The sequence below is a fragment of the Ostrea edulis genome, chromosome 5 (assembly GCF_947568905.1).
Source record: "Ostrea edulis chromosome 5, xbOstEdul1.1, whole genome shotgun sequence".
Taxonomy (NCBI): domain Eukaryota; kingdom Metazoa; phylum Mollusca; class Bivalvia; order Ostreida; family Ostreidae; genus Ostrea; species Ostrea edulis.
The window spans coordinates 86,421,149-86,493,237 of record NC_079168.1 but is presented as its reverse complement, the minus strand read 5'-3'; the positions used below and the strand labels follow the sequence as shown (position 1 = coordinate 86,493,237).

Sequence of the window (72,089 nt, the reverse complement as noted above, 5' to 3'; positions counted from 1 at the left end):
TGTGTTTTCTCATTGTAATATCACGTTTGAATCCATTTGTATATTTTAGTTTTGTCTACAATCTGTACTTAAATTGTATCATTGAAGTCGGTAACTTTTACTGTACACGCGCACATGCAGACATTTGTTTCTTTATGTTAAGAGATATTCTTATATATAAGTTCTATATTTCCTATGGTATATTTTTCAATCATATAAGGTCATATAAATCATCTTTATATCATACGAATGTACTTGTTAAGGTTTTATTCATTATAGTCAGTCATAATTGATAATATGCTGTCTTTTCAATTAGTTACGTCTCGTTGGAACCTAATAGAAATAAACCTTATCCAAGTTAAAGAGCAATATCTATCAGGTCACATCATGATTGTGTACTTTTGTTACTGTGACAGTCGCTTAAATAATCTTATATTTACTATCAAATATTGCATAGCAGGTTCTCCAGAATAAATATCAGTAACGTATTATGTACTTAGGCATTGAACTGCGGTGAAAATGTAAGGCCGTGGTCACATACATGTCCAAGATCTAATCCGATTTGGATATCGACAATATCAAATCGATATCGTCGTGTCTGATTACGATGTCAATATCGTCGATATCAAGGTTAACACAACGTTTATGATGTTGATATCGTCGATATTGACATTCTTATAACGATACCGTATCGATATCGACAATTTATATTCTATACATGTTTGAATTGATAGTCTTAGTATACACAGCATAATGTCTGCCTTCGATGTCGATGATATCGTGTTTATATCGAATCATGATCATTTTTGTAATGGTCGTGTACGACATTCTCATAACCATATCGTATCGATATCGACAATTTCTATTTTAAACGTTCTTGAATTAATAGCCTCAATATACACAGCGTAATGTCTGCCTACGATGTCGATATCACTGCTTCACAAACAATACTGCGTACACAAAATATGATTTCACTGTATGTCTGTGTTTTTGGTAATTTGGATTACATTTTGCAGCTTACGATCGAGATTTGATATCGACAGGAAGATAATTTAATTCCATTTCAGTTCTTACAATACGTTAGGCAAAACGATAGGGATACGATATCGACAGGAAAAGAATTCAATCCTATTTCACTTCAAACACTGAGGTTAAACATAACAATCGTGATTCGATATCGACAGGAAGAGAATTCAATCCTATTTCACTTCAAACACTGAGGTTAAACATAACAATCGTGATTCGATATCGACAGGAAGAGAAATCAATCCTAATAAGTCCTCATGCAACCATTACAAAAACTATCTTGATTCGATATCGACACGATATCGACATGAAGAGAATTCAATTATTTACAGTTCTAACACTCCGTTAAGTAAAACGATCGTGATTCGATATCGACAGGATACCGTCGATATCGACAGGAAGATGATTCAATTCCATGTCAATTCTAAAACTACGTTAGGCAAAACGATAGTGATTCGATATCGTCAATATTGATGATATCGACACGAAGAGAATTCAATTCTATTTCAGTCCTCATGCAACCATTACAAAAACTATCATGATTCGATATTGACAGAAATAGAAATGATTTCTACTTCAGTTGTACCACTACATTAAGCAAAACGATCGTGACTCGATATCGACAGGAGAAATTAAACCTATTTTAGCCCTCATACAACCATTAGAAAAACGATCATGATTCGATATCGACACGATATCGACGAAAAGAGAATCATTCTATTTCAGTTTTAACACAACGTTTGAAACGATCGTGATTTGATATCGACACGATATCGTTGATATCGACAGGAGGAGAAATCAATCCTAGTTTAGTCTTCATACAACCATTACAAAACCGATCTTGATTCGATATCGACACGATATCAACAGGAAGAAAAATTAATCTTATATTAGTCCTCATACAGTTATTACAAAACTGATCATGATTCGATATCGACACGATATCGTCAGTAAAGGTATGTGATTATTAGTGGTGCATATCGATATCGGTACGATATCATGTTTGATTTGTCGATATTGTCGATATCGTATCTTCATCGTGTCTTGGTCATAACTCGAGTTAAAGGTCAAGCGTTCAAGGGCACCCTGTGTATCTACTTCAAATAAAACACACTATTACGCAATGAGTTAGAAAAACTAAACAGACCAGATAACATTCTACATGATTAATGAATGGCTTTTAATTACCATTATCTTCCTCAAATAAGCATGGAGATAGAACCCGTGTTAATATATAACTTAGAGCTGATTTGTCTTTCAAGGCATCAATTTTTAAATTTCTTCACTTACAATGAGTTATGAACAACAGGTCTTAGTGTTCACTAAAGTCAAGATTGATAGGCACTTGGAAAATTATTGATTAACAAGTCACTAGATAAAAAAGTTTCGCGTCTTATTAAACGCGTCTCTTTATCTTCAAAAAGCTATCAAAGTGATTTACACCCCCTCCCCCAAAAATGAATTATTTAATTTGGTAAATGCAATGAAAATATCATTCACCGTCGATGAAGAAATACACGAAACACAAGTGACTTAAAAATGCGGAACTTCTAATTATGTTCTTATTGATAACCCATGCTGGCAAAATTTGGTTTTCATATATACAGAAAAAGTAAATCATTATTAGGCTGCACATCGTGATATCATATACTTCTTATCCTGTTTTTCTTAACGGAAACGGCTTACCGAAGAGTGTTTTTACTTTAAATGATTTATAACAAGACAATCTGAATGAGAATGAAAACGCCATCTATTAAATATAAGAAATGACAAAAAAATAAGAGTTCACAACCTGTTAAGGAGAAAACAGCATTAAGTACACACTGGCACATGGATTCCTCTACCTTAGTGTTGCATAATACTGATCAATGATGCATAATTAATACAATCGTTTTGATAGGACGAAAATAAAGCAAAAGGAGAATTTACATATCAATAAATCCAAAAACGCTATGTATGCATGTATATACGCGCCTGAAAAAAAAAAATAACATAGTGAGGGGAAACTATTCAATGTTTTGAAATTGATAATACAGGGAACGAATTGGAATTATAAGAATCAAACATTCTTTTTTGAAGAATATATCGATGTATAAACTCCAGAAATTTTACCCTCAAACTTAACTTGAAAGTGCTTCGCACTTTTATTCAGTTTGTGAGTAAAATATCCAGTGAATCTCCCACGGTTTGTGACTTCATTTGATTTATATTCAACTCATTGTGTGGTTTCTATCCCGAGCCTTACAGAAAACTCATTGAATATGAATAATATCAAACCACAAACCATGGAAGATCTTATATGTAATGTCCATACATGTACTTTCATGCAAAGATAAAGAAATCAATTAACTTCAGTATGAATGTGCAATATATAGCGGTACCATCTTTTTTCAAAATCATGACCACCCCCCCCCCCCCCTTTAAGCGAGCTTTCTTATCACCCATAGTACGTGTGTCTGTCTGTCCCTCTGTAAACTTTTCACATTTTCATCTTCTATAGAACCACTGGGGCAATTTCTATCAAACTTGATACACATCATCCATCAGTAAAAGGGATTTAAGTTTGTACAAATGAAGGACAGGTCCCCTTCAAAGGGGAAATAATCACGAAAATGGAAAAAATAGGGTAGGGTCATGAAAATATTTTGTTCTCAAGAACTACTGGGCCAGAAAAGTTCAAATTTACAAGAAAGCTTCCTGCCATAATGCAGATTGAAGTTTGTTTAAATCATGGCTCCTGGGGATAGGGTGGGGCCACAATAGGGGATGAATGTTTTACATTCCACTATATAGGGAAAATCTTTAAAAATCTCAAAATTCACTGGGCCAGAAAGTTCAAAGAAAGCTTCCTGACATAAAGTAGATCTAAGCTTGTTCAGTTCGTGACCCCTGGGGATAGGATGTGGACACAATACAGGGGATCAAAGTTAAACATGTTAGGAAAAATCTTATCAAAAACCACTGAGCCATAAGAGCTGAATTTGCATGAAAGCTTCCTGACATAGAGACTGATTTAATGTTTAGCAAAGAAAAATTCTCTATTGAAAAATATTGTATATAACGTTTTTATGTTCCACCAAGTGCATAGGAAATTATAAACTTACTTTTGCACTCAAAAGGATAACAAGTTGTATAGTCTGGGTAGGATTTTTTTGAAAGACAAAGTCCCGGTTTATTTAGAACCAACCCGTGATTAGCGTGTATATCCTTGACCTTTAATGTGATATATTATAGTCTATATATCTGTATATTGAATGAAAAACCCATTACTTCTGTATCAGATATTCTTTATTCTGTAATCTGATAAGCCATTGGGCTTAGATATATAAACAAACAAACAATATGTTGATAATTACAACTAAGTGTATTCATTATATGTACATGTAGTGATCTTGTACTTTAGGAGAAAGCTAATATAGACAATGCTCTCTCTCTCTCTCTCTCTCTCTCTCTCTCTCTCTCTCCATTTTCAATGTTTTTACTGTCGATATCTATTTACGAATTGAAATAAGAGTTATTTCCTTATGAATATGAGCAATGTGCGTATGAACCTGGATAAATATAGCACGTCTATTTTCACGGCTGTGAATATTCCGACAGAAATGAAAGTAAAATGTGAATGTAAAAATCAAATTTCATTTTTAAAATACACGAGGTTATGTACAGCAACGCTTCATGCCAGCATACTTTTCCGCACGTGTTGATTTACGCGTTTCAGGAAGTAAGTTGGTGTACAGATTCGTGGTTCATGCCCTCCTGTATTTTCAACAATGAAATTTATTTCCCAAAGAGGTCCGTTTCTGAGTTTTGTAGTATATGTTTAAATATAATTTGCTATTATTCTGAAGGAAGTTAGATTGTTAGCGGTTTTTTATATCTCGAGGCTCATTAATTATTTAATTAATGAATTAAGTAAATCATTGACTGTTATGCTTATTGCATGTCAGCACAAGGGTCAGAGCTAATGCGAAAGGAATACTATGAATTACACGATACAGAAGCACAACATGTGGTTTTATACTTGTCGCCGGTAATTTATCTCATTGCAGTCAATATCATTAATTCTTTGACCCCAAAACAGGATAGTAATTACTTTTTTCATATTCAATGTCCCTAGAAACATGATATCATTTCCAATTACGAAAATATTTATCAGTTGAAAATTGTAAACTGACGGTGACATTTACAACGAGAGAGAGAGAGAGAGAGAGAGAGAGAGAGAGAGAGAGAGAGAGAGAGCATGCTATTTGTCCAATGTATTTCTTTTTATGTAAATAACGACTTTTTAGGCATACATTGAGGAAATGTCAAAAAACATTTTACATATGTACGCTGATGCAGTTAATTTAGACCATACTTTTTTGTAGTTCGTCAATATCAGAATTTTTTGTCTTTGATGCCTAAATGCTGGAGCTAGCATACCCAACGGCATCTCTAAGCGGGCAACGTTCGACATTCTCTCCATACAGGTATGCTCGAGTCTATAGTCATCCAATGTCTGCACTGGATGGCTTCAATTGGTAATTATATAATTTTTATACAGACTAACTTTTTGTCATACATGCATGAATTTCAGAGAGAATCTCCATTTCTTGTTCTTTGATAACAACGCCACTGTAATTTCCTTGTGAGACAGCCCTGGACAACAAATGATCAAGGTTACAAAGAAAAAAATAGTCTATTTATTGAGTGATGTAGGACTGGATAATAAATCAAGGTTACAAACAAAGAAGAAAGTAATCGATTCATTGAAATGAATCTGGACTAACTATTGGTCAAGAAGAAATCAGTCGATTCATTGAAGTGAATAGGGACTGGACAATTGGTTAAGACTACAAACAAGGAAAAAATGACATGTAGTTGATTTATTGAAGTGTGTCCAGTTATCGCATGTTCGTGTTAAATTTACGGTACTTTATATTCGAGATTCTGTCTGACCTCAGCTAAGCTTGTAAAATTAACTGATCGTCGATCTGACCGAAGAACACATTAACATCAATTATGATTTTATTAGTCCGTTAAAACTATTTAATTCACCTTTCATTAAGATTTCATTCAGCATAGATATTAAATATATATATATATATATATATACTTTTCTAAAAACAGGCCTATATGAAAAAGTTTTATAAAATCCGATGACCATCTTTTTCTCATCGTTGATTTTTTTTTATGACTATCTGAAATGATATCGTTGAAAATCACAATTCTTATGGCAGATTTCAACATTCAAAATAATATTTCAAGCAATTGCACTTTTAGGTAACAGTACGCACTAAAAAATATTCTTTAATTGTTTATACCTTGCAGGACTGGGTGATATTAAAATTCATTTTAAATGTCAAACTTTCCTATATGCAGTATAATCAGCATATTTTTTTTTTTTTGGCTATTTGTTTTTAATAATTTTGACGATCATTTGGCATTGAAATCTGCACATGCCACTAATGAGATAAGAAGTTAATTAAAAATTATAATTTCATCTATCTAAAGATGAATTCGTAGAATTTAATGATTATTTTGCAAGGAAATCAGCACTTGCCTCCAATTTAATTGAATAAAAAATTATGTTAATTAAAAATCGTGATTATTCCTCTTTTTATTTAGAAAAGAATTCGTTTAAAAATACATAATGCTTGAAAAAAAAGAAGCTTTTAGGGGAACCAGGTGTTCAACTGTACATTCGTGTGATAAAGTGTCTGCTAGTTTTGTGTTCAAACGCTTAAGCTTAAATATAGACCAGAGACTTCTGTAAGAGAATCTGTAAAACCTTTCATTAAAAAAGTTCGTTTATAGAATAATAGGGCATGTGGATTTTCTTTATTTTCATATAAAAATGCCATTAAAATGTACATACTCAGAATTGTTGATTAACATTGATAGCTGATATTTTGGTAGGATGATCAATTTTTCTGTATATGGAATTTCGTCGTGAATAGTCTTCTTTCATCGATCTAATCTTTTTTAAGTTTTACATGGTGTAAACTATGAAAGGCTTATAGTATCATAAAAAAAAAAATCACATTCCACTATCTCGTTATTACGAGATAATTATCTCGTAATCACGAAATTCATACAAAAATGTGTCTATAGATATTGCCAGATCTCGTAATTTCTGGAGAAGACTACCTATGTTTACGTCTTAGGTTTGACATGGCACGAACGGGGCTCGAAGGCACGGCCTCCCAGTTACATGTACGAAGCGAACGTTCCATCATTGAACTACTTTAACTGGTGTTGAGTGCACACTAAGATCACTTCAATTTGTTGATAAAACAACATAGAAGGAAATTTCATAGCAACTTGTCGAATATCATTTTATCTTAAACAACTGAGCATTATAACTGTAACGGTCGGTATAGAGGGATGCTAGTGAGCTAGCTTTGCTAATAATGTTAATTACGCAAGTTAATTAAACAACAGCGAGCGTGATCAGTACTTGAATTGGTAACCACTGTACGTTTCAAAATGTTCGAAATAACGTTTTCGATAAGATCATTCAAATCGCACATTATCATTCTCCCGTTTAATTAATTGAAAAATATTTTTCTCATAAGTTCGAGATAATTATCTCGTAATTACGAGTTTGGAGTGTGATTTTATCATGTTTTACATGATACTAATAGGTTTTCTTAGTCTATAGATCAGTGGTAGAGCCGTATCTGAGAGGTCATGACTTCGATCCCCGCTCGTAATCACAGGCACCTGAAGCGTGGGTAGCTTACACTTGTACGTACATCCTACCCCCTTCTATCCACCGGTCACCCCCATAAGTCAGAATTCTGAATAGCTAGTTACTACTTTTCTGTAAGCTTTTGAGATGACCACTTGTGAGATACTAATATATGTCGCGGCAGGCTTTGGCACGTTAAAGAACCCTTAATGCTACGACCCTAAGCGCTAAGCATACAGGCACAGTCCCTGAAACGTTCTACTTTACCATTTTCCCGTTCGCTCTCCGTGCGTTCTGCGCTCTCCGTGCGTTCACCGTGCGCTCTCCGTTTACAGTTTTGCGCTCACCGTCCGTTCACCTTTCACTGTCATTTGGAACACCAAAGTCAAAGGATCGATTTCCATAGCAAGGCATAAATGAAAAAGGAACGTGTGCATAAGAGTAATAGTAAACTTTCTTATTATATCAGAAATTTAATTCATAAAGTACAAATATTAGGATTATCAATTGCAAAAAGTCAAGGAAAACTGAAGATCACTCATCAATATCAAAGAATAGAATAAATCATTGTTATTATCATTACAAAATACAAGAATTGTTTGGTTAAAAAGTGGGAGAAGTTCTGAATGAGACAAAAATGCAAGAGCCTTCAGTTATGAATTTAACCCTTATACATGTACATCATACATGCCAACTTTTAAAAATCTCCGTAGGGGATTTTGCGCGTGACGAACTTTTTTCTAAACTCTAAATTCGCGACATTTTGCCATGAAAATAAATATTTGTCTTTTCAAATGAAATATTAATCTAATCATTGTACATATATCATATATTAAACCAATATCAAGTGTGTTTGACCATTAACTTTAGCAAAACTAAAGAAAGAAAAAAAAAACACTTTGAAAGATATACATGATTATTTTATTAACTATTCAACAAAAAGTTAAAAATAAACTAACATATCCTCTCCAACAACAAGTTACATACATATTATCAAATGTTTTAGTGTTGCATCCTTTCACACCATAGCATGGCTGGACATATCAAAATTTAACTTAAAGCACATGCATTTAGGTACGACTACAAAGGCATCTCGCTGTCTGTAAACATGGGCTTGCAAAGTCTGGTGGAACAATCTGCATTGCAACCAAAAACGGAGTGTTCTGCCCTGCCACGAAGTTTGCGAACAAAACCTTTGCACCCATGACATCTGAAATAATTACCAGAAGAAAAAAAGTCATCAAAATATATATTTTTACTTAAATTAAGGTAGTAGACTTGTACGAATTACGCATCACAAAGTCTTTTGTATACTACACCCCCTATAATTTTATAATACATCGCTATAGATTCGGATAGCCTACATGTATATTATTATAATTGAAAATATATATACTTGACTATACTATTGCATAATTTGGATGCTGTCAGCGAAAGGCGAAAATTGGGAATGTCCGATTGTTTGGTGGTGACACTATCATCGTTGTGATTCACGTTCGTGTAAAGAATATGTCAATTTGAAATCCGTTTTCCTGATTGATAATTACTATCAAAACATGCTCCTCACTGTCCAATAAACACCCCGACACAGGTAGACCAGGTAAATTACACCACCCCGATACCACGGTACACGCGACACAGGTAAACAGCAATGGCCGACTATTGTCCCGATTTCTGATTGGCCAGACACAAAGAAATGACGCGGGATTTCAAATTCCGGTTGGAAATCGGGGTTTGTTGTCGTAAAATTGGAGATATGTTTTAGAAAATCGGGATTTCGGGGTATTTTTGCAATCGGGATATCGGGATTTACTTTTTCAACTGCTTCAAATCGGGAGAATCCCGCACAAATCGGGAAAGTTGGCATGTATGGTACATGTAGCGAAGAACGAACAACGAGCGCTGGGACATACATGTACGAAAATGAGGCAGTTTCCGTAAATGAATACCTCGCCCCCACCCGAATTATAATTTTAACATTTTAAATTTTGGCAAAAGCACAATTCATTATATCTTATTTTGTCTCACTTGACAAGAATTCTGTATAAGTTTATTGTTTTTCTTAAGCCGCCACCCTCTCTCTTACCTTAAAAAAAAAATTATCTTGACTCCTTTCGGGAATGTTTTTTGATTGCGTGTAATCCAAACGACCGCAGTCGTAAATTTTGAAATCATGCATGTACACCTGTAAATTCTTGGCGCTGATTACTAGACTATCTTTATTTCACATGCATCGTTTATACTCTTGTATTAAGAAATTAAATACTATGAAATATATATATATATATAATTACACGTAGTACACCGAGATGACGCACCAGTATTCATGATTTATGAAAACGCCAAGAATTCTAAATATTATAAAATTTGTTTCTATTTTTCATGTATACATGTATCTGTACATGTAATACCGTAAACAATGTACATATGGAATTTTCTTTTGATTGCTACGTGCATTGATGTAAAATTTTCGATCATTTTCATGAGAAATATACATCCAGTACTTGCACAAAATGAACAAACAGATGTATTCATATATATATTCTCTACCTGATTATAAAGTAAGTACAATCCAAGGGAAAAATCCGAAATATACCGAATGAATAGACCATTTTGCGTTCACCGTGCACTCACCGTTCACTTTGCGTTCACCGTGCGCTCACCGCCCACCAAATTGCGTTCACCGTTCGCTCACCGTGCGTTCACCGTTCGCTCAACGTTCACCAAATTTTGTTCACCATTTGCTCTGCATGCGCTCACCGTGCGCTCACCGTTCGCTCTGCGTGCGTTCACCATCCAGTCTGCGTGCGTTCACCGTTCGTTCACCGTTCAAGTGGGAAAGTAGAACGTTTCAGGGACTGTAATTCTCATAGTGGTACTTCATCTACAGCTGGTGACGTTTCAATATGAGTGAACAATTCTCGACGGGACGTAAAACAAACAACCAACCTCATCTGTATTTGAATAAATTCTGAGATTGTTTAAAACCCTCACTAACTTAAGCCCTTGTCACACTATAGCGCTTTGTTCGACGTTTGGTTGCGTTTTGAAATATTGGAGAAACGTCGACATTCTTTAAATTGAGTTTCTAGGTCAACGTTGTTATAACGTTCTTGTAACGCTTGGGTAACACTCAGCCAACGTTCGCGCAATGTCAGGCGACGTTTGTGATCGAATATAGCAGCAAAACCTAGTGTTCTCAGCATTTTGATAGCGTTCTCATAGCGTTTGGGTAGCGTCTGTCTAGCGTCCAGGTAGCATTTCATTGTTTATTCAAGCGTCTAGCCAACGTTCTCGACGTTTGACCAGCGTCTAGCCGACGTTCTCGACGTTTCCACAGCGTCTGCCTAGCGTTCCTGTAACGTTCCAGTAACGCGTGGAGCGTGTGTGTAACGTTCCTCTAACGTTTCGCCAACCTCCGGCTGGACAAGCAGTATAAAAGGGGGCTTTTGACAAGAGTGCATAACTTCCATTTCAACCACCGCGCAGTCAACATCGCAGAAATATACCTCCCAAGAGCAAGAGGGCCAGCAAAAGAGGTCGGGACAGCAGCAGGGACCAACGAGCAGCATCCTCTCCCAGCCAGGAGGTTATTACCATCACCGCAGAGGTCCACCCCCTCGTGTCGAAAGCGAGATCGACAGCCAGCCAGCAACAGAAGCAACTGAAGAAGAAGAGGGCAACATTAACCCCCTCCAGGTCGCAGTCGCCATCTCCAGCCTTCCCAGGGTCGAGCTCCTTCTCCTCACAGGAGAGAGGCAAGAGGAAGAAGAGCGACAGGATAAACTGCAGCCTCTCTGAATCTGATGAGACCATCATAGTCGAGTGGTTACAAGGGAATAGGATATTGTGGGACTCTAAGCTCCAGGATTACCACAAGATTACCAACAAGGAGAAGTTGTGGGAGGCCCAGGCAGAGAAGATGCACAAGACAGTGAAGCACTTGAAGGGCTGGTTCTGGTCACTGAGGCACAAGAGCGGTGACGGTGCCCCAAGAAGAACAGGGAGGGACGAATGGGTGCTCAGCAACTTCAGATTCCTGCAGGAGGTAGTGCGACACAGACCGGAGCCAGCCAAGCCCATCCTACCCAGCAGAGCCTCAGCTGCAACAGGAACTTGTAGTAAGCATCTACAAGGGCCAGCAACACGATGACATAGAACCCCTTGTAGTTGTAGTACAAGGGGCCACCGTCTACAGGACACCTAATGGCCACATGCTTGTCATCTAGTGCTCCCAGGACATGGGGGAAGTTCCACCTCAGATAGAATCTGCAACCAACTTCCTTCCACTCTTCTGGCCCACCGGGGCAGGTCAGCATCTCACCCAGGTACTCGTCCAGTATGACATGGCAAACCTCTCTGACCACCAGTGACTGTGATGCATAGCTGTCACCAGAGGCAAGGTGTCGCAAAATATCGGGGCCAGCTTCATACCAGGGTCAAGGGTCGGTCTACAGCGAGTGTCCTTCTTGGTGATCCTGGGTCCAACTCTCTGTCTCAGCTCATCAAACATCTCTAGTGGCATGCGGAGGAAGTTGTGGAAGGAGGCTTGGTCTTCAGCTCTGAGTTCAGCCATCAGCTTGTCATAAACACCAAACTGGGGTCGCATTCCTATCCAGAGTCTCACCCAGCTCTTTCTCCCTCTCCTCTTCTTTTTCTTCTTGGACTCTGCTTTGGACATCTTGACCTGGTACAATGCCAACTGCAGGATGTTGTTGTGATGCATGAGAGCATAACAGCATACTGGTGTTTATCTTGGTCTGTCATTCTTCTGAGGTCTTCACTCTGTGAAAGTTCCAACAGGGCGGTGGCCTCTGCAAGCCCCTTTATATATGGCAAGTGGCTGCCCAACCCTTCTGAACGTTACCAGTAGGTTACAGTCGCGTTACAAGGACGTTACATGGACGTTACACAGACGCTGCAAAAATTCAGAACGCTGACAGACGTTAGGAAGACGTTGAAAGAGCGTTACATGAGCGTTAAGAACGCTCGGTGAATGCTGCGAAACGTTGGCGACACGCTGGACAGACGTTACGCAAGAGTTACCCAAGCGCTTGCCACGCGCCGGACACTCAACACTAAAGGTCGGCGTCCGCCTAGCGTCCGGGGAACGTCCTGACTTTCGAGTAACGTTCGAGTAATGCCCGCCAACTTTCGTGTAATGTTCCTCTAACGTATAAGTAGCGTTTTGATAGAACGTCGTTAATTTTTGTGCACACCCAAGAATATTTTCACCCTCAGCGTTTGCTGACGTCCCTCGACGTTCCCCAACGTTTGCTGACGCTCGTCTAACTTTCTTGTAACTTGTTTCTAACGTTCTCGACGTTCCTCTGCGTTTCGCAACACGTTACACGAACGCTGGTGAGAACGTCACAGTGTGAAAGGGCCTTTAATGATATAGTCACAGCCTATAAGGTCGGAAATCTGATATTTGTTTCATCTAGAAAATTGATATCGTAACCTAGAAGTCTTCGACAAACTCCATCTGTAAAAAGCTCCCCTACCAAACTCTTTAACTTTAATATCTTTGAGTAAAACATGCTCAACTAACATTTGGAAACTAGCAAATATCAATACTGATTTTCAAGGTAAGGGTGATAGACAGGGGCACATTTTACTAAAGAACTTACATCGTACGACTTACGACCAACTTTACATATTGGAATTTTCCAATACTTGTAGAAAATTAAGTCTCAGAACAGTTTTAATTCATTAAACCAATAAATGTGTAATTTAAGACGTGTGAGGTTCTTTTGTACTACCGGCTCCAGGATCCTAGTACTGAAAACGCACGTCACCAAAATAAAGGACTTGGTTTTTACTTATACGTGTATATTAACAACATCACCTATGAAATAGTCAATTATAACATTTAATTACTTACTGAGGAGTGGTTATAAATCATTATTTGTAATAGTTGATAAAAATAATAATTATTTGTAAAAGTTGATAAACAATAATTATTTGTAATAGTTGGTGAAGATAATGATTATTTGTCATAGTTGATAAAAATAATAGTTATTTGTAGTAGTTGATAAACATAATAATTATTTGTAATAGTTGATGAAGATGATAATGAAGTAACAGAGTCGATTACATATGTACTCCTGTACTCGGTATTTAGAAAAAATAAGACAATGGTATCAGAAATGGGCTTTAGCTTTTAACCAAAGTAAAACAATTGATGTAGATTTTGCTAGATTTTTATAGTATTATCAGATTTGGACTGCATGTAGCTTGTGCATGACTCCACATACTTCTCACACGTACATGTAAGTATGAAATTGATAGGGCATCTGCGATTAAACGTGTAGTCGATCGGTAAAGTTAGCTACTAGTAACTAGCTCCTAATAACTAGCTACTTAAAAAGAGAAAAGTTGCCTACTGGTAGCCAGCTACTTAAACTAATGATGTGAACCTTAAAGTGAGAAAAAATAGCTTATAGCAACTAAGCAACGTGCAGCGGTCCGAAACTGCTGACCGTTGGTTAACTTGCGTGATCAAGAGAAAGACTCTACCACATTACTAGAAAAGCTAGCTGATTAGGGAGGCAGTATAAGTTTCCTGTATACTATCCGCTACACATCCCCCCGCTCAGGAAAGCTTCGTCCCGAGGCTTAGCATGGATTCTCTCTGATTGTTTATCTCTTCAGCAAAGGCACCCGCCATTCACGACGACAACACCGTTGTCTCCGGACAAATCCTCTTCCGTACATGGAGTCCCTGAGCCCTGAAGGCACTCCACATCAAGCAGGCATCTCACCAAACACCAGAGTCACTACGCTGCCATCAGTCTGTTATGTGCAGCGGTCTGAACACGGTCGCCATTGTCTAATTTGCGTGATCAAAAGAGAGACTCTACCACATCAGTAGAAAATCTAGCTCACGAGCGAGACAGTAGAAGTTCCTTATATCTAGTTATTTACAATCAATAAAAGCTATAACTACTGACCGCCAGTTATGAGACAAGGGTTATTGGGTTTGAACATATACATGTAATTATTTATCATGTTTATTTAGATGGCGATGAGTCATTTTCAAATATGCTGGGAAATTCCAAACATCATGCTTGATTTTGCCAGCCACTTCACCTTTACAGTGCAAAATACGAATATGATTTCCAGTTGGGTGTAAAACTAAATACTAGTCGCTAACTTTACCGATCTATACATCTACAAGAAATTTATGGAAAAACTTGCATGTGCATGTCTCAACTTTTTAAAATATATTTTGCACGTGTAATTTGAAAATTGACAAGGTTTCTGTGACTGAACTTTCCTCTTCATTTATAAGACCTATCTCAAAGTGCCCAGATATAGTTTGGGATAATTGTTCAGAACAAAGTAGTAAATTATTTGAAAATATCCAGGTTGAATATGGAAGAATCATTACGGGCATTGGAATCAACTCTTCTAGAACGAAATTGCATGAACGAAGGACAAAACATGAATTACTTTTATTCTACAAATTTGTCTTTTTATAGGCACCTGTGTATTGAACTTTTACATAGCAGAGTAAATAGCGCATTTCCTGTAAATTAGCCACATATAATATTACATTTTGTATGTAGTTTTTGGTGTTATTTACCTATAATAAAGTAACATATTTTCTGAAAGGTTAGATTATGAACTTTTTGAAAAGGACATCCAAAAAGTTATTTCTATTACCATGGCAACAAAAACTGAGTAATACTGTGGAAATTCATGTTGAAAGCTATATTTTAAGTTTTTTCTACTATAGCTATGAAATAAATGTTGATAATAAAATCAGAACAATGTTATGGAATATGGAAAATGTTGTGGTTCTAACACTTATTATGGTACAGGATAGTCCAGTGATACCACGGGAATAGTGACCAGTTGTATAATGTTTGTGTTCCATACTTCTTTAATTTTGAACTTGAGCCAAAAGGAGTACAAGTATTTTTCACTTTATCCTAAGATGGTTATAATATCCCAAAAATAAGTTAAGTTTAATATTTGTCGAAAGGTCAAGGCCACAGAAAATTTATTACGATGGGGCAATTCAAAGTCATAATAAAATGCAAATACATGTACGTTACAGAGATTCTAATGAAAACAGATGGGTCATATTGTGTAAAGTTTTCATTGAGGCTGAGTACTTCCCCTCTTTCCAAAGTATGAAACAGAATAAAACGGAACACTTTTATACGTAAACCAGTGCTAACAATCGGCATTGCAAGTTAACAATTTTTTATTAACTGTAATACAAACATTTGTATCTACTTTTGTTATATTTCAACTTTATTCTGATTTGATGACTTTTCACACTACTATATGACGATGACACAAAATCAAACGAATGCAGTATATTGATATGATGTCAAAACTATTTCAAAAATTGAATACAATTTAATCTTAAATCAAAAAAAGATGATATCATAGATTTTAAAATAAAACGTGTTTCTTATTTATGAGGCCCCCAATGGGTCCAGGATTTTACAGGGCTTGAAATATGTATCCTATTTAGTCATTTATACTATTTTCTATCATTTTTTATAAGGTGAAATTAATAAAATGACGCAAATTTTAAGAGTTTTTGAATTTTTTTTAAAAAGTTCTCCCAATAAAGTAATTCAAGAAATCAACAGATTTTGTCATTTATTTCTCAGGGAGTGGAAGAAATTATTGCTTCTTTTATCGTTTAGTACATTTTTCTAAACAAGATACCACGATTTACCTTAACTTTGAAAATTTTAGGGGGGGGGGGGGGGGGCGCCGGCTGCGACCTCCCCCCTCAAATCCGCCACTGCTAACCCGGATCCCCACGGGAGTATACCTGTTGAAACACTACTTATATAATGATTCAACATCATTATGGTTAATCTGTAAAAATAGCAGTGCATCAAACATATAGGAAGAAACTAACAAGAAGTATAATAGTCACTACAGTAATTTGTATGGAACGCCACAACTGCCTTTTGTGGATAATATTCGTGGTATGATGATATTTCTTCATTATGTTATGATCAATACTTTAACATTACATGCTGATACTTTAACGTTAGATGCTGATACTTTAACATTACCTGATGATACTTTAACATTACATGATGATATTATAACATTACCTGATGATACTTTAACATTACATGATGATACTTTAACATTACATGCTGATGCTATAACAATACATGATGATACTTTAACACCACACAATGATACTTTAACATTACATGATGATACTTTAACATTACATACTGATACTTTAACATTACATGATGATACTTTAACATTACATAATGATACTTTAACATTACATGATGATACTTTAACATTACATGATGATACTTTAACATTACATGCTGATGTTTTAACATTACATACTGATACTTTAACATTACATGCTGATGCTATAACAATACATGATGATACTTTAACATTACATGATGATACTTTAACATTACACAATGATACTTTAACATAACATGATGATACTTTAATATTACACGATAATACTTTAACATTACATGTTGATACTTTAACATTACATGATGATACTTTAACATTACACGATGATACTTTAACATTACATGTTGATACTTTAACATTACACGGTGATACTTTAATATTACACGATGATACTTTAGCATTGCATGATGATACTTTAACATTACACACTGATACTTTATTATTAGCATGTAATTTTAAATTATCAGCATACAAAGCCAAAGTATCCTCACAAAACGAAGAAGTATCATTATAATATGAATATTATCCACATAAGGCAGTTGTGGCGTTCCATAAATTTGATTAACAAATATTTTATGTTGTACATAAATTTATAAGAAGTTTAAAAAAAGTTGTAATAGGATAACACTTTATCAATTTATTTCAGAATACAAATTATATGTACATAATAAATTATTGCTTTCCTGGGCTTGCATTGCAAACTGCTTCTTTGTTACATTTCTTTACTATAGTTATATTTTAACCTTGTATTTGTGAAAAGTTTTTTTTTATAGGATATGTTTGTTGTCCAATCTTTCCATGCTTATATTGTATAGAATGAAGAAGAAGAAGAAAATGATATGATCGTTTAAAATATATACCTCTGGTGTGTCCAGGGGTCCGTGTTTGCCCAACTTCCCTATTTCGTATTGCTTATAAAAGGGTGCTTATAGGAGTTATGAGATTGATCACTGTTCGCTATCTTCACCTTTCATTGAAGAAATGCTTTCCATTGGTTTGATTATCCGAGTTTATGATTTTTTTTTCAAATTAAAATGTAGATACACATACTTATTGTAATGCAGATCAGAGGTAGAGCAAGACCCCCCCCCCCCCCCCCCCCCCGTTTTCCTCATCATGAAACATGTAAATGTAAAGCTGTACATAAAAAAAAATGTATGATAAAAGTTTTTTTGAAATTTTACTGATGCATTTGAATATATTGGAGCAAAGGTAAGATAGTGTCACTGTGATAGTGGGCAAGGCTTGATATATCATCACGATTTTAATATTCAGTATGTCTAAGAAGATTTCGTTTTCTGCATTAATTTGGGCAACTTTCAGTAAACAAGTGTAGTGCGATCAGGCATGCAACATCGTTTGTGAAAGGAGGGGATACTTTTTCCTTGCATTTATATGAAAATACTTGGAAGGCACAAAAAAGTAAATCATAAATCGGGGTGGTGGTGTTATCCATCATGCAATAAACTCAGTCCATGTGTTCCATCCGGGGGTGTTCATCCTGCAAATACATTTGTGCTTGATGGACACCTGTGATCTAGACAACATTCAAGAAGTTCTATTTTGTCACTTCAATGTAAAGATTACATAACCCTATTTATTTGAATCGTAGACATGAACGGTCAGAAAACTTCATTTTAATCGTAAAATTTTGTGGTATTAAGCAGTCGTAAGCATTGAATAAGATCTGGGGATTTTGGACTTATTTTGGACATTGGATTTACAGCTGATTTGTTACAGTTGAAATTCTTGTGTGGGAATTTAGCTCGGCATTAAACCCTCACCAGACACTGATTTTGTATACCTGTTGTAAATGAGTAATTTGTCATTGATATAGTTGTGAATGATTTGTTTGAAATCTTTGTGATCGATTTCTGTTGATTTTATTTATTTAACAATTAGTGTATATATTTAACATCAAAGAGGAGATCCTTATGCAAAAATGGCGACCACCTGACGCACCCCAGGATAAAGTATGGCTTGTTGTTCTCCAGATAGTGGTTTCAGTAATATATTGTAGGGAAATCATGAGTTTAGCTCACGAAACACCCATGGCAGGTCATTTAGGTGTTCATAAGACTTGTAACATACATGTAATTTTGAGTCATTTGTATTGGCCTCAGTTGAGAAAGGATGTTTCTGAATTTTGCAAGTCGTGTCATGTTTGCCAGAGGGTAGATAAACCTATTCAGAGAATTCCATCTGCCCCTCTTTCTTTCATTCCAGCTTTTGAAGAACCTTTTATTGGTGGATATTGTGTAGAACCTTTTATTGGTGGATATTGTGTAGAACCTTTTATTGGTGGATATTGTGTAGAACCTTTTATTGGTGGATATTGTGTAGAACCTTTTATTGATGGATATTGTGTAGAACCTTTTATTGGTGGATATTGTGTAGAACCTTTTATTGGTGGATATTGTGTAGAATCTTTTTATTGGTGGATATTGTGTCTAAGACTAGGTTAGGGAAGCAGTATCGACATACTGTTTTGTGTATGTCCAATCGAATCCCTGAAGCTATACTTCTTAGGAATATTAAGGTAAAGACCATAGTCAAGACCCATACCAATTTGTCAGTTTTTAGGAGTGCCTAAGGCTCTTCAATTAGATCGAGGTTCAAATTTTATGTCAGGGTTGTTTCAACAGGTCATGCATGAAATAGGTGCTAGACAGCATAAGTCTACTGCTAAAATCTAAAGAATTCTCAAACCAAGATGGATGTTTGATATGACAAAGATGCCAGGGACAGAGTTTTCAAACCAGGTGATAAGGTTGCACTTTTGCCTATTCCTGGTCACCCTTTGCAGGCCAGATATTATGGCCCTTATGAAATTGAAAGCTCAGTGATGTGAACTATGTAGTTAAGACACCTGGCCGGCGTAAAGGAAAAGGAGTTTGCCACATTAACATGTTGAAAGAGCATTTTGATAAATGTGACCGAAATCATGTAAAATTATAGTTTTCACTTTACCCAAACGTAAAGACATTTCAATATTGTACTGAAAATAATAGTGTAGAAATTGTTGAAAAAATTTCAACCGGAGTGTCCGTTTAAAGAACTCCGAAAAATTCTTGCCAATCTTACTGCCAAACTTTGACATTTGAAGTTTTACCAGAAATAACTAATTCAACGTCTCATGGCTAATCATATTTCAATCTTCCCGGATGTCCAAGAAAATAATGACAATGCTGCTGGTATTGGTGTTATAGTGGATGACGCTTTGTCCGTCAAGGAGAATCTTTATCATTTGATCCGTTAAAATTGCAGTTCTTAAGAACAGAGGTGCAATGGATGTTAGACAATGACATTATTGAGCCAAGGAAAAATGGTTGGAACTCTCCTTGCATTTTAGAAGGGTCTAGGGATCCGTGTTTGCCCAACTCTCTATTTTGTATTGCTTAAAGGAGCTATGAGATTGGTCACTGTTCGTTATCTTCACCTTTCATTTTAGTACCTAAACCTGATGGTACCTACCAACTGTGTACTGACTTCAGAAAAGTGAATTCTGTCACGAAATCAGACTCATCCGATTCCCAGAATCAATGACTGCATTGGAAAAATTGGGTATTCAAAATTTGTCAGTAAATGCGACCTGCTAAAAGATTACTGGCAAGTACAATTATCTGAAAGAGCCTAGGAAATGTTTGCTTTCGTGACTCACGATAACCTGTTTCTATACCATATAAACTGTAACGGGTTTATTCCGCGGGACTAAAATTTGGCGATTTGCTGGCTGAAAGGTATGCTGATGATTTTAGCGGAATAAATTATGGCTGACAGGGAAGAGTTTTCTCTCTTTCAAATACTGAAACCACAATTAAATGCATATTTGGCGATTGACATTTTGGCGGAAAGCAATCTAACCGCTAAAATAAGCCAAAATTATAACCCCACGGAAAAACCCCGCTATACGGTATAATTTATGCCTTTTGGCATGAAAAAGTCTCCAGTGACCTTTCAGAGGATGATTCACTCCCTCCTTCAGGGATGTGAATTCTACATTGATGATGCTATTCTCTACAACGACACGAAGGAGGAACAGTTCCAAATCATGCATGCGTTCTTCATTATTCTGGCAAAAGTAAACTTAACAATGAATCTTGCGAAGAGTGGTGTTTGTCATGCTACTGTGGAAAATTTAGGTCATAAAGTAGGTCAAGGTTATGTTACACCCATCGTGGCAAAAGTGGATACTATTGCAAAATTCTAAATTCCTACAAACAAGAAAGAGCTAATAAGATTTTTGGGTATGACTGGCTTTTACAGAAAAGTTAGCCCAACATACTTCAGTAGTTGGTCCACTTACCAATCTCTTGCAAAAGGGTTTAATTTCGATGGACAAAGGACTGTGATAAATCTTTTTGTAAAATCAATCTATCCTTATGAGTAGTTCTAGTTCTGTCAGTTCCAGTATTTGTCTGAGCAATTTAAGTTTTCTGTTGGTGTTAGTGATGTAGGAATCGGTGCTGCTTTATTCCAAGAACATAGTGACAATGTAGATAAAGTTGTTTCTTGTTTTTCCAACAAACTTAAAAAGTAAAAAAAAAAGTAAACCTTTCGAAAAGTTGTTAACATTATATCTGATGTTTATTCGAAAGTTACTGTACACCCAATTCTTGTTTTTAAAGATCACAACCACCTCACTTTCTTGTATAACAAAAATCAAAGACTTATAGAATGGAGTTTATCATTATTAAAATCAATGTAACTATAGCCCAGTTGGAAATGCCATTCATGTTGATAATGTTGAAAATGAGCACTTGAAATCATTTCTTTTTTAAAAAGGTAATAAATTCATTGAACCTCGGTCTTTCAATTGGCGACAGAAGTTAATCTCTATTATTGATTCTGTCAAAAATTATGCCAGACAAAATAATGGGCTAAACATGAAAACTTAAGAACTTCATATCTTGTCAGAATATATTAAAAGTATAAGAGGAACATTAAAATTACGTATTAGATACATCAAAACAAAAATACGTACCTTCTATCCATCTGTGTTTAGTAAACCAGAGGTGATCAAGGAATGAAAGGTGAAAATACGAACAGTGATCAATCTCATAACTCCTATAGGCAATGCAAAATAGATAGTTGGGCAAAAACGGACCCCTTGGCATGCCAGGGGTGGGATCAGGTGCCTAGGAGGAGTAAGCATCCTCTGTTGACCGGTCACACCTGCGTGAGCCCTAGAGTCTGATCAGGTAAACATATTTATCTATAGTCAAAGTCAGTGTGCCAAGAACGGTCTAACAATGACATTTGACCCAATGATAAGTTGTATTGGCAAACTAGATCGTTATAACGACCATAGGATTTGCGAAATGCTGACTTTAAACGAGATTGTTGGTACCCTTGCTTCAATTTAAAGATTGACCATACGCAGAGCAACTTCATACGTATTGCATCAGTCGAGTTTGTCATAGAGTTGAGTTGTTAGTTTGCCGTTAATATCTACTTTCAGTAAAATATCTAAGTATGAAGCAGATGTGGACTACTCTGTGGTGTCTTTTATTTCGAGTTAACTGGGATGTATTGAATCGACATATGAATGAAAATTATTATTGTTAATAGATAATACATCGTCGATATATCTAAATGTAGAATTGAAGGTCACAGCAAGAGATTTCTTCTTCTCACGTAGAAGGTTTTGAATGAATTCTGCTTCATAGGAATATAGAAACAGGTCAGCTAGCAAAGGAGTAAAATTTGCGCCCATGGGAATTCGATGATCACCAAAGACCACGAAGATATTATTAAAGAGGACCTTTAGCATATTTTTTATTTCCATTTCAGAGTACTTGTGCGTGGAATCAGAGTGGTGTTTCACAAAATAAGTTTTTGGATGACTGATCACTAGATATGAATATTTCCTTTTTCCATTTTTGTTGAAGAAGCAACTGTCTATGATGTCAAAAAGTCTGGTCTTTCATGTATCGTGAGGAATGGTCGTGTAAAGTGTTGGAAAGTCATACGTTTTGATGTTGTTGATTTGAGAAAAGTTTTGTGATTTCAAGTTTACTAAAAGTTCTTTAGAAGTTTTTAGAATCTACATTTGAATTAGACAATTTGTGGCATATGTAGTCGCACAGTACGATTGCAATCTCTCCTTCCCAGCTGTTAATATTTTCGTGAGAAGCAAAACTAGATTTACTGGACATTTACTGGATCCAGCAATGTATATTTGTTTGTAAGGGGTTTTATGTAGTTTAGGAATCCAGTATACGTACGTAAGTCATATTCTTTCGAGCCATTGACTGAAATATTAAATGTGTATAAAACTGAAGCATGGTTTTGAAGAATTTCGTCTTTTGGGCAGTTAGAGTATACGGACGATTACCAACAGTGGAAGTAATGACAAGTTCGTTTAAAATACAGTTGTAACAATGAGCCTTACAAAGACAATATTGTTATAAATTTGTCAACTGGAACCAAAACATATTCCTCATGCAACCTATCGAATTCTTTTATCGCTTCTGGTTTACTAAACACAGAAGGATATATGGTTTGTACTTTTGTTTTAATATGTCTAATGTGGAATTTTAATATTCCTCTTATGCTTATAACCCATTCTGACAATGTATCAAGTTCCCCTTTTTCATATGTAGCCCATTGTCTGGCAAAATCCTCGACATACTTCATATTAGAAATGAAGTTTTGTCGCCAATTAAAGACCGAGGTTCTCTGTATTTAGGACCTTTTAGAATAAGTGATTTGAGGTCCTCATTTTCAACTACAGGTGAACTTCGATATGTCGAACTTGTTAGGACCGACAAAATAATAAATATCGATACATCGAAGTTAATGAATTTGACACCAATACTGTGGAATGTTTTATGTTGCATATTGTTTTATTTGACTTTTAAAAGCGGTAAGATTTTAGTTTGAAGTCAGGGATTTTTTAAAAATACGTTTGCATTTGCATGTGTATCTATTGGAACTGTACTTAATTGGATACTGCAACACTTACATTTACAAATGTCGGTCGTTTATCATAACGATAATCAGTTATCACGTTTGGTTCAGTATTTCAGATATTCGGATTTTTAATGCTTTGTAATTGATAAACCGATCACTGTAATAATGACGAAGACAGAAACTGGAATTATCACTGCCTTGGATTCTGTGTCTTTTTCGACTTCTGTTTCCATTGTATGAACTTTAAGATTCCTTTTCATACCACTGCCAGATAATCCAACTATCCTTCGGGATGGATACCGGGTCCTTCCATACATGTAGATTGGTTATTGGATACTGAATATTTTGAATGTTGGTGCTGATATTTATACTAAAAATAAGGTTTTTTATTGTTTAATGCTTGATTTCTATATCACTTCGATGTGATTAGTGTTTACTTTGACTTATAATAGCATGTGTAAACGTGTATTTCGACAAAAATAAAATCCTATTTTAAACATATACACAGTTTCGATCTTCATGCAATTTATGAATTCTGTATTTGCTACGGCGGATTATTCACGTGTATTGTTAGATGTATGTTGAAATGCATTGGTTTTATATCCTCAAAATTGTATTTGTATGTCTACTCACCCTCTACTGTCTTATGTGTATATATTTGTAAATAATTTGTATTTATAACCGATGAGCTGTATAGCTTAAGGAAATTAAGAATCTGAATCTATTTCAGTACTCGTCCCCAAACTGCTTGTTGAATTATCTTGTCATCTTACGTATTGTATTGTTTATTGACCAAGAGCCATACAGTTCATAGGTATAAAGTATATACAACAACAAATTATACAATGAAATAGTAACAGAACATAATATATCATACTGATGTACATGGACAGGGTAGATACTGAGGATAATGTTATAATAACTGAGATCTAATAGACGAACATTTATATAGGTATTTACCAAGTTTACATAATTCCGTAATATTTCCAGTTGATAATAGTTGGAGAAGCTTGAAAGTGGAGGGGTGTTTATAATAATATTTCTTTAAATACTGTTTTCTACAATCATTATAAAAAGGACATACTAATATAAAATGATATTCATCTTCAATACTCTCTGAACATAATTGATATTTTCTTTCATTTCTTGGAATATTGCTAAATCTACCTTGTTCAATTTCTGTTCTATGTGAGGATAATTGTATAAGTGTGGATTTCATAATCATCCCCAAACACCCAATCTGCATAGTTAGATAAAGCTCCCAACAGACCGTAAAATTAATCTAACGGGGTGATTGTGTACTTCAGGTATGAAGTCAATGAAGCGAGAAACTTCTTGGACTTCGATATAAGGCATGTGTTTTTAGCACTTGGGACAGTAAATCTACTTCGAGATAAGCCAGGTATTCGAGATTTCTGTGTTCGAGATACCGAGGTTTTTTAAAATCACAACTGTAGTAAATCTGGCCGGGACCGTCGACTCGAGACATCCGTGGTATTCGACATATCGGTGTTCGAGATGCGAAGTTTACCTGTATATCAACATCACCAGTAATGACGTGTCCAGCTGGACTATAGTTGAAAGAAGATGAAGAACAAGGTTTGTAATTGAAAAGTTTAGATGCAATAGCAGAAGTAAATTTGTAGGAATTACTGGGTGTCGACTTGAATTTAAAATAAGTTAGAATACACGACTGAACTTTTTTTTATGACAAAGAATGTTGCTTATGTTGACGGCATCTATTCCTTTCTTTGTAAACGAGCTTAAGGAACTGGCGGCATGATTTGGAAGGAATATCATCCATGAACCGTGGTGGTTTAAAGAGCCTATGATTGGCAACATCCATACTGATAGAGTTCAGTCTATATTCAGGTGTTGAAAAATCCAAATATAGACTAGCTGTGGCTTCTTGAAATAACTTATACAAAACTGTCAATGGAACAGAGTAGAGTTTTGTGCGAATATCATGTGGAATACGCTTTGGTTCCAGCTGACAAAGCTTGTAACAACATTGTCTTTGTTTACAAGGCTCATCATTGAAACTTTACATGTATTTCAAACGAACTTGGCATTAATTTCACATTTGTTAATTATACTTATACTTCAACTGCTCTTTTGAAAGATAAAATTTTTCAAAATCATACTTCGGTTTTAGACACATTCAAAATACTAGTCAGTGGAATGGGTATATATATATATATATATATATATATATATATATATATATATATATGAGTTACCGTACCTATACTGAATTCCTAAACTTAACAAAACCCTTTCAAAGAAAGGGACATTACTGAATCGAAGTACTGTTCTAGCAAGCCCCCATCTTTGCTCGTCACGAAAATATTAACAGCTGTGAAGGAGAAGCTTCAAACATACCGTGCCATAAAATATGCTAGAAGTGGTGTTAGTTAAATGCAGATTCTAAAATAATCGTAATTAACGTTTATTAAATTTGAAATTACAAAACTTTTCTCAAATCAATAACATCAAAACCTATGACAGTCTCTTGGGAACCAGTGGTGCTCCTTTGTTAGCTGACTTGTTATATATTTTTATGAAATAGGTTATTTAAAAGCTTCTACATGGGAAGAAAGAGTTGCTTGCCTTCAACTCGACATTTAGATATATCGACGACGTTGTATCTATGAGTAATAATCATTTTCATTCATATGTCGATTCAATATATGCATATAAACTCGAAATAAAATACACCACTGAGTCCTTCACATCTGCTTCGTACTTAAATATTCTATTGAAACTAGATATTAACGACAAACTAAAAACTCGACTTTATGACATACGGGATGATTTCAGCATCTCCATCGTCAACTAAATGAATATTCCATAATCACCTGCATATGGTGTTTATATCTCTCAACTGATTCCATATAGAGCTTGTTCTGCGTATGATGAGTTTTTAAATCGAGGTAGGCTATTGACAAACAACTTGATGTTACAGGGTTTTCAACAGTCTCGTTTAAAGTAAGCATTTCGCAAATTCTATAGTCGATATAACGATCTAGTTTGCCAATACAACTTACCTTTGGGTCAAATGCTGTTTGACGTGTTTCATACCGATTGTTAGGCCGTCAGGATAATATTGTTAGACCGTTCTTGACAAAGTGATTGTAAGCAACATCAACACAACATAATGTGCTTATGATAAATAAGTTTTCATTGTAATTGCATTCAATTGTTATAGGTCAGAATGAACCTAGATAAACTCAGCAGAAATCAGTCACAAATATTGCTAACAAACCATTCACATTTATATCAATAACAAATTACTAACTTACAAGGTACACATCTGATGATGGTTTAACGCCGAGCTGAATTCCTACACAAGAATGTCAACTGTTACAAATATAAATCCAATATTCAAAATCCCCAGATCTTATTCAATGCTTCCAAATGCTTAATACTACAATGTACAAGCACAATGCATTTATATAAAAAATGGAATTTCCAGACCGTTTCTACGACTCAAATAAATAGGATTATGTAATCTTTACATTAAAGTGACAAAAAGTTTTCTAACATTAGAACTTGTCGAATTTTTTCTAGGTCATATGTATCAATTAAGGACAAGAGTATTACACAACACCCCATTAAATTGTTTGAATCACAAAGAAAACCCAATTCTTCGTAATTGAAAACCTGAATGCATATTAATATGTACATCAAATCAAAACAATAAAACAACAAAAACAGAGGACACTAATACTTTTGAAAAGTCATCTTCAATAACATTGTCTTTGCTGAAAGGTGATTAAAGAACAGTGATAAATTGTATAATTGCTTTAATGAATACAAAACAAATAGCTGGGAAACACATACCCCTGAATATGCCAGAAGTGGAATCAAATGCCAAGGACGAGTAAACTTCCGCTGTTGACCGGTCACACCCGCCATGAGCCCTATATTTTGATCAGATAAACGGTGTAATCCATAGTCAAAAATAGAATGTAAAATATAACTTAACAATTGTTAAGAAACACGTCAGACAACATTCGAACTATTGGCAGGTTGTATTTGTAAATTAAATCGATGTAACGATTATAGAATTTGCGAAATGCTGACTCTAAACGAGGTCTCGAAAACGAGAAGGTGCCATTTTTACTTCAGTAGTTAAAATTTAGTCCTAGTTCAAGTTAGGGTTCAATGTTTGCAGAGCGGTCTAATTTTTTATTTTATGCATATAAAAATCATTTATTGCGATCTGCATGAGAGAGAGAGAGAGAGAGAGAGAGAGAGAGAGAGAGAGAGAGAGAGAGAGAGAGATAAATAGATGTATGTATCCGTATGCAAGGTGAAGATAACGAACAGTGATCAATCTCATAACTCCTAAAAGCAATACAAAATAGATAGTTGGGTAAACACGGACCCCTGGACACACCAGAGGTGGGATCAGGTGCCAAGGAGGAGTAAGCATCCCCTGTTGACCGGTCACACCCGCCGTGAGCCCCATATCCTGATCAGGTAAACGGAGTTATCCGTAGTCAAAATCAGTGTGCCAAGAACGGCTTAACAATCGGTATGAAACACGTCAGACAGCATTTGATGCAATGCGAGGTTGTATTGACGAACTAGATCGTTATAACGACCATAGAATTTGCGAAATGCTGACTTCAATCGAGACTGTTGAAATCCCTGTACCATCAACTTGTTTGTCAGTAGCTTACCTCGATTTAAAAACTGACTATACCCAGAACAAGCTCTTGCATATTGAATCAGTTGAGATATATAAACACCATATGCAGGTGATAAGGGAATATTGCTACATAAATGTGGGAAGTTGACGATGGAGAAGCTGAAATCATCCCGTTTGTCATACAGTTGAGTTGTTAGTTTGCCGTTAATGTCTACTTTCAATAAAATATCTAAGTATGAAGCAGAAGTGGACGACTCTGTGGTGTCCTTTATTTCGAGCTCACAGGGATATATCAAATCGACATATGAATGAAAGCTATCATTGTTAATAGACAAAACGTCATCGATATATCTAAAAGTCGAATTGAAGGTCACAGCGAGAGATTTTTTCTTCTCACGTAGAAGTTTTTGAATAAATTCTGCTTCATATGAATATAAAAACCGGTCAGCTAACAAAGGAGCACAATTCGTGCCCATGGGAATTCCAACAGACTGTTGGAAGACCTGATCACCAAAGACCACGAAGATATTGTCAATGAGGAACTCTAACATATTTTTTATTTCAACTTCAGGGTACTTGTGCGTGGAATCAGAGTGGTGTTTAACAAAGTAAGTTTTTGAATGACTGATCACTAGATATGAATATTTCCGTTTTCCGTTTTTGTTGAAGAAGCAACTGTCTATGATGTCAAAAAGTCTAGTCTTTAATTTATCGTGAGGAATGGTCGTGTATAGTGTTGAAAAGTCATAGGTTTTAATGCTATTGATTTGGGAAAAATTCTGTGATTTCAAGTATGGATAAAATTTGCTAACTCTAAGGTACGACAACTCAAAAAATGCAGAACAGATCCGTTATGTTGTAAGTATCTGTAAATGTCCAGATACTTAAATGAAATCGTAGAAATTATCTAAAGTACACGAGGAATTCAAAATTCTAGGTTTAATTACGTACATGTACAATGTATACGTGTAGTTGTGAAATTTCAATGACATTAAAGAAATTGAAGTATTGAAAGCCCTGGTAAAGAAAAACAAAGAGCCCCAACCAAAACAAAAACATGACGATATCTTTCCATCAAATATCGAATCCCAAAGCGGTGCGTATATAGTGAGAAGTCCTGCATTCAAAGATGTGTATACTATTTTCAATATCACAACAATTATCACAATATTTGTTGTACATCTGAATTCCATAGGCTTGCATTTATACTATTTTCGTATTCTGAAATGTATGTAAAAAAAATTTCAATTGCATCCAGGTATTCTTTTTAAACTGATATCTTTGTAACGTTGATTCAGTAGATAGTCTTCCATGAAAAATTGGGTATTCTGACTAAGCACTTTTCCGTACCTTACTTTAAAAACTTAATTTCATAATAAAGACTATAATGAGTATTTTCATTATTTCCGTTAGGTAATGTAGATATGCTCTTTCATCTATAGTTTAAGATAGATTCAAAATTGACTTTAAAATATAAAATACATATTAGAATGTTGTTTTTACGAGAAATATTTTTCCTGCTCTTCGTTTTCATAGTACAAAAAAAAAAAACTATTTTAAGAAACCGATTCACTCAGTCCTGCAGCTTCGTTAGTTTTTATTTGTTATTTATACTTATTGATGATTGAAAATTGTCATTCCATAATGATTGTAAACGTTGAAATTTATTTACAAACAAAGGAATAAATGTCGTCAACATAAGCAGCATTCTTCGTCATAAAAGGGTTCAGTCGTGTATTCCAACTTATTTCAAGTTAAAGCCTACACCCTGTATTTCCTACAGCTATACTTCTACTATTTCATCCAAACTTTGTAATTATAACAAACTTTGCAGTGCCTAGATATAGACCATCTTATACGTAATCCACCAACGTGTTCTTGTTCTTCATTTTCTTTCAACTATAGTCCAGCTGGACACGTCATTACTGGTGACATCAAATCACTTATTCTAAAAGGTCCTAAATGAAATTAACATGCAAGGTGAAGATAACGAAGTGATCAATTTCACAACTCCTGTAAGCAATACAAAATAGATAGTTGGGCAAAACGGACTCCTGGACACACCAGGGGTGGGATCAGGTGCCTAGGAGGAGTAAACATCCCTCGTCGACAGGCCACACCCGCCATGAGCCACATATCCTGATTAGGCAAATGGAACCATCCGCAGCCAAAACCAGTGCGCCAAGAACGGCCTAACAATACAGAGAACCTCGATCTTTTAATTGGTGACAGAACTTCATCTCTATTATGAATTCTGTCGAAGATTATGCCAGACAATGGGCTAAATATGAAAAAGAAGAACTTGATACATTGTCGGAATGGGATAAAAGTATATGTGGAATATCAAAATCCCGCATTAGACATATTAAAAAAAAAGTAGGTAACATCTATCTTTCTGTGTTTAGTAAACCAGAAGTAATAAAAGTATTAGATAAGGTTACATGAGGAATATGTTAAAAATGATTCCAGCTGACAAAGCTAGTAACAACATTGTGTTTGTTTGTAAGGCTCATTATTACAACTGTATTTTAAACGAACTTGGTATTACTTCCACTTTTGGTAATCGTACTTATACTCCAATTGCCCTTTCAAAAGATGGAATTCTTCAAAACCATGCTTCATATTTAGACACATTCAATATCCCAGTCAATGGGTCCAATCAATATGAGTTACCGTACCTATACCGAATTCCTAAACTACATAAAAACCCTTACAAACAAAGATACATTGCTCAGGTGTTCTACCAAGCCCCAATGTTTGCTCCTCAATTAATAAAAACAGCTGTGAAGGAGAAACTTCAAACATACTGACCGACTACATACATGTATGCCAGAAGTGGTGTTAATCAAATGTGGATTCTAAAAACTTCTAAAGAACTTTTACAAAACTTGAAATCGCAAAACTTTTCCAAAATCAATAACATCAAAATGTATGACTTTCAACACTTTACACGACCATTCCTCACAATAAATTAAAGACTAGACTTTTTGACATCATAGACAGTTGCTTCTTCAACAAAAATGGAAAAAGGAAATATTCATATCTAGTGATCAGTAATCCAAAAACTTACTTTGTTAAACACCATTCTGATTTTACACACAAGTACTCTGAAGTTGAAATAAAACAATAAGCTAGAGCTCCTCATTGACAATATCTTCGTCTTTGGTGATCAGGTCCTCCAACAGTCTGTTGAAATTCCCATGTGCACGATTTGTGCTCCTTTGTTAGCTTACCTGTTTCTTTATTCATATGAAGCAGAATTGATTAAAAAAACTTCTACCTGAGAAGAAGACATTTCTTGCTGTGGCCTTCAATTCGACATTTAGATATCACGACGACGTTTTGTCTATTAACAAGAAGAACTTTCATTCATGTGTCTATTCGATATATCCCTGTGAGCTCGAAATAAAAGAGACCACAGAGTCGTCCATTTCTGCTTCATACTTAGATATTTTATTGAAAGTAGACATTAACGGCAAACTGACAACTCAACTGTATGAGAAACCGGATTATTTCAGCTTCTCTGTCGTCAACTTGCCATATTTATGTAGCAATATTCAATTATCACCTGTATATGGTGTTTATATCTCTCAACTGATTCGATACACAAGGGCTTGTTCTGCGTATAGTCAGTTTCTAAATCGAGGCAAGCTACTGACAAACAAGTTGATGGCACATGGGTTCCAGCAGCATAGGTTGAAGTCAGGATTTTGCAAATGTGATGGTGGTTATAACGATCTAGTTCGTCAACACAACTTATCATTGGGTCAAATACTGTCTGACGTGTTTCATACCGATTGTTAGGCCGTTTTCGACACACTGATTTTGACTACGGATGACTCCGTTTACCTGATCAGGATATAGGGCTCACGGTAGGTGTGACCGGTCGAAAGTGGATGCTTACTCTTCCTAGGCACCTGATCCCACCTCTGGTGTATCCAGTGGTCTGTGTTTGCCCAACTATCTATTTTGTGTTGCTCATAGGAGTTATGAGATTGATCACTGTTCGTTATCTTCACCTTTCTTACAATGCCCGAGTATCAAAATACTACTCAGAAAACCTTAACAAAAATGGCATTGGGATCTCTCTAACATCTTTTTGTAATGAATATTTTTTTTAAATAAACAAAAATCATAGAGTAAAGAAAGAATAAGGATAAATGCGATCAAAATGGCTTCAGTTACTTTTCCATTAGAGATATTTTTACAACACAGGGTATCAGTTTTGAACATTTTGAATGAAAGAATCATTTTGTTTTTATATGTAAATATTTATTCTCTATACACATATATAATCAAGATATAGTGTCCATGGTGGGTGTGACCAGACGACAGGGAATGCTTACTCCTTCTATGTACCCGATTCCACCTTTGAAACATGTATATCCAGGGGTCCGTGTTTGTCCAACTCCATATTTTGTATTCTTTATAGGATTTATGAGATTGATCACTGTTCGTTATCTTTGACCTTTCTTTATATAAGAGAGGTCAAAGAGAAAACTGTATTTCAACCAATTGACAACAATACCAAAAGGCGCGAAAAATAAAATTAGGGTTTTCTCTGTATACAGTATCTGATATTGTGAATGCTTTAGATTTAGCCAATGATTTCATTTAAACTCGTAACTGAAATGATATATACGGGGGAAACGTTGAACAAATAAGCTAGAGTGAATTCTTTCTCCGAATTCAGGGGAGCACTGAGGTGAAGAAACCAAATCACTTTGAATTCATCATCTAGATAACGTTAACTCAATAGATAATTTAGAATTAAATATTCGAACCAAAGCTCACATTCTCCATTCTGAAAATGAAAGGGCATACGGTATAGCCTTTACTACATTTTCATTGTGAAACCGTCAACTGTAGAAGGGCCAAACAATACGGTATTGGCCAAATCTAAACTATTCACAGTATTAAATAGCTCGTCCGTTCATTTATATTTGATTCATGATATCCAAGTATTCACCTAGAAGCAACCATAATGAACACTTCTGACATAATCAAATACTGGTGTGAATATATAGTCCTTTTTTCATTCAATCATACTTTATTTCATCCCTAACGAGGTTACGACAGTGAAATTATCATAAAGAATTACAAGGATAGTAGAACAACAACGTTACAAAGAATAAAACGGTTACAAACAATAAACATACGAGAAAGGATAATGTGGAGGGCCCTAGAGTATTTAGTGTAACTGAACATTAAAAAATTAGATAATAGTATTAACGTTCAACACGGTGTAGACAAATTATCAATATTGATTCCCTTTTCAATTATCAATAAGAGAATACAAAGTAATGGGTAACAAAAGCATTTTCTTTAGATATTTAAACGATTATGGGATTCATTAAACCGAATCATAAAATGCAAATGCGATTTCGCATATTACGTAAAATTTTAATATTTAAAATATATAAATGTCAATTCAAGGAAACTAAAACTTAAAATAAAATCCCAGTATCAAGGTCTCCTGCTCTTAATGATTGTATTTCCTTGCAATTGATATTCATACAGTGTGCAAATAAAAAATCAACCCACCTTCACTGCCCCTGTCTGTTACGTGGTAGTTTTATTAGTATATATAGATGGTCGGTAAGCTGAGAAGCTGTATTACACAGCGGTAGCCGGTGGAATCCAAAACCAATCAGGTAAGACATTGTTTTTGAAAATTCATTATGATTGCTCACACTCTTGAAAAACTTTCGTAACATTTGGCAAACGTTTTTTCTCAGTAAAATAAACAAAGCATATTTTCTGGGTTTCCCTTGATTCAACATATTGTTTACTTTCTTTCTGCTAACACATCAATAATAAGCGACGTTTTCTCTGCGATCATTTTCAATTTAAAAAGAATGAGATAATCTGTATTTTCCTAAGATATTCTTATCGTATATTAGAATTGCGGTCTATCCATATCTATTAGCTCAATAGGCCATGCATGTATTTACCTAACATTATCTTAAAAAATCCTAGATTTATTGACAGGAAAACATTAAGCTACAATACTGTTAATGGTGTCATATTTTTCACGAAAGATCAAACACTCGTCATTTTTGTTTAATAAGTAATTTACCAAATTTACACATACGAAATAGTTACATTTCAAGGACAGTATTTCGAAATTAAGATATAGGATATATAATGATTGTCTTTTGATTAAAGTATTGTATTGCCTATGGGAATTATCAGAATAATCACTGTTCGTTATCTTCACCTTTCATGACTAAGAAATAAAGATTTTACGTGAAAACGGGCATTATGGAAATTATGCCTGCGGATCTGCAAATGCAGTTGATAAAGGCCATGTTCACTGAAATACATGTAGTCTTATTCATTATATTTGCATTTTGGTTTTCCCTTTTCGCTCCCGGGGCTAGTGATATCGAATATACTATATGTCTAGAGATTTCCTCACCCAAATACTATACAACATATATATTGCAAAAGATCATGCTCAGTAAATAAAAACATTCAGAATATATCTATATTTAACTGCGGTATTTCCATGCTGGTGTTGTTGGATCTCTCTCTCTCTCTCTCTCTCTCTCTCTGTTTGAAGAGATTGATTTTGGCTAAATACCTTTGAAGTTTGTTAATAAATATTTTGTAGTATTTGTATGTATGAGGATAGTAGAAACTATACAAACACTTTAATATCATATGAGTATAGAATGTCATTAACTTCATGAAGAATGCCGGAGTAACGTGTCGCAGTTCATATTCTCGCGTATTTCCAAAAATGAAACCCGTCTTATGTTTACATTCTACTTTTATTTTTGTCCCCATTTCAAGTCGTTTAGATAGAGGTATGGCAATGATCAATATTCATACACGTATTGTTCATAACTTGAACGCATGCGAAGATGACTATCATTAGAGTTTGTAAAGATAGGAAAGGCAAAAGTAATGTAAATGTATATAAATTTTTATGCACGAAACTTCTTGGTCTAGAATAGTGGAAAGAAACAAATGATATGTGATTCTATAAATATGTACTGAAAAATTTGTAGTGTAAATTTAATCCTTTTCTTACACACAAGTACATAATGTAATCGTCATATGAACATGCTTCAATGAAATGCTTTCCATTCAAGGGTGTTATGTTTCAGTTTTTTTCTCATGACAGAAATGCTGAGCCTTCTAGCCCTCGTTTGCTTCATTGCCTGCGCTGTTGCGTATCCTGGCTATTCAGACCATTATCCAGACACTTATGACGGATACAGCAAAGACCATTATTCAGACACTTACAGCAAATACGACGAAGGCTATGGTGCAGGCTACAGCGACTACTACCCAAAGCATTATGGGATAATCCACAGAGGAAGAAGTAGTGGTGGTTTCGGTGGTGGATCTGCCTCTGCCGCTGCTGCTGCATCTGGTCTTCGTGGTTTTGGTGGAATTGGTGGAGGATCAGCCGCTGCCGCTGCTGCCGCCGCTGCCTCTCGCTTTGGTGGTCTTGGAGGAGGATCAGCAGCTGCCGCTGCTGCCGCCGCTGCCTCTCGGTTTGGTGGTCTTGGAGGAGGATCAGCCGCTGCCGCTGCTGCCGCCGCTGCCTCTCGCTTTGGTGGTCTTGGAGGAGGATCAGCAGCTGCCGCTGCTGCCGCCGCTGCCTCTCGCTTTGGTGGTCTTGGAGGAGGATCAGCAGCTGCTGCTTCTGCCGCTGCTGCTGGAAATGCCGCCGCCGCTGCCGCCGCCGCCGCTGCTGCTAACAATGTAGCAGTAGGACCAATCATACAGCCCACTTATGGCTTCCCAAGCTTTGGATTATTTGGACTAGGAGGAGGTGCTGCAGCCGCCGCTGCTGCCGCTGCTGCTGGACAGGGTGCTGCCGCTGCTGCCGCTGCAGCTGCTGGACAGGGTGCCGCTGCTGCAGCCGCTGCCGCAGCTGGACAGGGTGCCGCTTCCGCTGCAGCTGCTGCCGCTGCTTCTAGATTCTATACTATATATGGTGGAATGGGTGGAATGGGTGGTGGAATGGGTGGAATGGGTGGAATTGGATTGGGACCATTTTCCAGTGGGTTCAACTTTGGAGGTGGATCTGCTGCTGCTGCTGCTGCCGCAGCTGCCGGGCAAAATGCTGCCGCTGCTGCAGCTGCAGCTGCTGCTAATGGAGGTGCTGCCGCTTCTGCTGCAGCCGCTGCTTCTGGTGGATTTGGTGGTATGAGAGGAAGTTTTGGCGGTCTTATCGGTGGTAGTTCTGGCGGTAGTATGATGGGTGGTATTGGCGGTAGACGTGGCGGTCACAAAAAAACAAAGGTATTTCTATGAACGATTAGAAAATTTGAATAAAATCATTTATCATGAGTAGAAGTAATGTAAATGATGTTTTTTCTTTTCTTTTTTAGGTGTATTAAATTGAAGAGAATACCGAAAGTTTGATCAGTTGTATCATTTGTATAATGAATGAAAAACTCTTTCCTGTCTTCTTAATTTTATGACTGGGGGAGTGCAGCCCATCGTTAATTTCAATAAAAGCATACCCCAATTTGAAGGAAAATTAGTTTGATTGGTACATTTGTATACGGATTTCATAATTTATCCAAAGGTTAGTTTCTAGAACAAATATTGATATAAGTGGAACAAGTGAATAGATAATCAACACATGGTATGTTTAAAAATACTACATGTGTTTTTGCAAATGTATAAAATGTTTTTTAACGGAACACGGGATGAAGTGACTAGGGGGAGTAAACATCATCTGCTGACTGGTCACACCGGCACATCATGATCAGATAAACGGTGTAATCCCCATGAAGTATGCCTGCGGTTGCCCTTCTGCATTTTCAAAAATGAAACTTTGTTATATCTACATTAGACATTCTTTTCTGTCGGAATTCCTAGGAATTGAAATATACTTTTTATATTCATACACGTATTGCTCACAATTATTGTGTAGGTGTTGTACACAATTCACTTCATGAGGCAATGGCTGTCAATACAATTGGTAAAGATATCGATTGATTGATTGATTTATATTTTCCGCCACACACAACAATTTTTCAGTTACCTGGTGGCGCCCAGTTTTTTATTGGTGGAAGAGAGAACCAAGATGCAATGTACCTGGGAACAGACAACCACCTTCCGAAAGTAAACTGGGAAACTTTCTCACTTACCGGCGCGAGTGGGATTCGAACCCGCGCCGACTAGAGGTCAGAGGCCTTGTGATTTTGAACGCGATGCTCTTACCACTCGGCCACGGAGGCACCCTAAAGATATCGAAGGCAAAAACATTTGAAGTGTAAATATATGGAAACAAACATCAAACAGAAAAATGAAGAAAATTCTTTGAAAATATATAGCACTTGACAATTAACATAGAACATCACTTTATTGACGTTTTAAAACTACTGACTGAATTTTTCTCCTAGATATTGCTATGAAGATCACTGCACTAAGTGGAGAAATATCTAATAAAAATCATTCAGAAATTCACCATATATAGATACCCACTTCCGCCACTACGAGGGGTTAAACTCACGTCCAGCAGAAGTAAATCTGACGATGGAAATGTCGCTACTCTGTCAAACGGAACATGGTCATCGAAAATAAAAATCGGAAGTAGAGTGGATCATGCAATACATTTTCACGCACAAACTCACTCTTTATGTACGTGTAGCATTTATTGCAGTGAATTAATGAATAAATATTTTTTTATTTAAACACTAACGGCAGTCCTTATTAAACGTGAAACCTATGTATACACGTTATTACCAACTGTTTGTGCATGAGAAGACAACAGTCGAAGTTACATGTCCCAATCTAAGCTGGAATGACTCTGAAAGAAAAGCAAACATGTCACTCATAAAGGATAGGCAGAGAAAACACTAATAGTTATAGCTATTGATACAAAACTCCAGATGGATCCCCTTTTACAGAAAAAGTAAAGATAACATGAACGCTAATATGAGAAATGAAGATATCGAACAGTGATTAATCTCATCATCCCAATTAAGAATACAAAATTAAAGCTGACATGAATTAATAAATACGTACACCTTCCTCATCTTATCCGCCATATTTCTCTCAAGTACCCTTATCTACCCGTATATACCCCAAATGTGATTGTCACACCTGAGTGATTTTTCTAGGTGGACTCGACCAGTGCATATCTCCGATAGTAATAAATCACATTTTAAAACATTATGTTTTGCTCAAAATTACAAAATATTTATTGTATACCAATGCAACATTCCGAAAGTTTAGATAATTTCTTTAAAAAAATGCAAAAAAGAAGCTTTTCTTGCATACTTGCAAGTGCATGCAAGTATTTGCAGTTTCTTATGAAATAAATGCGGATAAATAATTTGCCAAGAACACACTGATAGAGTGGAATAAGTAAAGAGCATAAAATATATTATTTATATCAATTCTTGCAAAATACAGGTCCATGCCATATGAATAATATGTAATGCACATGGCATATTCGCAAAAAAAAAAAACAAAAAAAAAAAAAACAACCAAAAAAAAAAAAAAAAAATGACAAAAAAAACAACAAAAAAAACAACAACAAACCCAGACGTCTAATCAACAGGAATCGGAGATGTGCACTTACCAAAAATATTAGATTCTCTTTATTCTGATAAATCCACGAAACAAAATGATAAACTCCATTAATTTGTATCTCGTTAGAACTTTACAACACGTTGTCATTCCATTATACCGACTGCGGTACACTTCACCCGTGCCAAACAGAGTGTCTTCAATCAGGGGAGATGTCAGAGTCGAAAATTTTTCCTGTATTGAATGCTTGTCTGGTCGAGGTTTTGCAGTTTATAGAAATCGGGAATCTAATCATATACAAACTTGGATATACAAATAAGGGAATAATGATCGAAAATATACATCTGTTTGAAAATGCGGGTATTACATTTGTACGGAAGCCGAGAGGTGCTAAGATATAGATGTAATATTTATTTAACTGACGGCCGCCATTTAATTTATGTGGCGGCCGCCACTTAATTTAACTGTCGGCCACCACTTATTAACTGGCGGACGCCACATATTATCTGGCGACCGCCACTTAATTTATATGGTGGCCACCAGTTAATTCATATGGCGACATCCACTCAATTTAAATTATAAATGGCTGTCACCAGTTATTCAATTCCTCTCTCTTTCTCTATCTCTCACTCAAAATGAAAGGGGTGCAATCCCTCCCCAATGCTTAGTAATATATATATATATATATATATATATACAAAGCACTAAAATGACCAACGACACGAACAACGAGATTGTCAAATTTTCGGGACGACCCGAGTATTGTGCTGATCCCAAGACAGAGTGACATTCAGAGTCCTGAGGAGATGTTCTATGCAACTTATGTCACTCTGCCTTTCTTGGGATCAGCACAAGTTGGGGCAAATTGAGAGTGACATCATTTCATTGGAATCATCTCTCCAACTGGATACCACCCCAACTGAATTTCAGGAGGCTTCTAGAATTATAACCACTTATAACACGGCCTTGACTTCCGAGCTGGAAAAGGTCCAACAAAAGAAATTCCAGCGTGATGGCATCCTTGATAGAAACAATCAATATTGACCACATTATGTAATTCTTTTCGTTTGTCCTGAAGAAGGGACGGGTCATCCCGAAAATTTGACAATCTCGTTGTTCGTGTCGTTGGTCATTTTAGTGCTTTGTATAATTTTTTGTATTTGACCTTGTATCCATTTTGTGGATCCGACACTCTGAGGTATCGTGTGTTGTTGAAACTTTAGTGCTTGTATATATATATATATATATATATATATATATATATATATATATGCACAATTAAGAGCATTAAATTATTGTTTTTCGATTGTATTGTTAAATACGTAGAACCACGGGGCTGACCCTCCATTTTTTTGGCAACGTTCATTTTGTATTATTTTCACATGCAAACTAAATTATTTTCACATGTGAAATAAGATTAATTGGCGGATTGGCCCCCACCCCACTCTTTTGGTGGTAGTAATGAATGGTAAAATGTAATAATGAATGAACTGATCAATTGAAGGATGAACGGAGCCCCCTCCCTCCAAGTTAGGAGTATGAAGTTTGGACAAAAGAGATATTTTAGGTTCCTTTTCTGCTTGTCAACAATTGTAGAAGACAATTTCTCCTTCGACTGTCCCTATACACTTTGAAAAACGATGCTGCGTGTTTGCGTACTATTCTAGATCTTTCCAAAACAGTCACTCAGCGATACGAAATACATTGCTTTTGCAATTGGCAGCCGTCATATATAAATTTAGTGGCACCCGACAGATAAAATAACTGGCTGCCGCCAGTTAATTTATATGGTGGCCGCCAGTTAATTTATTTGGCAGATGCCAGTTAATAAGTGACGGCCGCCAGATAATAAGTGGCGGCCGCCAGTTAAGTAAATATTAATTCTATACCCTGGCACCTATCGGCTTCCGTACATTTGCAATCCATAATAAACAGTTGATTACACAAAGACACATATGAAAGGAAAGGTATAAACGAAAATATAGTTTTATTGTCTCTTTGGGAACCATATAATTATTTACGGTATCTGTATGTCCATATTCATTGATTGAACGAGAGAGAGAGAGAGAGAGAGAGAGAGAGAGAGAGAGAGAGAGAGAGACTCCTACTTCGATGTACAATATATTATTTCACAGAAGGAAAGCTTACAAGCATTAAAAATTTCCAGCTATTTAAAAATTTGTGATTGACACTATATTGAAAACTTACAGGAGTTGATACTTATAATTGAATTCATTACAAATTAAAAAAAATAGTTTAAACTGTGCATGTAAAAAATACTGACTTTGTAGGTTAGAATAACGGAAAAAAGTAAATTGTCAAAAGAGTGCAGACCAGCCCAGCCTCCCTGCCCACCCCAACCCCCTGTATACGTGCCTGAAACAACATATCAATTCGTGTTGAAAGAAAGGTGCATATCTGCATTTCATTAAATTCCAAAGGAGCTCGTATTTAGGTGTCCCCCTATTAATCATTTTGTATACAACGCATCGTTCCCGAATTTAGAATCATGCTTTCAGAGCAGAAATGAATTCATTTTGAAGTACATCTAGTTTGAATGCAAATATAGGATTCCTTCTTTTAATTTCATCAGACTCATTAGAACCCCCTCCCCCAAACTATGCAGCTTTGTTTTTATTGATATCTAAATCAGCATATGAATCCGGGTATACATTATATAATGTTTTTTCGTGATCATATAGATATCGATAGTAGAAAATGTTTATATTCTTGCCTTTTGCATATCCTACTAGTGCATTACAGTAGATTGACACTATCATATCAAATAAAACCTCAACACAAATTTTACTGATTTATGAATACTAACATCTTATCGAATACATTTGAATTTGAAATTTTGACGTACAGCGTTATGTCTATTTTCAAAATATATCCTTTGTGCCAGATCTACGAAATGAAAATATTTATAAATAAATTACACTCAAGCCTGAAAGTAACCATTATGGCATGTTACAGAAACGTTAAAACACACATATGCTATAGTCCTGCAATGCATGCATGCGATTTTTCTGAATACATGTATTTATGTATTCGTGAATGAAGTTCCTACGCTTAAAACTATCTTGGCCTTTATGCATTTTGTTTTGTGATTTTGGTTTACCATTTCTTACACTGTGTAAATGAAGGAAAACTTGGTAAAGGGTCAATTCTACATCATACAATTAGTATGCATGCATGTGTTGAAAAACAAAATGTACATGTAATAACCAGACATGTATCGTCATTTTTCATAGGGGGTGGGGGGTGGGGGACGTACAACAAGAAGAAAAAAATTGGAAAATTGGATTCTTCAAAATTTCCTGACATTCAAACTAATAATTAAGAAGCCATTGTGCTAAAATAATTTAATATACAGCACAACCAGCCGCAAGACATCTGACCTATTACCCGAATTGAATAGTGACCTTAACCTAATATCTGAGTAGACCAGTAGGTGTGTCGAAACTTAACTGACTGCCCTGTAATCCCTCATAGGCTGCTTAGCAGCTGCAATGACAAGAGTGATACAAGTTTAATATTTATTAATGGATCAGAAACAGGATGCAAATTTACATATATGGTGGAAATGGTCGCATGCAAACTTTTTGTGGGGAACTGGGGAGGCGGCCAGTGTGCCAGTTTGACTACCAAAGTAGGGGCAACACAGGGGGCCCTATGTGGACATAGGTGCCCGAACCTGAACGAGTCCCCACGTTCTAAGGGAGGTAGAGATCTTCATACGTATTGCATCAGTCGAGTCTTTCATAGAGTTGAGTTGTTAGTTTGCCGTTAATATCTACTTTCAGTAAAATATCTAAGTATGAAGCAGATGTGGACTACTCTGTGGTGTCTTTTATTTCGAGTTAACTGGGATGTATTGAATCGACATATGAATGAAAATTATTATTGTTAATAGATAATACATCGTCGATATATCTAAATGTAGAATTGAAGGTCACAGCAAGAGATTTCTTCTTCTCACGTAGAAGTTTTTGAATGAATTCTGCTTCATAGGAATATAGAAACAGGTCAGCTAGCAAAGGAGTAAAATTTGCGCCCATGGGAATTCGATGATCACCAAAGACCACGAAGATATTATTAATGAGGAACTTTAGCCTATTTTTTATTTCCATTTCAGAGTACTTGTGCGTGGAATCAGAGTGGTGTTTCACAAAGTAAGTTTTTGGATGACTGATCACTAGATATGAATATTTCCTTTTTCCATTTTTGTTGAAGAAGCAACTGTCTATGATGTCAAAAAGTCTGGTCTTTCATGTATCGTGAGGAATGGTCGTGTAAAGTGTTGGAAAGTCATACGTTTTGATGTTGTTGATTTGAGAAAAGTTTTGTGATTTCAAGTTTACTAAAAGTTCTTTAGAAGTTTTTAGAATCTACATTTGAATTAGACAATTTGTGGCATATGTAGTCGCACAGTACGATTGCAATCTCTCCTTCCCAGCTGTTAATATTTTCGTGAGAAGCAAAACTAGATTTACTGGACATTTACTGGATCCAGCAATGTATATTGTTTGTAAGAGGTTTTATGTAGTTTAGGAATCCAGTATACGTACGTAAGTCATATTCTTTCGATCCATTGACTGAAATATTAAATGTGTATAAAACTGAAGCATGGTTTTGAAGAATTTCGTCTTTTGAATGGGCAGTTAGAGTATACGTACGATTACCAACAGTGGAAGTAATGACAAGTTTGTTTAAAATACAGTTGTAATAATGAGCCTTACAAAGACAATATTGTTATAAATTTGTCAACTGGAACCAAAACATATTCCTCATGCAACCTATCGAATTCTTTTATCGCTTCTGGTTTACTAAACACAGAAGGATATATGGTTTGTACTTTTGTTTTAATATGTCTAATGTGGAATTTTAATATTCCTCTTATGCTTATAACCCATTCTGACAATGTATCAAGTTCCTCTTTTTCATATGTAGCCCGTTGTCTGGCACAATCCTCGACATACTTCATATTAGAAATGAAGTTTTGTCGCCAATTAAAGACCGAGGTTCTCTGTATTTAGGACCTTTTAGAATAAGTGATTTGAGGTCCTCATTTTCAACTACAGGTGAACTTCGATATGTCGAACTTGTTAGGACCGACAAAATAATAAATATCGATACATCGAAGTTAATGAATTTGACACCAATACTGTGGAATATTTTATGTTGCATATTGTTTTATTTGACTTTTGGCTTTTAAAAGCGGTAAGATTTTAGTTTGAAGTCAGGGATGTTTTAAAAATACATTTGCATGTGTATCTATTGGAACTGTACTTTATTTGATACTGCAACACTTACATTTACAAATTTCGGTCGTTTATCATAACGATAATCAGTTATCACGTTTGGTTCAGTATTTCAGATATTCGGATTTTTAACGCTTTGTAATTGATAAACCGATCACTGTAATAATGACGAAGACAGAAACTGGAATTATCACTGTCTTGGATTCTGTGTCTTTTTCGACTTCTGTTATAGCCTAGAACTTTGTTTCGATTGTATGAACTTTATGATTCCTTTTCATACCACTGCCAGATAATCCAACTATCCTTCGGGTTGGATACCGGGTCCTTCCATACATGTAGATTGGTTAGTGGATACTGAAGATTTTGAATGTTGGTGCTGATATTTATACTAAAAATAAGGTTTTTTTTTTTTTGTTTAATGCTTGATTTCTATATCACTTCGATGTGATTAGTGTTTACTTTGACTTGTAATAGCATGTGTAAACGTGTATTTCGACAAAAATAAAATCCTATTTTAAACATATACACAGTTTCGATCTTCATGCAATTTATGAATTCTGTATTTGCTACGGCGGATTATTCACGTGTATTGTTAGATGTATGTTGAAATGCATTGGTTTTATATCCTCAAAATTGTATTTGTATGTCTACTCACCCTCTACTGTCTTATGTGTATATATTTGTAAATAATTTGTATTTATAACCGATGAGCTGTATAGCTTAAGGAAATTAAGAATCTGAATCTATTTCAGTACTCGTCCCCAAACTGCTTGTTGAATTATCTTGTCATCTTACGTATTGTATTGTTTATTGACCAAGAGCCATACAGTTCATAGGTATAAAGTATATACAACAACAAATTATACAATGAAATAGTAACAGAACATAATATATCATACTGATGTACATGGACAGGATAGATACTGAGGATAGTCTTATAATAACTGAGATCTAATAGATGAACATTTATATAGGCATTTACCAAGTTTACATAATTCCGTAACATTTCCAGTTGATAATAGTTGGAGAAGCTTGAAAGTGGAGGGGTGTTTATAATAATATTTCTTTAAATACTGTTTTCTACAATCATTATAAAAAGGACATACTAATATAAAATGATATTCATCTTCAATACTCTCTGAACATAATTGATATTTTCTTTCATTTCTTGGAATATTGCTAAATCTACCTTGTTCAATTTCTGTTCTATGTGAGGATAATTGTATAAGTGTGGATTTCATAATCATCCCCAAACACCCAATCTGCATAGTTAGATAAAGCTCCCAACAGACCGTAAAATTAATCTAACGGGGTGATTGTGTACTTCAGGTATGAAGTCAATGAAGCGAGAAACTTCTTGGACTTCGATATAAGGCATGTGTTTTTAGCACTTGGGACAGTAAATCTACTTCGAGATAAGCCAGGTATTCGAGATTTCTGTGTTCGAGATACCGAGGTTTTTTAAAATCACAACTGTAGTAAATCTGGCCGGGACCGTCGACTCGAGACATCCGTGGTATTCGACATATCGGTGTTCGAGATGCGAAGTTTACCTGTATATCAACATCACCAGTAATGACGTGTCCAGCTGGACTATAGTTGAAAGAAGATGAAGAACAAGGTTTGTAATTGAAAAGTTTAGATGCAATAGCAGAAGTAAATTTGTAGGAATTACTGGGTGTCGACTTGAATTTAAAATAAGTTAGAATACACGACTGAACTTTTTTTTATGACAAAGAATGTTGCTTATGTTGACGGCATCTATTCCTTTCTTTGTAAACGAGCTTAAGGAACTGGCGGCATGATTTGGAAGGAATATCATCCATGAACCGTGGTGGTTTAAAGAGCCTATGATTGGCAACATCCATACTGATAGAGTTCAGTCTATATTCAGGTGTTGAAAAATCCAAATATAGACTAGCTGTGGCTTCTTGAAATAACTTATACAAAACTGTCAATGGAACAGAGTAGAGTTTTGTGCGAATATCATGTGGAATACGCTCTGGTTCCAGCTGACAAAGCTTGTAACAACATTGTCTTTGTTTACAAGGCTCATCATTGAAACTTTACATGTATTTCAAACGAACTTGGCATTAATTTCACATTTGTTAATTATACTTATACTTCAACTGCTCTTTTGAAAGATAAAATTTTTCAAAATCATACTTCGGTTTTAGACACATTCAAACTACTAGTCAGTGGAATGGGTATATATATATATATATATATATATATATATATATATATATATATATATATGAGTTACCGTACCTATACTGAATTCCTAAACTTAACAAAACCCTTTCAAAGAAAGGGACATTACTGAATCGAAGTACTGTTCTAGCAAGCCCCCATCTTTGCTCGTCACGAAAATATTAACAGCTGTGAAGGAGAAGCTTCAAACATACCGTGCCATAAAATATGCTAGAAGTGGTGTTAGTTAAATGCAGATTCTAAAATAATCGTAATTAACGTTTATTAAATTTGAAATTACAAAACTTTTCTCAAATCAATAACATCAAAACCTATGACAGTCTCTTGGGAACCAGTGGTGCTCCTTTGTTAGCTGACTTGTTATATATTTTTATGAAATAGGTTATTTAAAAGCTTCTACATGGGAAGAAAGAGTTGCTTGCCTTCAACTCGACATTTAGATATATCGACGACGTTGTATCTATGAGTAATAATCATTTTCATTCATATGTCGATTCAATATATGCATATAAACTCGAAATAAAATACACCACTGAGTCCTTCACATCTGCTTCGTACTTAAATATTCTATTGAAACTAGATATTAACGACAAACTAAAAACTCGACTTTATGACATACGGGATGATTTCAGCATCTCCATCGTCAACTAAATGAATATTCCATAATCACCTGCATATGGTGTTTATATCTCTCAACTGATTCCATATAGAGCTTGTTCTGTGTATGATGAGTTTTTAAATCGAGGTAGGCTATTGACAAACAACTTGATGTTACAGGGTTTTCAACAGTCTCGTTTAAAGTAAGCATTTCGCAAATTCTATAGTCGATATAACGATCTAGTTTGCCAATACAACTTACCTTTGGGTCAAATGCTGTTTGACGTGTTTCATACCGATTGTTAGGCCGTCAGGATAATATTGTTAGACCGTTCTTGACAAAGTGATTGTAAGCAACATCAACACAACATAATGTGCTTATGATAAATAAGTTTTCATTGTAATTGCATTCAATTGTTATAGGTCAGAATGAACCTAGATAAACTCAGCAGAAATCAGTCACAAATATTGCTAACAAACCATTCACATTTATATCAATAACAAATTACTAACTTACAAGGTACACATCTGATGATGGTTTAACGCCGAGCTGAATTCCTACACAAGAATGTCAACTGTTACAAATATAAATCCAATATTCAAAATCCCCAGATCTTATTCAATGCTTCCAAATGCTTAATACTACAATGTACAAGCACAATGCATTTATATAAAAAATGGAATTTCCAGACCGTTTCTACGACTCAAATAAATAGGATTATGTAATCTTTACATTAAAGTGACAAAAAGTTTTCTAACATTAGAACTTGTCGAATTTTTTCTAGGTCATATGTATCAATTAAGGACAAGAGTATTACACAACACCCCATTAAATTGTTTGAATCACAAAGAAAACCCAATTCTTCGTAATTGAAAACCTGAATGCATATTAATATGTACATCAAATCAAAACAATAAAACAACAAAAACAGAGGACACTAATACTTTTGAAAAGTCATCTTCAATAACATTGTCTTTGCTGAAAGGTGATTAAAGAACAGTGATGAATTGTATAATTGCTTAAATGAATACAAAACAAATAGCTGGGAAACACGTACCCCTGAATATGCCAGAAGTGGAATCAAATGCCAAGGACGAGTAAACTTCCGCTGTTGACCGGTCACACCCGCCATGAGCCCTATATTTTGATCAGATAAACGGTGTAATCCATAGTCAAAAATAGAATGTAAAATATAACTTAACAATTGTTAAGAAACACGTCAGACAACATTCGAACTATTGGCAGGTTGTATTTGTAAATTAAATCGATGTAACGATTATAGAATTTGCGAAATGCTGACTCTAAACGAGGTCTCGAAAACGAGAAGGTGCCATTTTTACTTCAGTAGTTAAAATTTAGTCCTAGTTCAAGTTAGGGTTCAATGTTTGCAGAGCGGTCTAATTTTTTATTTTATGCATATAAAAATCATTTATTGCGATCTGCATGAGAGAGAGAGAGAGAGAGAGAGAGAGAGAGAGAGAGAGAGAGAGAGAGAGAGAGAGAGATAAATAGATGTATGTATCCGTATGCAAGGTGAAGATAACGAACAGTGATCAATCTCATAACTCCTAAAAGCAATACAAAATAGATAGTTGGGTAAACACGGACCCCTGGACACACCAGAGGTGGGATCAGGTGCCAAGGAGGAGTAAGCATCCCCTGTTGACCGGTCACACCCGCCGTGAGCCCCATATCCTGATCAGGTAAACGGAGTTATCCGTAGTCAAAATCAGTGTGCCAAGAACGGCTTAACAATCGGTATGAAACACGTCAGACAGCATTTGATGCAATGCGAGGTTGTATTGACGAACTAGATCGTTATAACGACCATAGAATTTGCGAAATGCTGACTTCAATCGAGACTGTTGAAATCCCTGTACCATCAACTTGTTTGTCAGTAGCTTACCTCGATTTAAAAACTGACTATACCCAGAACAAGCTCTTGCATATTGAATCAGTTGAGATATATAAACACCATATGCAGGTGATAAGGGAATATTGCTACATAAATGTGGGAAGTTGACGATGGAGAAGCTGAAATCATCCCGTTTGTCATACAGTTGAGTTGTTAGTTTGCCGTTAATGTCTACTTTCAATAAAATATCTAAGTATGAAGCAGAAGTGGACGACTCTGTGGTGTCCTTTATTTCGAGCTCACAGGGATATATCAAATCGACATATGAATGAAAGCTATCATTGTTAATAGACAAAACGTCATCGATATATCTAAAAGTCGAATTGAAGGTCACAGCGAGAGATTTTTTCTTCTCACGTAGAAGTTTTTGAATAAATTCTGCTTCATATGAATATAAAAACCGGTCAGCTAACAAAGGAGCACAATTCGTGCCCATGGGAATTCCAACAGACTGTTGGAAGACCTGATCACCAAAGACCACGAAGATATTGTCAATGAGGAACTCTAACATATTTTTTATTTCAACTTCAGGGTACTTGTGCGTGGAATCAGAGTGGTGTTTAACAAAGTAAGTTTTTGAATGACTGATCACTAGATATGAATATTTCCGTTTTCCGTTTTTGTTGAAGAAGCAACTGTCTATGATGTCAAAAAGTCTAGTCTTTAATTTATCGTGAGGAATGGTCGTGTATAGTGTTGAAAAGTCATAGGTTTTAATGCTATTGATTTGGGAAAAATTCTGTGATTTCAAGTATGGATAAAATTTGCTAACTCTAAGGTACGACAACTCAAAAAATGCAGAACAGATCCGTTATGTTGTAAGTATCTGTAAATGTCCAGATACTTAAATGAAATCGTAGAAATTATCTAAAGTACACGAGGAATTCAAAATTCTAGGTTTAATTACGTACATGTACAATGTATACGTGTAGTTGTGAAATTTCAATGACATTAAAGAAATTGAAGTATTGAAAGCCCTGGTAAAGAAAAACAAAGAGCCCCAACCAAAACAAAAACATGACGATATCTTTCCATCAAATATCGAATCCCAAAGCGGTGCGTATATAGTGAGAAGTCCTGCATTCAAAGATGTGTATACTATTTTCAATATCACAACAATTATCACAATATTTGTTGTACATCTGAATTCCATAGGCTTGCATTTATACTATTTTCGTATTCTGAAATGTATGTAAAAAAAAAATTCAATTGCATCCAGGTATTCTTTTTAAACTGATATCTTTGTAACGTTGATTCAGTAGATAGTCTTCCATGAAAAATTGGGTATTCTGACTAAGCACTTTTCCGTACCTTACTTTAAAAACTTAATTTCATAATAAAGACTATAATGAGTATTTTCATTATTTCCGTTAGGTAATGTAGATATGCTCTTTCATCTATAGTTTAAGATAGATTCAAAATTGACTTTAAAATATAAAATACATATTAGAATGTTGTTTTTACGAGAAATATTTTTCCTGCTCTTCGTTTTCATAGTACAAAAAAAAAAACTATTTTAAGAAACCGATTCACTCAGTCCTGCAGCTTCGTTAGTTTTTATTTGTTATTTATACTTATTGATGATTGAAAATTGTCATTCCATAATGATTGTAAACGTTGAAATTTATTTACAAACAAAGGAATAAATGTCGTCAACATAAGCAGCATTCTTCGTCATAAAAGGGTTCAGTCGTGTATTCCAACTTATTTCAAGTTAAAGCCTACACCCTGTATTTCCTACAGCTATACTTCTACTATTTCATCCAAACTTTGTAATTATAACAAACTTTGCAGTGCCTAGATATAGACCATCTTATACGTAATCCACCAACGTGTTCTTGTTCTTCATTTTCTTTCAACTATAGTCCAGCTGGACACGTCATTACTGGTGACATCAAATCACTTATTCTAAAAGGTCCTAAATGAAATTAACATGCAAGGTGAAGATAACGAAGTGATCAATTTCACAACTCCTGTAAGCAATACAAAATAGATAGTTGGGCAAAACGGACTCCTGGACACACCAGGGGTGGGATCAGGTGCCTAGGAGGAGTAAACATCCCTCGTCGACAGGCCACACCCGCCATGAGCCACATATCCTGATTAGGCAAATGGAACCATCCGCAGCCAAAACCAGTGCGCCAAGAACGGCCTAACAATACAGAGAACCTCGATCTTTTAATTGGTGACAGAACTTCATCTCTATTATGAATTCTGTCGAAGATTATGCCAGACAATGGGCTAAATATGAAAAAAGAAGAACTTGATACATTGTCGGAATGGGATAAAAGTATATGTGGAATATCAAAATCCCGCATTAGACATATTAAAAAAAAAGTAGGTAACATCTATCTTTCTGTGTTTAGTAAACCAGAAGTAATAAAAGTATTAGATAAGGTTACATGAGGAATATGTTAAAAATGATTCCAGCTGACAAAGCTAGTAACAACATTGTGTTTGTTTGTAAGGCTCATTATTACAACTGTATTTTAAACGAACTTGGTATTACTTCCACTTTTGGTAATCGTACTTATACTCCAATTGCCCTTTCAAAAGATGAAATTCTTCAAAACCATGCTTCAGATTTAGACACATTCAATATCCCAGTCAATGGGTCCAATCAATATGAGTCACCGTACCTATACTGAATTCCTAAACTACATAAAAACCCTTACAAACAAAGATACATTGCTCAGGTGTTCTACCAAGCCCCTATGTTTGCTCCTCAATTAATAAAAACAGCTGTGAAGGAGAAACTTCAAACATACTGACCGACTACATACATGTATGCCAGAAGTGGTGTTAATCAAATGTGGATTCTAAAAACTTCTAAAGAACTTTTACAAAACTTGAAATCGCAAAACTTTTCCAAAATCAATAACATCAAAATGTATGACTTTCAACACTTTACACGACCATTCCTCACAATAAATTAAAGACTAGACTTTTTGACATCATAGACAGTTGCTTCTTCAACAAAAATGGAAAAAGGAAATATTCATATCTAGTGATCAGTAATCCAAAAACTTACTTTGTTAAACACCATTCTGATTTTACACACAAGTACTCTGAAGTTGAAATAAAACAATAAGCTAGAGCTCCTCATTGACAATATCTTCGTCTTTGGTGATCAGGTCCTCCAACAGTCTGTTGAAATTCCCATGTGCACGATTTGTGCTCCTTTGTTAGCTTACCTGTTTCTTTATTCATATGAAGCAGAATTGATTAAAAAAACTTCTACCTGAGAAGAAGACATTTCTTGCTGTGGCCTTCAATTCGACATTTAGATATCACGACGACGTTTTGTCTATTAACAAGAAGAACTTTCATTCATGTGTCTATTCGATATATCCCTGTGAGCTCGAAATAAAAGAGACCACAGAGTCGTCCATTTCTGCTTCATACTTAGATATTTTATTGAAAGTAGACATTAACGGCAAACTGACAACTCAACTGTATGAGAAACCGGATTATTTCAGCTTCTCTGTCGTCAACTTGCCATATTTATGTAGCAATATTCAATTATCACCTGTATATGGTGTTTATATCTCTCAACTGATTCGATACACAAGGGCTTGTTCTGCGTATAGTCAGTTTCTAAATCGAGGCAAGCTACTGACAAACAAGTTGATGGCACATGGGTTCCAGCAGCATAGGTTGAAGTCAGGATTTTGCAAATGTGATGGTGGTTATAACGATCTAGTTCGTCAACACAACTTATCATTGGGTCAAATACTGTCTGACGTGTTTCATACCGATTGTTAGGCCGTTTTCGACACACTGATTTTGACTACGGATGACTCCGTTTACCTGATCAGGATATAGGGCTCACGGTAGGTGTGACCGGTCGAAAGTGGATGCTTACTCTTCCTAGGCACCTGATCCCACCTCTGGTGTATACAGTGGTCCGTGTTTGCCCAACTATCTATTTTGTGTTGCTCATAGGAGTTATGAGATTGATCACTGTTCGTTATCTTCACCTTTCTTACAATGCCCGAGTATCAAAATACTACTCAGAAAACCTTAACAAAAATGGCATTGGGATCTCTCTAACATCTTTTTGTAATGAATATTTTTTTTAAATAAACAAAAATCATAGAGTAAAGAAAGAATAAGGATAAATGCGATCAAAATGGCTTCAGTTACTTTTCCATTAGAGATATTTTTACAACACAGGGTATCAGTTTTGAACATTTTGAATGAAAGAATTATTTTGTTTTTATATGTAAATATTTATTCTCTATACACATATATAATCAAGATATAGTGTCCATGGTGGGTGTGACCAGACGACAGGGAATGCTTACTCCTTCTATGTACCCGATTCCACCTTTGAAACATGTATATCCAGGGGTCCGTGTTTGTCCAACTCCATATTTTGTATTCTTTATAGGATTTATGAGATTGATCACTGTTCGTTATCTTTGACCTTTCTTTATATAAGAGAGGTCAAAGAGAAAACTGTATTTCAACCAATTGACAACAATACCAAAAGGCGCGAAAAATAAAATTAGGGTTTTCTCTGTATACAGTATCTGATATTGTGAATGCTTTAGATTTAGCCAATGATTTCATTTAAACTCGTAACTGAAATGATATATACGGGGGAAACGTTGAACAAATAAGCTAGAGTGAATTCTTTCTCCGAATTCAGGGGAGCACTGAGGTGAAGAAACCAAATCACTTTGAATTCATCATCTAGATAACGTTAACTCAATAGATAATTTAGAATTAAATATTCGAACCAAAGCTCACATTCTCCATTCTGAAAATGAAAGGGCATACGGTATAGCCTTTACTACATTTTCATTGTGAAACCGTCAACTGTAGAAGGGCCAAACAATACGGTATTGGCCAAATCTAAACTATTCACAGTATTAAATAGCTCGTCCGTTCATTTATATTTGATTCATGATATCCAAGTATTCACCTAGAAGCAACCATAATGAACACTTCTGACATAATCAAATACTGGTGTGAATATATAGTCCTTTTTTCATTCAATCATACTTTATTTCATCCCTAACGAGGTTACGACAGTGAAATTATCATAAAGAATTACAAGGATAGTAGAACAACAGCGTTACAAAGAATAAAACGGTTACAAATAATAAACATACGAGAAAGGATAATGTGGAGGGCCCTAGAGTATTTAGTCTAACTGAACATTAAAAAATTAGATAATAGTATTAACGTTCAACACGGTGTAGACAAATTATCAATATTGATTCCCTTTTCAATTATCAATAAGAGAATACAAAGTAATGGGTAACAAAAGCATTTTCTTTAGATATTTAAACGATTATGGGATTCATTAAACCGAATCATAAAATGCAAATGCGATTTCGCATATTACGTAAAATTTTAATATTTAAAATATATAAATGTCAATTCAAGGAAACTAAAACTTAAAATAAAATCCCAGTATCAAGGTCTCCTGCTCTTAATGATTGTATTTCCTTGCAATTGATATTCATACAGTGTGCAAATAAAAAATCAACCCACCTTCACTGCCCCTGTCTGTTACGTGGTAGTTTTATTAGTATATATAGATGGTCGGTAAGCTGAGAAGCTGTATTACACAGCGGTAGCCGGTGGAATCCAAAACCAATCAGGTAAGACATTGTTTTTGAAAATTCATTATGATTGCTCACACTCTTGAAAAACTTTCGTAACATTTGGCAAACGTTTTTTCTCAGTAAAATAAACAAAGCATATTTTCTGGGTTTCCCTTGATTCAACATATTGTTTACTTTCTTTCTGCTAACACATCAATAATAAGCGACGTTTTCTCTGCGATCATTTTCAATTTAAAAAGAATGAGATAATCTGTATTTTCCTAAGATATTCTTATCGTATATTAGAATTGCGGTCTATCCATATCTATTAGCTCAATAGGCCATGCATGTATTTACCTAACATTATCTTAAAAAATCCTAGATTTATTGACAGGAAAACATTAAGCTACAATACTGTTAATGGTGTCATATTTTTCACGAAAGATCAAACACTCGTCATTTTTGTTTAATAAGTAATTTACCAAATTTACACATACGAAATAGTTACATTTCAAGGACAGTATTTCGAAATTAAGATATAGGATATATAATGATTGTCTTTTGATTAAAGTATTGTATTGCCTATGGGAATTATCAGAATAATCACTGTTCGTTATCTTCACCTTTCATGACTAAGAAATAAAGATTTTACGTGAAAACGGGCATTATGGAAATTATGCCTGCGGATCTGCAAATGCAGTTGATAAAGGCCATGTTCACTGAAATACATGTAGTCTTATTCATTATATTTGCATTTTGGTTTTCCCTTTTCGCTCCCGGGGCTAGTGATATCGAATATACTATATGTCTAGAGATTTCCTCACCCAAATACTATACAACATATATATTGCAAAAGATCATGCTCAGTAAATAAAAACATTCAGAATATATCTATATTTAACTGCGGTATTTCCATGCTGGTGTTGTTGGATCTCTCTCTCTCTCTCTCTGTTTGAAGAGATTGATTTTGGCTAAATACCTTTGAAGTTTGTTAATAAATATTTTGTAGTATTTGTATGTATGAGGATAGTAGAAACTATACAAACACTTTAATATCATATGAGTATAGAATGTCATTAACTTCATGAAGAATGCCGGAGTAACGTGTCGCAGTTCATATTCTCGCGTATTTCCAAAAATGAAACCCGTCTTATGTTTACATTCTACTTTTATTTTTGTCCCCATTTCAAGTCGTTTAGATAGAGGTATGGCAATGATCAATATTCATACACGTATTGTTCATAACTTGAACGCATGCGAAGATGACTATCATTAGAGTTTGTAAAGATAGGAAAGGCAAAAGTAATGTAAATGTATATAAATTTTTATGCACGAAACTTCTTGGTCTAGAATAGTGGAAAGAAACAAATGATATGTGATTCTATAAATATGTACTGAAAAATTTGTAGTGTAAATTTAATCCTTTTCTTACACACAAGTACATAATGTAATCGTCATATGAACATGCTTCAATGAAATGCTTTCCATTCAAGGGTGTTATGTTTCAGTTTTTTTCTCATGACAGAAATGCTGAGCCTTCTAGCCCTCGTTTGCTTCATTGCCTGCGCTGTTGCGTATCCTGGCTATTCAGACCATTATCCAGACACTTATGACGGATACAGCAAAGACCATTATTCAGACACTTACAGCAAATACGACGAAGGCTATGGTGCAGGCTACAGCGACTACTACCCAAAGCATTATGGGATAATCCACAGAGGAAGAAGTAGTGGTGGTTTCGGTGGTGGATCTGCCTCTGCCGCTGCTGCTGCATCTGGTCTTCGTGGTTTTGGTGGAATTGGTGGAGGATCAGCCGCTGCCGCTGCTGCCGCCGCTGCCTCTCGCTTTGGTGGTCTTGGAGGAGGATCAGCAGCTGCCGCTGCTGCCGCCGCTGCCTCTCGGTTTGGTGGTCTTGGAGGAGGATCAGCCGCTGCCGCTGCTGCCGCCGCTGCCTCTCGCTTTGGTGGTCTTGGAGGAGGATCAGCAGCTGCCGCTGCTGCCGCCGCTGCCTCTCGCTTTGGTGGTCTTGGAGGAGGATCAGCAGCTGCTGCTTCTGCCGCTGCTGCTGGAAATGCCGCGGCCGCTGCCGCCGCCGCCGCTGCTGCTAACAATGTAGCAGTAGGACCAATCATACAGCCCACTTATGGCTTCCCAAGCTTTGGATTATTTGGACTAGGAGGAGGTGCTGCAGCCGCCGCTGCTGCCGCTGCTGCTGGACAGGGTGCTGCCGCTGCTGCCGCTGCAGCTGCTGGACAGGGTGCCGCTGCTGCAGCCGCTGCCGCAGCTGGACAGGGTGCCGCTTCCGCTGCAGCTGCTGCCGCTGCTTCTAGATTCTATACTATATATGGTGGAATGGGTGGAATGGGTAGTGGAATGGGTGGAATGGGTGGAATTGGATTGGGACCATTTTCCAGTGGGTTCAACTTTGGAGGTGGATCTGCTGCTGCTGCTGCTGCCGCAGCTGCCGGGCAAAATGCTGCCGCTGCTGCAGCTGCAGCTGCTGCTAATGGAGGTGCTGCCGCTTCTGCTGCAGCCGCTGCTTCTGGTGGATTTGGTGGTATGAGAGGAAGTTTTGGCGGTCTTATCGGTGGTAGTTCTGGCGGTAGTATGATGGGTGGTATTGGCGGTAGACGTGGCGGTCACAAAAAAACAAAGGTATTTCTATGAACGATTAGAAAATTTGAATAAAATCATTTATCATGAGTAGAAGTAATGTAAATGATGTTTTTTCTTTTCTTTTTTAGGTGTATTAAATTGAAGAGAATACCGAAAGTTTGATCAGTTGTATCATTTGTATAATGAATGAAAAACTCTTTCCTGTCTTCTTAATTTTATGACTGGGGGAGTGCAGCCCATCGTTAATTTCAATAAAAGCATACCCCAATTTGAAGGAAAATTAGTTTGATTGGTACATTTGTATACGGATTTCATAATTTATCCAAAGGTTAGTTTCTAGAACAAATATTGATATAAGTGGAACAAGTGAATAGATAATCAACACATGGTATGTTTAAAAATACTACATGTGTTTTTGCAAATGTATAAAATGTTTTTTAACGGAACACGGGATGAAGTGACTAGGGGGAGTAAACATCATCTGCTGACTGGTCACACCGGCACATCATGATCAGATAAACGGTGTAATCCCCATGAAGTATGCCTGCGGTTGCCCTTCTGCATTTTCAAAAATGAAACTTTGTTATATCTACATTAGACATTCTTTTCTGTCGGAATTCCTAGGAATTGAAATATACTTTTTATATTCATACACGTATTGCTCACAATTATTGTGTAGGTGTTGTACACAATTCACTTCATGAGGCAATGGCTGTCAATACAATTGGTAAAGATATCGATTGATTGATTGATTTATATTTTCCGCCACACACAACAATTTTTCAGTTACCTGGTGGCGCCCAGTTTTTTATTGGTGGAAGAGAGAACCAAGATGCAATGTACCTGGGAACAGACAACCACCTTCCGAAAGTAAACTGGGAAACTTTCTCACGTACCGGCGCGAGTGGGATTCGAACCCGCGCCGACTAGAGGTCAGAGGCCTTGTGATTTTGAACGCGATGCTCTTACCACTCGGCCACGGAGGCACCCTAAAGATATCGAAGGCAAAAACATTTGAAGTGTAAATATATGGAAACAAACATCAAACAGAAAAATGAAGAAAATTCTTTGAAAATATATAGCACTTGACAATTAACATAGAACATCACTTTAGTGACGTTTTAAAACTACTGACTGAATTTTTCTCCTAGATATTGCTATGAAGATCACTGCACTAAGTGGAGAAATATCTAATAAAAATCATTCAAAAATTCACCATATATAGATACCAACTTCCGCTACTACGAGGGGTTAAACTCACGTCCAGCAGAAGTAAATCTGACGATGGAAATGTCGCTACTCTGTCAAACGGAACATGGTCATCGAAAATAAAAATCGGAAGTAGAGTGGATCATGCAATACATTTTCACGCACAAACTCACTCTTTATGTACGTGTAGCATTTATTGCAGTGAATTAATGAATAAATATTTTTTTTATTTAAACACTAACGGCAGTCCTTATTAAACGTGAAACCTATGTATACACGTTATTACCAACTGTTTGTGCATGAGAAGACAACAGTCGAAGTTACATGTCCCAATCTAAGCTGGAATGACTCTGAAAGAAAAGCAAACATGTCACTCATAAAGGATAGGCAGAGAAAACACTAATAGTTATAGCTATTGATACAAAACTCCAGATGGATCCCCTTTTACAGAAAAAGTAAAGATAACATGAACGCTAATATGAGAAATGAAGATATCGAACAGTGATTAATCTCATCATCCCAATTAAGAATACGAAATTAAAGCTGACATGAATTAATAAATACGTACACCTTCCTCATCTTATCCGCCATATTTCTCTCAAGTACCCTTATCTACCCGTATATACCCCAAATGTGATTGTCACACCTGAGTGATTTTTCTAGGTGGACTCGACCAGTGCATATCTCCGATAGTAATAAATCACATTTTAAAACATTATGTTTTGCTCAAAATTACAAAATATTTATTGTATACCAATGCAACATTCCGAAAGTTTAGATAATTTCTTTAAAAAAATGCAAAAAAGAAGCTTTTCTTGCATACTTGCAAGTGCATGCAAGTATTTGCAGTTTCTTATGAAATAAATGCGGATAAATAATTTGCCAAGAACACACTGATAGAGTGGAATAAGTAAAGAGCATAAAATATATTATTTATATCAATTCTTGCAAAATACAGGTCCATGCCATATGAATAATATGTAATGCACATGGCATATTCGCAACAAAAAAAAAAAACAAAAAACAAAAAACAACCAAAAAACAACCAAAAAAAAAAAAAAAAAAAAAATGACAAAAAAAAACAAAAAAAAAAAACAACAACAACAAACCCAGACGTCTAATCAACAGGAATCGGAGATGTGCACTTACCAAAAATATTAGATTCTCTTTATTCTGATAAATCCACGAAACAAAATGATAAACTCCATTAATTTGTATCTCGTTAGAACTTTACAACACGTTGTCATTCCATTATACCGACTGCGGTACACTTCACCCGTGCCAAACAGGGTGTCTTCAATCAGGGGAGATGTCAGAGTCGAAAATTTTTCCTGTATTGAATGCTTGTCTGGTCGAGGTTTTGCAGTTTATAGAAATCGGGAATCTAATCATATACAAACTTGGATATACAAATAAGGGAATAATGATCGAAAATATACATCTGTTTGAAAATGCGGGTATTACATTTGTACGGAAGCCGAGAGGTGCTAAGATATAGATGTAATATTTATTTAACTGACGGCCGCCATTTAATTTATGTGGCGGCCGCCACTTAATTTAACTGTCGGCCACCACTTATTAACTGGCGGACGCCACATATTATCTGGCGACCGCCACTTAATTTATATGGTGGCCACCAGTTAATTCATATGGCGACATCCACTCAATTTAAATTATAAATGGCTGTCACCAGTTATTCAATTCCTCTCTCTTTCTCTATCTCTCACTCAAAATGAAAGGGGTGCAATCCCTCCCCAATGCTTAGTAATATATATATATATATATATATATATATATATATATATATATATATATATACAAAGCACTAAAATGACCAACGACACGAACAACGAGATTGTCAAATTTTCGGGACGACCCGAGTATTGTGCTGATCCCAAGACAGAGTGACATTCAGAGTCCTGAGGAGATGTTCTATGCAACTTATGTCACTCTGCCTTTCTTGGGATCAGCACAAGTTGGGGCAAATTGAGAGTGACATCATTTCATTGGAATCATCTCTCCAACTGGATACCACCCCAACTGAATTTCAGGAGGCTTCTAGAATTATAACCACTTATAACACGGCCTTGACTTCCGAGCTGGAAAAGGTCCAACAAAAGAAATTCCAGCGTGATGGCATCCTTGATAGAAACAATCAATATTGACCACATTATGTAATTCTTTTCGTTTGTCCTGAAGAAGGGACGGGTCAACCCGAAAATTTGACAATCTCGTTGTTCGTGTCGTTGGTCATTTTAGTGCTTTGTATAATTTTTTGTATTTGACCTTGTATCCATTTTGTGGATCCGACACTCTGAGGTATCGTGTGTTGTTGAAACTTTAGTGCTTGTATATATATATATATATATATATATATATATATATATATATATATGCACAATTAAGAGCATTAAATTATTGTTTTTCGATTGTATTGTTAAATACGTAGAACCACGGGGCTGACCCTCCATTTTTTTGGCAACGTTCATTTTGTATTATTTTCACATGCAAACTAAATTATTTTCACATGTGAAATAAGATTAATTGGCGGATTGGCCCCCACCCCACTCTTTTGGTGGTAGTAATGAATGGTAAAATGTAATAATGAATGAACTGATCAATTGAAGGATGAACGGAGCCCCCTCCCTCCAAGTTAGGAGTATGAAGTTTGGACAAAAGAGATATTTTAGGTTCCTTTTCTGCTTGTCAACAATTGTAGAAGACAATTTCTCCTTCGACTGTCCCTATACACTTTGAAAAACGATGCTGCGTGTTTGCGTACTATTCTAGATCTTTCCAAAACAGTCACTCAGCGATACGAAATACATTGCTTTTGCAATTGGCAGCCGTCATATATAAATTTAGTGGCACCCGACAGATAAAATAACTGGCTGCCGCCAGTTAATTTATATGGTGGCCGCCAGTTAATTTATTTGGCAGATGCCAGTTAATAAGTGACGGCCGCCAGATAATAAGTGGCGGCCGCCAGTTAAGTAAATATTAATTCTATACCCTGGCACCTATCGGCTTCCGTACATTTGCAATCCATAATAAACAGTTGATTACACAAAGACACATATGAAAGGAAAGGTATAAACGAAAATATAGTTTTATTGTCTCTTTGGGAACCATATAATTATTTACGGTATCTGTATGTCCATATTCATTGATTGAACGAGAGAGAGAGAGAGAGAGAGAGAGAGAGAGAGAGAGAGAGAGAGAGAGACTCCTACTTCGATGTACAATATATTATTTCACAGAAGGAAAGCTTACAAGCATTAAAAATTTCCAGCTATTTAAAAATTTGTGATTGACACTATATTGAAAACTTACAGGAGTTGATACTTATAATTGAATTCATTACAAATTAAAAAAAATAGTTTAAACTGTGCATGTAAAAAATACTGACTTTGTAGGTTAGAATAACGGAAAAAAGTAAATTGTCAAAAGAGTGCAGACCAGCCCAGCCTCCCTGCCCACCCCAACCCCCTGTATACGTGCCTGAAACAACATATCAATTCGTGTTGAAAGAAAGGTGCATATCTGCATTTCATTAAATTCCAAAGGAGCTCGTATTTAGGTGTCCCCCTATTAATCATTTTGTATACAACGCATCGTTCCCGAATTTAGAATCATGCTTTCAGAGCAGAAATGAATTCATTTTGAAGTACATCTAGTTTGAATGCAAATATAGGATTCCTTCTTTTAATTTCATCAGACTCATTAGAACCCCCTCCCCCAAACTATGCAGCTTTGTTTTTATTGATATCTAAATCAGCATATGAATCCGGGTATACATTATATAATGTTTTTTCGTGATCATATAGATATCGATAGTAGAAAATGTTTATATTCTTGCCTTTTGCATATCCTACTAGTGCATTACAGTAGATTGACACTATCATATCAAATAAAACCTCAACACAAATTTTACTGATTTATGAATACTAACATCTTATCGAATACATTTGAATTTGAAATTTTGACGTACAGCGTTATGTCTATTTTCAAAATATATCCTTTGTGCCAGATCTACGAAATGAAAATATTTATAAATAAATTACACTCAAGCCTGAAAGTAACCATTATGGCATGTTACAGAAACGTTAAAACACACATATGCTATAGTCCTGCAATGCATGCATGCGATTTTTCTGAATACATGTATTTATGTATTCGTGAATGAAGTTCCTACGCTTAAAACTATCTTGGCCTTTATGCATTTTGTTTTGTGATTTTGGTTTACCATTTCTTACACTGTGTAAATGAAGGAAAACTTGGTAAAGGGTCAATTCTACATCATACAATTAGTATGCATGCATGTGTTGAAAAACAAAATGTACATGTAATAACCAGACATGTATCGTCATTTTTCATAGGGGGGGGGGGGGGGGGGGGGGGTGGGGGGACGTACAACAAGAAGAAAAAAATTGGAAAATTGGATTCTTCAAAATTTCCTGACATTCAAACTAATAATTAAGAAGCCATTGTGCTAAAATAATTTAATATACAGCACAACCAGCCGCAAGACATCTGACCTATTACCCGAATTGAATAGTGACCTTAACCTAATATCTGAGTAGACCAGTAGGTGTGTCGAAACTTAACTGACTGCCCTGTAATCCCTCATAGGCTGCTTAGCAGCTGCAATGACAAGAGTGATACAAGTTTAATATTTATTAATGGATCAGAAACAGGATGCAAATTTACATATATGGTGGAAATGGTCGCATGCAAACTTTTTGTGGGGAACTGGGGAGGCGGCCAGTGTGCCAGTTTGACTACCAAAGTAGGGGCAACACAGGGGGCCCTATGTGGACATAGGTGCCCGAACCTGAACGAGTCCCCACGTTCTAAGGGAGGTAGAGATCTCTGCGCATCTCACCGGTCTCCTGCGTGATACCTGGTTTAATTAGCAAGTGCGGAGCAAGCTTGTAGACCCTCCTACAGTTGTCGCAACATGCACCAGCCTGTAGCATCCCCTCCCTTAGTAGGAGGTGGATATGGCCCCAGCTATGAACTAGCTGAGAGCCCCACGAATTAAACTTTAGCAACTTATGCAAGAAATTAGTATTTTCTATGAATATCCACTGACCCTTGACCTAGTTTAATGGTCGTCTGGAGGGTACACATGAAATACCTGCCCCCTGCTTTAGTAGTAGGTGGGAGGAGAGCCGGTTTTGGCGCAGAATTAGTGATCAACTACCCCAACGCACTCCCCAGTCCGACACAGACATTGGAACAATGTCCCCCACAAAAATTGATATTTGTATGTTAGTTTTCTTTTTTCTTCATGCATACTTGAAATTGGAGGCACTTAAACAGTGGGGTGGGCGATGTGCACCATCGTTGTCGCCCAGGGCCCGCAGGCGCGAGGGGAGAGCATTTATCTCTACGCTCCTCTCTCCGAACCCCCTGTGCAGTCTCAAGCAATGGTTACTAAGACCAAGTTATCACCAAATTGACACATTTCGGTAATCGCTCTCAACTTAAAGATTACCTGCATTTCCTGTAATTTTCGTGGGAAACTTTCAGGATTTCCGACCAGTAATTAGATTGAATTCTGAAGTTGATCATTGCAAAAAGTGTAACCTCGAAGGTAATAAATTAACAACAAGGTCATCTCAATTCTGCGGGGTGGGCGACGTGCACTCTCGTCCGTCACCCAGGCCCCCTGGAGGCACAATGGGAGAGCGTTTATCTCTATGCTACCCCCTTCGAACCCCCTTGCGTACTCTCAAGCAATGGTGACTTAACCAAGAGGTCACTGGTATCACCAAATTGACACATTTTGATAGTGATTATGAAAGTTGTAAATTATTTGAATTTCCTGGATTTTTCAAGGGAATAGCTAAAACTTCAGGATTCCTGACCAAAATTAGACTGAATTCTGAAATGACCATTTCAAAATGTGTAAACTCAAAGGTGACGTAAGATTAACAGCAAAGTGGTCGCAGTTCAGGCGGACTATAAGACTTGTCAGCTCTGAATAACTCCTATGATGGAAAGCAAAAATTGGACAAAATTTCCAAACACCAATTTAGCAAACCATCTCCCAGTCCTACTGGAGGAAAATTACGCCCCATAACTGAAACTGGTATACCTCTAAAGGATTCCGATTGATTCTGAAGAGTTTCAGCAGAAAATTCTAGAATAATTTTGAAGTCTGAATTCCGTCAAAAAAGATCTAACTACAAGTCCCAAATACTTCCGTAAAAACTAAGGTAATGATAGCAGAATGGCACATTGCTAAATGCCATTTTCGACGATTCCTAAGATAAAACAATAAACTGTAATGGATCAAACTTTTTCGACCGGAAATTCCTCATAAATTCGTCAAACTAATCCAAATGTTCCAGAACCAGTGAGAATTAACCCAAACTCAGCTAAGAATTAAAATTAAGACCGATTACTCGAGCCAAAATACGAAAATTACCCAGCCCATTAACACCCCTAAACCTCTACCCTCAAAGCCACGCCTCCTTGGAAAAAGTTGGATAACAAAACATGACACTTCCTGACGTGGTATCTCGACTGTTGGAACCATACAAACTCCAATAAATGCCTATTGAATGAATTATGGAAAGAGAAATTCAACGCCGAATACATCTGAGACAAACCCAGTCAATTATTTACATGAAAATGGAATGGAGTGTGATTGACTTAAAGTTAACCAAACAATAACTTTTGGTTAGGCTTGACATTGAGAATAAACAACAACGAACCGATCAACAATCTGCAAGTCCGAACTTAAATTGAGATTGTGGACAATTATCGGAAACAAAAACTGCAATTAAATGCAACTAATGATATGGAACTAGGGTCTCTGTGCTATGGAAATTGCTAAATGCAAGGTGAAGATAACGAACAGTGATCAATCTCATAACTCCTACAAGCAATACAAAATAGATAGTTGGGCAAACACGGACCCCTGGACACACCAGAGGCGGGATCAGGTGCCTAGGAGGAGTAAGCATCCCCTGTTGATATCAAAAGAACGACAAGGTGAGAATATACTGCGACTCGTACGCTGTGATGCTGGTTCTAGCACAAACCTGAAAAGTGTGTACGAAATAGCATATAGCGCTCCATGTCACGTACGTTGTCGGAATCATCTGTAAACTACATAAAATAAAAAGAGGCAAATTGCTGAAATAGCAAAAATACCACGTAATTGCATAGGGATGTTAATAATAGATAAGTACTATGAAGTTAATAACTGCATAAATTGACCGGTGAGGTCCTTGGTACCTAAAATTGTGATCGTGCGTAGTAAAAACCTGTGAACCCCTGTGACCTTGAATAGCAATGCCTACCCTGAAACTTGGGCCCAATAATGCCTAGCAAGTAAACCTAGCGAGATAATGTAGTGGTTGGCCACATTGCAAATTGAACCTCGTGGTAGGTTGAGGTCCGAGCCCCTGGTCTATGCAGTGCCGACATGGCACAATCAGGTATACCTGAACGTTATCCATGTTCATTTGTGTATGACATGTAATTGAATAAATACAAGTAACGCGACATAATGAACTGATTACAGAATGGGACGATTTGAGAGTAGGCAAGCCTTGGAATTTGTAGCATGATCTGACTATCTGGTGCCCTTTGCTTGACCGACTCGCTAGCCATGCCTATGAAAAGTCATGAAACCAACGTTAACCAAGTACCTTGAATCATGAATGGCATTTTGGCCAAATAGATACAATCAAAATTGTGCCATAGGTTTGCCATTGGGATACATAATAATAGAGCACCGGCAATGCTAGGTATATTAGGTGGTGTAGGACATGAGAAGGATATGAATTTACATATGGCGGCTGTCAGAAGATACATACAGAAACTAAGTATGGTATCGCCCTATGGGCTATGTTGTGCGAGTGCTTTACGACAGCCGGTAGAATTTGAGCTAAGTGAATATTAAGGAATATCAAATAAATGCAGCGACTCACCATGTTGACCTTGAGAAGGGATGGTAGCCTTCATCAGAGATTAGACGACTATCGCCGGCTGAATAGGTACCTCCTGCCTTCAGGGGAGGGGGAGGACCAGCGTTGTCGTGCTTCACTGCCTGGCTGGTATTGAGTCCTTGTCTCGAGCTCCATTCCCGCGGATATCCCGGTTAGAAAGGTCCATGTGTGGTGGCACGATAAAAATCGCTCCCCGCAAAGCGGCCGAGCACAGGCCAAAATTTGGAAACCCATCACCGACGGTGGTGACGATTCTATTTAGGTTGACCTTGAGAAAGGCGAGTAGCGTTCGCCCGGGATTAAACCTCCATCACCGGCTGAATGAGTACCTCCTGCATTTAAAAGAGGGGAGGGTGACCATAACGTTGCCGTGCTTCACTGCCTTGCCCTCCTACTCTCGGACTCAAGTTCCGTGGGGATCCAGGATAGAAAAGTCCACAGCACCCATCACAGTTGTAACAGGTCGTCAAATTAAACCGCGGGTCCGAGTAACAGGTGGCACGATAAAAATCGCTAAGTGGCCGAGAAAACGCCTAACTCAGGCCAAAGTTTAACAACCCATCGCCGACAGTGGTGACGATTCCATTGTTGGAAGAGATGTTTTATTGGATTGCTTATAGGAATTAGATAGGTCACAGTTCGTTATCTTCACCATGAACAAAACAAATCAAAAACCAATCGATCGGTATTGCTTCTATCTGTCCTTTTTTTTGGGCTTCATCCTGTTGCTGCACTGGTAAAGGATTGTTTGGCTGCGTATACGATTGCACGATGTTAATAAATTAGCTCGATGGCAATGGATTGTCATTAAGAAAATCATTTTTCACAATGTGTTGAATCTAAGGTTTGAGCAGAATGAAAAGTTAACTCGTTCCCCGTTAGGCGGAATTGTAAGAGGAAAGATAGTTCGAACCAGGTTTATGTCGTAAACGGTACGAACTGTATTAGCCAATCTTAATCAATTGTGGACTATTTGATATGTATCAAATAATCTTGATTAATGAGAGCAATATTGAGTTACTGTTCTCATATACTGAATTCACGATATCATTTGTCTTAGTAAGAGTGCGATTATTACAAGATCATCGTTTGAATCTCTCTCTCTCTCTCTCTCTCTCTCTCTCTCTCTCTTTCTCTCTCTCTCTCTCTCTCTCTCTCTCTCTCTCTCTCTCTCTCTCTCTCTCTCTCTCTCTCTCTCTCTCTCATCCCATACACTCGTACAGTGTTGTATATGCAAATTATCCTTGCACAAACAATGTATGTATCTAAATGATTTCCTGATTTATAAATCTGCAATACTCTGACCAGTAAATCATACGGTATAAGGATTCATGCACAATACAGGGTAAATATTCTACTCTGATACTTCCCCTGATTGAATATAGCTGATTAGCACGGGCTAAGTGTGTCGCAGTCTGTACAATGTTTTGTTTACTGTTGGAATACAAATGGAGTGTATAGTTTTGTTTTATGGATTATGCTAATAAAGGGAGTTTTACTACTACTCTGAGTATTTTCGACAAGTGTACACGTACATCTGCGGTCCTTTACAGATATTACGAGTAGACCCAGATAAATAGTCGTCCGCATTCGATGCTTTTTCATGACGAGCATACATGACCATGTCTTCTTTATACGTACAGTAGCATTTATGTATTTGCATTTTGCTTGAAGTAAGTGTGAATGGTATAGATTTTATACCCTTTGCTTATTCCATTTCATCAACAGATAATAGATGAAATATATCTCCGCGTTTTTGTATAGTTTTGACATATATATTGTAAATGTACGCACATTCACGTAAAGAAAAGGCATTCTATATTTATTTATCCAAAGCTTTTAGAATGATTTACTACTGTACAATATGTTTTAAAACGTGATTGCATTTCTTCTGATGTCCTATAAATTAGTATAGGAGATGTACGTGTTACCTGTCGAAGCTACCCGCACAGTTAAATCGAAGACACTGATGTGAAGTGAAGCGTAACAAAACTCGTCCCCTTACATACGATGCGAACCCTGATACATATAACAATAGAATATCCAATTAATATGGCGGATTAGCAGAGAAATATGGCGGGTATATAGAATTATACTATATTTATTAATTCATGTCAGCTTTAAGACAAGGGCATATACGAACCCCTGGATATAGGAAGGTTGGATCAATTACCTAAAAGGAGTAAACATCCCTTGTCAACCGGTCACACCCACCGTGAGCTCTACATCTAGATCAAGTAAACAGGGTAAATCGGTAAAAGAACGATCTAACTATTTGTAGGAAACACATCAGACAGCATTTGTCCAATGACAGGTTTCATCGGTAAATTTGATCGTTATAACGACCAGAGAATTTGCGAAATACTGAGTTTAAACGAGACTGTTGAAACTCCTGTAACATCGATTTATTTGTCTGTATTCTGCCTCGATTTAGAAAAGAGGTAATACGAAGAACAAGCTCTTGTGTATTGAATCAGTTAGAGACATATGCACCATAATTTTATGTAGGTGATAATTGAATACGCCTACAATAATATGGGTAGTTAAAGATGGGGAAGCTGAAGTGATTCTGTCTTGAACAAAGTTGAGTTGTTCGTTTGGTGTTCAATTAAATATCCAACAATGAGGAATACTTGGTGATGTCTTTTATTTCCAGTTTACAGGAATATATCGAATCGACGTATGAGTGAAATTGATTATTGAACGTCGTCGATATATCTAAATTTCCAGATGCTGGCCACGACAATCTTTTTTCTATTGATGTAGAAGCTTTTGAGTAAATCCTGAACGTAAGAATAGAAAAAAAAGAAGTTAGCTAATGAAGTAGCACACATTTTTGCCATAGGAATTCCAGCAGACTGTTGGAAGACCTGATCATCAAAAGCCACAAAGATACTGTCACTGAGGAACTCCAGAATGTTTTAAAGAGTTATGAGATTGATCACTGTTTGTTATCTTTGCCTTTCATTGTGTTTTACGTTGATCTGGTTTTCTGTTTTCTATCGTATTTTCCGTTTATCAGGTTTATCATGAGTCGTATTTTGCGTGTACATGTATAAGGTTTTTCGTTGATCGTGAAAATCGTTCATCGTGTATCTTCAGAAACTATGGGGATCATAATTTAAATATAATGAAAAATCTTTTCGAAATCTTTATTCGTTTTGTCTAAGAAACTATTTTTAGGAATCGAGGAAACACAATAAGTTACGTTTGAAGGAGAACATAAAACTGGTGATTTTCAGGTCTAAGAAGTAGTTGTCTGTACAGAGCGGGTGTGAGAATATATCCCAATGTCATTCTAGGTAGTCTGGAAAGTAAATAGTGGTGGATAGTAGATCTGAAAGCTCCTTCATATAAAGTTTATGAACAGTTAGTTATCTAGAAACAATTATTTGTAATTAACTTTAAAAGAGAAATAGGAAGTTCAGATTTGCAAAATCAGTAATATACATTGTTTACAACGAAAGGTGAAAATAACGAACAGTGACCAATCTCATAAATCCTATAAGCAATATGAAATAGATAGTTGGGCAAAGACAGATCCCTGGACATAGATGTCTTAAAAATGCTATTTTCTTTCCAATTTTTCGCAGCTGTATTCTATTGGTATACCAACTATACTAGACTAGTGCGCGGCCTTGTATCAGGTTTTGTATATCACCCCTGTTTTGACAAGAAACATTCTCAAGTGACATTGCATTTCATATATTTAGAAGATTAAATCTTTAAAAAGGTGCAAGGATGTTGCATCTCACTTGGGCGGGACTCGGTGTTGTCATCGTGTTTTTACTTGTATATGTGCAGTGTGTCGTTAGTTGTACATGTAACAATATACACTGCATTCATATATCAGTTTTGATGATTATTTGAATTCTTTTACACAGTATACACCAAAATATTGAAATGTGTCAAGACTGCAAATTTACTAACATATGAAGGTATTGTGTCGTGCAGCGAATCTTTTTAAAACCGGTCATTACACGTAATTGTATTGAATGAACGGTGAAGGTTTGGCTTGATGCAAAATACACTCGCTCTCCTCGCCAAACATCAAATAAGAATTGGTTTTATTTTACATTCCAGCAAAGTTTAATTGTTCAAAATGATACTGCAAAATGGCTAAATTTTAATTAATTTACATTACCAAATGTTAGGCATTTGAAAAGTAGCACGCTATCACTACATTATATCAATGCTACATAACTATGAATCTGAAATGGACCAAGCAATAGGTTTTTATAGAATGATATGTGAAGAGCAAAATGAATAAAAATATTAGTTATATGACAGAGATAATTAAAAACAAAAACTAATGACAAAACATTCGTTCAAAAGAATAATAACGCAAAATAATTCTAAACTTCTAAAGGAATATATTGTACGAATCTCTGTCTTAACGATAAACTTTAGCTACTTCTGTATATAATCTCCTACAAATTATTTGACAAAAACCGTTTAGAATCATTACCTGACAAATTCATATAGATATCATATAATGAATGAAAAACACATGTAGTTTATAGTTTTCTGGTCTCATCTGCAATAACGTAAAAGAATTAATAGAATCCCCCCCAACCCTCAACCCAGTACTGCCTTGGATCGACAATATTTTGTTTTTTCAATGAGCAAAATTAAAAATTCCATTGTAAGGCCATAACATTTTCATCGACATTCAAATTCCTCATCATTTCAAAGAAATTCCAACATAAACATAGAATGCCATTTCAATTTTTGTCTTTTTCTCTCATGAGGTTGAAATGTGGTTTTGGCTAAAGTATGCTTCTTTAAGTACATTCCTATGCTTATTGGTGACACAAATAGAATTGGCCAGTTCTATATTCCTTTACAGGTTATATTTTGCATTAAAAGATACCCAACATCCATGTTTCACTAATGAGTTGATTGTTTAATATCGATCTATCTATCCATCTATCTATATCTTTCGATGAAATGAGTGGGGTTATGCTACGGGTAGGAGCTTAATCATTCAGTTCCATCAACTACATTTCGTAGTCAAGAGAAAGTTAAGAAAGAATATAGCATTTTAAAACTAAAACGGATGGGTATTTCAGTTTTCACATTAGTAATTGTTGTCCCTAAAAATTGCCAGTTTCAATTCATTTTTTGCGCTTGTGCGGTTCTTCATCTGATAAATGCTTATGCAAATTAAGCACTTTTTTCAAATCATGAATTGGTTTCCTACTTACGGTATTTTCACTCGCAAGAATTTCATTTGCTAATGTTGATATGCTTACGAGTACTATACAGAATGAGTTATACACTTTTTATTCTACTGGTGGCGAAAGTTTCATGTTGAAGTCAGTCAAGGCTCATATGCAATTAACCTTATGGGTTGCGATAGAAGAAACAGTTATTAATCTTTGAAAATATATTTTTTTTAACAGCAATTACAAACAAATATACTGTCTTTATTTATGCACACACATGTATTACCTTTCAATTAGATATTTTGTTTGGATATACCGATATACGTGTTAGTTATATGGATAATGAAATCCATCAATACTATTTTTTGTGTTATGACGTTTATTTCCATGAAAGGTGAAGACAACGAACAGTGTCCTGTCGCAGGATGGTCGCCAGGCACAAAACTAGCAAGACGAGTTTTATGGTTTATACTGTTTTAATACATTAGAGTTATACACAAATGTTCATCATCCTTTTCTGTACTTCAAAAAGGAGTCAAATGAAGAAGGGATCTGTAACGAAAAAAAAGTAAAAACAATTTAGATTCTGATATACTGTTACAATACACATA

General features: G+C 36.0%; 2 protein-coding genes across 4 annotated transcripts; both read left to right on the top strand.

Annotated features, from left to right (window-relative positions):
• The first annotated feature begins 33,983 nt into the window (after positions 1-33,983).
• LOC130055112 (spidroin-1-like) lies at positions 33,984-36,885 on the top strand. 2 transcript variants are annotated; one of them, XM_056166611.1, is made up of 3 exons: positions 33,984-34,117; positions 35,596-36,725; positions 36,815-36,885. In XM_056166611.1, the coding sequence occupies exons 2-3, from the start codon at positions 35,598-35,600 to the stop codon at positions 36,821-36,823; spliced, it is 1,137 nt and encodes a 378-aa protein (XP_056022586.1). In that variant the 5' UTR covers positions 33,984-34,117; positions 35,596-35,597; the 3' UTR covers positions 36,824-36,885. The 2 variants fall into 2 exon arrangements, with proteins under 2 accessions (XP_056022586.1, XP_056022585.1); XM_056166610.1 differs by having other exon boundaries at positions 34,014-34,117; positions 35,596-36,885.
• Positions 36,886-54,460: 17,575 nt separating this feature from the next.
• LOC125652355 (spidroin-1-like) lies at positions 54,461-57,333 on the top strand. Of its 2 annotated transcripts, XM_048881502.2 has the most exons (3): positions 54,461-54,575; positions 56,044-57,173; positions 57,263-57,333. In XM_048881502.2, exons 2-3 carry the CDS (start codon positions 56,046-56,048, stop codon positions 57,269-57,271), a joined length of 1,137 nt encoding a protein of 378 aa, XP_048737459.1. In that variant the 5' UTR covers positions 54,461-54,575; positions 56,044-56,045; the 3' UTR covers positions 57,272-57,333. The 2 variants fall into 2 exon arrangements, with proteins under 2 accessions (XP_048737459.1, XP_056022584.1); XM_056166609.1 differs by having other exon boundaries at positions 54,472-54,575; positions 56,044-57,333.
• The last annotated feature ends 14,756 nt before the right edge of the window (positions 57,334-72,089 follow it).

What these genes read in the sequence shown, in the direction of transcription:
- LOC130055112 (XM_056166610.1), top strand. Translation starts at nt 35,598, where the DNA reads ATGCTGAGCCTTCTAGCCCTCGTTTGCTTCATTGCCTGCGCTGTTGCG.
- LOC125652355 (XM_056166609.1), top strand. Translation starts at nt 56,046, where the DNA reads ATGCTGAGCCTTCTAGCCCTCGTTTGCTTCATTGCCTGCGCTGTTGCG.